Source organism: Betta splendens, chromosome 6 (assembly GCF_900634795.4).
Source record: "Betta splendens chromosome 6, fBetSpl5.4, whole genome shotgun sequence".
NCBI lineage: Eukaryota > Metazoa > Chordata > Actinopteri > Anabantiformes > Osphronemidae > Betta > Betta splendens.
The window spans coordinates 8340525-8411225 of record NC_040886.2 but is presented as its reverse complement, the minus strand read 5'-3'; the positions used below and the strand labels follow the sequence as shown (position 1 = coordinate 8411225).

The following is a 70701-nucleotide window of genomic DNA, read 5'->3' as shown; positions in this document are numbered from 1 at the left end:
ACCTCAAAGGAAAGACTATGACCCCTGGTATAGCTGCTGAATTATGGAGACCGCCAATAAAGTTGTTTGCCTTTGATCTCATTCTCAGCTTTCTCCCTCCCAGGTGAATGTGGACAGGTGAACACATGGACACGCGCCGACGCGCTGACGCACGCATGCCCCACACACACACACACACACACACACACACACACACACACACACACACACACACACAAACAAGTGTCATTGCGTCCTCCATATTCCATTTTGACTCTCTTTGGCCACTTCATCCCTCTCGCTCACGAACCCAAATTTGCACTCGTGTGTTCTCCGTATTCCATTTTCACCCTCTCCGTCCCCCCCTTCTCTCCCACTCGAGCCGTCTCTACGTCCCTCACAAGCGCATGAAGACGCGCACGGAGGCGCGTCGGAACAGAAAACACTGCAAACAAAGGCATATCTCTGAGAAGATGATGGAACAATTATGTGAGAACAGCCTCGTCCGTCCGTCCGTCCCTCCACTGCATACTAAGTGACTGTCTGCCTTTGAGTTTAACCCTTGCCATCCTTCTTCTTCTCCTGAGCTGATTTTCCTCACACATGCGCATTGTTTAGATTTAATCGATGCCGAGCGGAGTGTCCTGTGCACAACGGCTGTCATTTGTCAAGTATTAATAATTCAGCCATACAGGCGCAATCACATGGAGAAACGTGAGCGGGAGCCACACGGAACTGTGTGAACGCCGCTTCACCTTCAGGTGACCACTCACTCAGCGTGCGCGCTCCTCTTCAGGCGGCTCCTGCTGTGGAAGCCTTACGGCATTCAAGTGCTGAAGTGCTGTATGTACTGTATGCAGCAGCTGCAGAAGAGCCAAGATGGCTGCACAAGCAGTTGAGGAGCGGTCAGAGTTCATTTCATCGCGATATGGTTAATAGACAAATGTAACGGTGAGCATAATGGGACTGTAAGTTTCCTCTGATGGGTTCACACACACACACACACACACACACACACAGGTTGTGTGCAACCTTGAAGGGAGAGTGGATAGGTGAAGGTGGGGTTGTGTGTGATGTGGGCGTCCTATTATCTACGTGCTTAGGTCCTGCCCTGCACCCAGTTATAAATCTGGGCTGACCTGGACTCACAAGGAGAACACAAGGAAAGGACAGAAATGCGGAGGCTGTGGTTCAACCAGCGCCTCGTGTCTTCATTAGGCGCGGGCAGATTCGTGGAGAAGGCTACAAGGGATACAGATGTTTGGCAGCAAGAAAAAAAGAGGCTTCCTAGTTGATTAATAAGGTGTGACCAACCCTCACTGTCGGTGTTGTCAGATAGAGAGAATGCGTTTTCTCGGGGGATTTACAGGGACCGGATGGAAAGCAGCAACACACACACACACACACACACACACACACACACACACACACACACACACACACACACACACACACACACACACACTGGTCATGGATAAGTCCTTGTGGAGTTCTTTGTATGGCTTGTTAAAGTGCATGTGCCGAACGCAGCCCCTTAATGGCGCGTTGCTGCTAAACGGAGTTGCACCAGTGGTTTGCTGCATTCCTTACTGCCCCTCTACCTCCACGACCCCTCAAGGACAGGCGTCTGCTGTCTATGAGGACGCTGCGAGCATGCTCCAGTGAAGCTTGTTTTCACACACGTGTTGACTCTTTTCTCTCGAAGGCTGTGGAAGACGTGGTGCATGAAGAAGCACACAGTCGCAAAGTTGACTTGAGTAACGACTAATGAGTAACAGCATGGCCTCAAATAAAAGGTGATCTATTCGCCGCTTTCCTCCAGAGACGATCGCTTATCTCCACCCGACGCCCATCACCTCTAAACACTGACATGGATGCATCGTTTCGGAGCACGTAGATGAAAATGCAGGGGCTGGAATGACACACTGGTCTCTAAGTCTTGATAACATAATAGACAAATCATAATTCATGTGCAGCCAATTGTGCCCTGCACCTTTATCTACCGGCATTATAATATATTAACCATCCAAGAAGCTTTCGGGTCCTGGCTGCGATACTCAAGGTGCAGAGACCGGTGGTGTGTGAAATAAAGGACAACCTGTGAGGAACTGTCCGCTTTGGGAGACAGCGGGATTCTGGGTACAAGTAAGATGCAATGCATCGCCGTTCTTTCCTAATTTTGCACATCGATACCAGAATATGAACCTCAACAGATCTTGATTTTACCATGTAACGACCCAGTTATTACCTCAGACGTCTGTAGCGTGAATCAGAAGCCAGGGCTCACGCTGATGTGCGGGCAAACCTGGCCGAGACGCTTTCAGGGGTTCGCGCGCGGAAACGGACGCGCGCCGAGCGACGTCTCGAGACGCGATCGCACGCGCGAACGGAATGGAGCGACTTTACCTTTATGGCTCCAGCAGATGTGTTATTCGGGGGAAAGGGTGCGATGTGTCCACACGCGTGTTTGTGTGCACGCAAGTTGCCAAGGGCTGCAGGAAGCGATCCTCCAGGGGGCCGTTTTATCTCGCACCTGCTCTGTGTCCTTCGCAGCTCCCTCTTTACTCAGCCTCCTAATCTGCAGAGATGCTACTAGGCATACATATCTTATTTGATTACTCCCCCCCCCCCTCAATTGAAGCGCTTGTTGAAACCATCTTCATGGTGTCTCCATGTCCTGCAATGCTTAGGCAGTCAGTCATGTCCCATCAACCCCTGAAACCCAGAGCATTCACAAGATGTATCTTATATCTTTGCCCCTAAATTAAGAATGTTATCTTATTCCCCCACATGCTTTAACCTTTCGCTACAACCATGCCTTTTTCACAGCCAGACCACTGCTCACAGGCGTGGGCTCTAATAAGACTGATAGAGCGCCACGCATTAACTACAGCAGTCCATACACACGTTGCCTCACACCAAAAATCAATGCAATAACTGCATGAGGTCTGGCATTAGTGCGAGGAGAAATGAGGGGAAGAGCTCAGCAGCAGCAAAACAGAGGAAAAGAAAACAAGCTCCCCCCAAAAGATCCAGAATTTCAGGAAAGCACAGCTTAAATTAGATATTGTGCAAACAGTTTGAACTGAGCGTTAATGAAGCGTACTGACGCGATGGGAGTCAGAGAAGGAAGCGAGGCAGGGATTTATATGACAATTTCGTTCTGACTTTGTGGTAACGGGACCTTGAACCGATCTTAAACGAACACGCTGTGATCACAAAGCAGTGTAATATGTGCTTCAAGCGTGCCGGAGACGAAATGGCGACAGCGGAGATGCAAAGAGCCGCGCTCTGACTTTCAATGACACTCCCAATGTCATCGCCAGCCTCTCATGGCTGAAGAAGAGAGAAAAGTCACGCTCCTACTTTCTTTGGGATCAAAAGGGCTCATTTAAAACAAAATGTGCGCGGCTGCAGAGGGACAGGGCCGAGCGGCAGATTACCTGACTACAGAGGACGCCATTAACTACAGAAGCACTTGGACGGAGCGCCGACTCAGCATGAGGCGGGGAAACATGGAAGAAAAGTTCATTTCAAAATAAAGCCAAGATTATATCATGAGTAATAAACACATACTGTACCCAACCTTAATATTTTTTCATGAAGTGTTGATTCTTGTGGGTTAAAAGGCATCAGTTCATCCACCGCTCCACAGAAGCCCCCTGTCCAAATGTCATGAAGCATGTGGCATGTGCTCCATGTGTCGGGGGGCTTTTGCCCCCCCCCCCCCAACCCCCCACCCCTTGAGTGACCTGGATGTTATCTTGTACACAACTGGTGGGCTGCCCTTCAAGGAGCACATCAGTGAGTAAATACGTGGCCTCGCGGAGCGAGTTTGATGCTGAAGAGGCCTGATTACATTTGTTGCTCTGTGGATTCACTGCGTGGACTCAAGTGGGGGCTGTGAGTCTCCCCCCTGGAGACACGAGGGAAAAATGGGGGGCAACATAAAGCACCTGTCATCTCGCATCCGTCCTCTCCATCCCTTTCCCCTGTCATCGTCGATTGGATCAGGGATAATGACTCTCGCAGGGACCCGTGGCAGGAAGGTGGTCATTACGCAGACACGGCGGTGGAGCCGCAAACACAGTCGTCCATGCGATGGTTCACGCAGCCGCCGAGATCAGTGTTGTGACCCGGTGGATCATTACCTCACCATTCCCATCACTGTGATAGCGATCACGTTCCTTGCAAATACATATTTAAAAAGGGAAAATATCCTGCGTTTGTCCGTCGCACATGCACAGATCATGCCCTGTTCATTCATAAATCAAAGATGGCTTTGAATAGTCGCTATTCCCTTATTTATAAGCTTCCCGTCTACTCAAACGCTTCCACGTGAATCTGAGGGTCGAGACGTCAACAGCACAGTCTACAGGATGAAGTCAAGAGACGCTGGACGGTGCAGCTGCCTGGGACGCGCAGGCTTCAGCACACGGCCCTCGGCCGCTCCTCTGCTTGGATCTGTGCTCAATGCATTTATAGCCAGCGGAAAACAACAGCTCTTTTTTTATCTTAAAGCCAGAGCAATGCAGCGAAGACAGCAAATAGTGTGTTTGGTCGGCATGTGAGAACTGCTAAGTTCACAGGCCGTAGTAGAAAACAGCCTTAGACCAAGCAAAGCTCAAAGACGCGAAACGGCCCAGCGGCCGGAGGCGCTGCCCCGTCAGACGAAGGTCAAACTCAAAGGTCGAGCTGCGGTCACGTTTCTACGGGAGGTCCCGGTCGTCCCGGTGACAGAGCGCTGACAGACGTGATGATGTAAAGAAAACATGAGATTTCTATAACTCCCCGCGTCCTCTTTCCCAGCTCCGGTTCGAGGCTGTGCCACTGACGCTCAGCTTTTATTACACCCCCCCCCCCCAGACGCTGCCCCCGACACCTATTCACAGGGCTGAGCCTCCGACGGCGAGGGCCCGGGCTGTGGCAGGTTGTCATCTGCAGGCCCCCGTCTGCCTCCATGCGCCGCTAGAGCCTCTGCACCGCGGGGGGTCGGCCCCGCCGCGGCGGCGCCGGGGTCCTGCGTGGGCGGCCCGCCAAATGAACAGAAATAAATTCTGACGAAGCTTTTAAGCGCCCGCGTCCCCTCGCCCCGCGCCGAGACGTGATGCGAGGGGACAGCGGGAGAAGTGGCCTGCCGGCAGGGACAGCGAGCCTGACAGAGGGCCTGTCAGCGCTCGGCGGAACCCGGTGATCGACCTCTGGGGTGACAGATGACGGAGGAGCGCCGGCTCAGCGGCGTCGGCGCTCGGGCGTGTCTGCTCCTCCGCCTGACGCGCAGGGTTTGTTTAAACAAATCACCGCGGCTGATGTGTGATTAAAAGTCAATACCTGGTTTCATTTTTCATGCGTCCATGAAGCCCCGTCAACCTTCCTCCCACAGCGGCGGAGCAGCAGAGTCGACGCAGCCCCGGCTCAGGCCTCAAACGCGGCCTTTTATCCAGGTTCAACGTGCAGCGCGAGCCCCTCTCTGTGTTGATTATTCCCAGAGGGTCCTGAAGAACAAGGCAATGCGGGTCTCGTGGGACCGAGGAGGCATCTCACAGGAGTGTTTTTCCTCTGCAACAGCTGATGTGATGGATACGAGGAAGAGGAAATCTCATTTTTACCATCAAGCGTGCAGCAGTTTGTTCAATCCACCTGGAATTTAGAGAATCTGTCAAGTCACAGGCTCAATTATTTCCCAGCTGTCAGGAGCACGTGTCCAGACGCCCAACCCGGAGCAGACTGATGCCTTTTCCTGTAAACCTCACAAAAGACTGACCTAAGTCATGTTTTATTGTTATCTTTAACTAATCGCTGGTTTTTATGTGTAAACACAAGAACTACCTCCACTGGAACAAAAAAGAAAAGGCATTGATTCCATTACGTCCTAATCACTCTCTATTATAACCTTCATTACTTTTTATTCTCACCTCATTGTATTAGAGAATCATTCAATCACCGCGCTGTGACTCGTCGGCGCCGCGGCCGTGCCTTCGGCTCAGCTCGCCGCCGCCGCCGCCCTCCTCCTTCATCTCTCCACCTCCATCAGAGAACGCGTGGACAGAGGCTGAGAGGGGGCACCGGGAACAGGCAGGCTGAGGAGGGAGGTAATTTCTGCTGTCTCACCTCAGCGCTTCCCTCATTCGACTCTGATTAGCTCCAATAATGTATCTCAGACTTTTCAGCTGTTCAAAGAGGATGGAGGCTGAAAGGCAGCGTGCCAGAGAGGCAAGATGGTGAAGTATACGCCCCCCTCCCCCCCTCCCGGCTCCACACCATTAATCTTTCCCTTCTCTCGGCCGTCTTGAGAAAGTGATTATGGCGACTTAATTGTATTTGAGGAGTTTCTTTACGTTGTATATATTTTATCGTATAAGAGGACTTGTCAAACTTTGGAAATTTAGATTAGCATCTCTCATGGCTTATTTCAGACTTCAAAAGGCCCATTGAATGTAAGTGCACATAAATTGGGGTTCTTGACCTGTGCACTCATCCCAAAGGGTCCCAGATATTCCACCGAGTGGTTCCTTTGTGCACCTGCTCTGCCTGAACACCCCCCCCCCCCACCCCCCCCCCCCCCCCAAAGTCCGACACCTTGTTTCCCATTCGCCTCTCAGATTCTGTAAGTCGGGCTGGCGCTGACTCAGCCCTGCCGTCTTTTGTGAGCCTGCTTCTGCAGGAGGCAGCCAAAAATAGTTGCGCGAGCTCGTGCCATACTCCGTCGCAGCAGCGATGTGGGCTGCAACACTGTGCTTTTCATCGGCAGCCATGTCTTCCGAAGAACACGCTGCTGTGGCTTCCAGGTCTCGGAGCATTGACGTGCGAGCAGGGAACGCAGTGGGCTCCTGAAATGAGTCCCTTCTGCTGGGGACAGCGTGGGAGGTGACCGGTAGTGAGTGAGGAGGAAATGATTCCTGGGTTTCTCTAAGAATAACACTTCATTAAAAAAAAGCATATTGGTTATTTGCTCTTTGGTGACTGCATGAAATCCGAAAAAATATATTTACTTTCAAATGCTGGCTGATGTGTTCTGTTCTTTAGAGAAGAAATAGGACTTGAGTTCATTTAAATGAAACAGCAAGGCAGTGTTTAATCCAGTGAAATGATTGTGAACATTAGTGGCCACACAGGGCAAAATAGCTAAAAGCTAAAACGTTTAAAGGTAAAATGAAATACTTTCCACTATAAAAAAACATCTCATTGCACAACGACATAGTAATCTAAGCAAGTCTTCATCTTCATGCTGAGCTGTGTAATGCAGTGGACTCAGAGTCACAGTAAAACCTCAGAAGATGTACAGTAACTAACCTTGAATCTTACAATAAGTTAATGCTTTATCCAGCTTAATCTTCAACAACATACAGCAGCTATTGTCGCGCTTCTCCTAATGGTCCCGTAGGTAAATGTTTGAACCCAAACACAACATGCACATGTCCATAGCATATCCAGTGGTCATCAAACACTGTCTCCTTCCTTCAGCTCAGACAAAAGCTGGTGACATGTTCATTAACCAGCAGGGATCCCATTACTGCACTCAACAGCCTTCCTGTCACAATGCTCACACATAATTAGCTGCACACGCAGCCTCAGGAATGCTAATTGTTGCTCTCCTCCCCTCGCTCGCTCATTTATTTCTATACAGCCGCTCACATCCTCCTCCTGTCCCTTATTTGTTCGCCCCGCGGGTGGCACGGTGAGCCACTTTTAGACTGTCAAAGTTATTCAGAAAAGCTTTCAAATTACAGTTTAAACTCCCCCCGCTGCAAGTCCATTAACTTCATGAAGGAGACAAAGGAGGGGAGACGGAGACAAAGAGGAAGGTGAAGGTATAGGTGGGGGAACATGGGGCTCCAATAACAGGCACTCCAGAGTCCAAGTGGGTTATTTACATGTACGTGTCCTGTAACAGCTCACCCGTCTCACCCTTGTGACATCACCCACTGTACAAACTGTACTACTGGCTGCTCGTTTAGAGGAACTGGACCTTTGTGTGCGTATTGTGTCCTAACTACATCCTAATACAGTTTTCATTTAAAGACATACAGTAGCAGTGTGAAATTTTGAAATAAATACAACACTGGTCTCTGTGGGTATTCGATCTGTTTCTAGTGCAGCTCTGAGGTGACAGATGGCTAAATATACACTTGTACAAAAATTGAAATCAATCCCATCATTATTATCTTTGTAAGTTTACTGGCTGAACTGCAGTAAAGGGACAAGACAAGGAAGGAAGCATATAAATCATACTTAAAGGGCTACAACTTACACTAGAAGCCATGCATTGTATCACTGCATAGGAAAATGAGCAGGAAGGGATTGCTGCGCACTCAGTGTATGCCAAATGTAAATAATGTCTTTCCATTGTGAAGTAGATGCAAAATATTCACATGGTTTTTACTTCCTCTACTCTGCATTAAACAGTGGACTTCATTTTCATGGTGCCCACAAATCAGCTGTGAACCAATTTCTCACAAATCATAAGCACCGGTTCCACTCGCACAGAAACCAAAAAAAACCCCATGTCCCCCACTGTCTTCACCAGTGAAATTTAACAAAATACAAATATTATATCTCATTATCATGGGAACCTGCTGTTGTCTGATTTCTCTTTCTTCTCCCTGCTTCACATTCACCTGTAAAATGTGAGAAACTGTAAATTATTAGCCGTCAGACAGCTGCTTCGCCTCAGTAGGGGAGGGTCAAAATTGATTAATTTGCCCTGGAACGTGTGGCTTAACCGAATTATGTTCTACCTGAATCATGCGCGTGCACTAAGGCAAACCTAGTCACTTTTGGGAAAGGCTGACGGCTCTGAAGGCCCTACAGGTAATTCACTAAGTTCAGAAAATCCTCCCCCTCCTCACACGGGGGGTTAGCTGAGGTTCTTCCTCCACAGCCACAGGCTGTCCAGACGCAGACAATCATCATAAACATATTCCGACCTGTGCAAACGGGGGTGGTTACTTCAGAGCAAGTGGACAAAGGAAAGATGCATACTGTACGTTTCCATGGCAACTGCCATATCAATAAGCCCTGTCAAAACCCCATTACAGAAGCTCGTGTGAGTCCACCTCGCTGTGTGGCGTCTGTCGTGTCTTTGCCGTGACCAGAGGAAATCAATAAATAAATCCTCCCGGCGAATCAATGTCTAAATATTATTTTTATGCTGTTAAACCATTTCGCCAGAGCCAGACCCAACAATCAAATGCAAATGGTAAATAGTTCCCAGCCAATTCACGCTCTATCATAAAGCATCAGCAATTTGCGCTGAGATACTAAATCATTACAGCAAATTGTGTTTCTCTTTATGAATGTTCCAGTGAGGTTTGTCTGCTGTAGACCCCAGTGACAAAGAGCCGAGTTCTTATGTATTTATGAAGTGTAGCTGCCACAAACAGTGTTTATTATGAAACTATAAAGACGCTGGCAGGCAGATGTTCCTGACAAAGCCACTGTACCTCCAGAGCCCGTCTCTATGCTACGCTACGCTAACAGCCAGATATGAGATAGGTCTTACTTGCTGAAAAGCGCGATGTCTTCTCTGCACTGATTTTTTTTTTTTTTTTTTGGGGGGGGGGGGTTAAGTGGTGCAAGCTCTAAGAGCATCACTGATGCAGCATCGTGGCGTCGCCTCGCTTCTATCCAGCAGCATTAACCATTCAGCTGGAGTCAAGTTCCTGGCCACCTCACAAATAGCCCAGTTTTCTCTGGCACTCGCGAGGAACCGGTCCTGCGTCCCCCCCCCCGCCCCCCCTCACCCCCAGCTCTGCCTCTCTTTCATGCTTTTTTACGTCTCTGTGTGCGAAGGATAACTGTGATAATTTATGTAGGTTAGTGTGTCCCTTATGAGTAGCATCCATGGGCATCATAGTCAATAACTGTCACAAGGCTGTTTCATCGCCTACACATTCTCATATCACATCTGTTTTGGTTCATCGTATAGATGGCCGTCCCTGTGCATGAAGCAACAGTGCCCCCTATGGGCCGAGAAGAGCTCTGCGCTCACTTGACTCAAGTGCAGGTGATCAAATATTGCTACATTATCATGTCATATTCGAGCACCTTTACACCTGAGCACATGACAGGCGGGACAGGCAGGATCTGTGTTCTTCATGCAGGGCGATTAGTGCATCCAGCCAGATGCCAAGTCAACAGACAAAGACGGAGAGGGAAAGGAAGGCGACTGTGAATAATTCATTTTGTCTGTTGCTCTTCTCACTGCTGTAATTACACAGTCATTGTTCTTTGGCAGGAAGGAAATGTAAAATTACAATTTTGGCAGAGAAATTGTCATTTGTAGCCGTAATTGACACTAATAAAATGATTTTTCCTTCTCTCCCCGTGGATCATATGCTAATCAAAATGTGAAGTATTAGAAATGACACTAACGGGCGTGATAAGCAGCTAATGAAAGAGGGGAGGCAAGTGGGACATTAATAGACATACTCCCACTAATAAGTTCCTGTTCATTAGAGCATGCACACTGTACCCTCCTCCTGTCTGGTCTGTTTCTTCTGACTGACAGCTTTGACAGCGTTTCCTGTCAGGCAAAAACTTTTGACCTAATCCGCAAATAAAACATTAATATTTCACACTGCCACTAAGCAAGTTATAGCTCTTTTTTTATAAAGGGATCAGTGGCTTCCTATTATTGGAGTGTGACATAAACACTTGGGTCTCATTTAAAAATAGATGGCGCCGCCTATAACGCCAGCATTTTGATGACATCGCCTTGTATCTGAGTGGATGTCTTCACTGCCTCACACGAGGCTCGTGGACTGACTCACACACACTGGCGCTGATATGACACACTTTGATCTCCCCCACTCTGTCTCTGCCTTTTGCTATTCCCCCGGTGGACCTCTGCATATGTCGACCCACATCCACCCTGAAAAAGCAGAACGGAGATCCATGAAATGAGATGCCAAATACAAGCCTCTTCTTGTGCCGTGGTGAAAAAAAAAAAGATGGACTTGTTAAATACAAAAAAAAGTGAGAAGTGGACTAAACAGTTGGCTGTAATGAGAAGAGTGTGTCTAGTTGGCCGATCGGTGGATTAATCTTAGTGCAATAAAAGTTGCTCAGGCGTCTATAGTTGGTTGGGATCAAATGTGGCATAGGTCTGAAATTGCACCCTGGAGACACTTCAGCCTGTAACAAGAAGATGGGATAGTTCTGCAAAACCTCCAGAAAACACCACCTGTGTTACCAAACACACTGCAGACGGGCCGCAGGGAGGGCTGGAGGCAACTTATCCTCAGCCCCTGTACAGGTGGGACTGTGTCAGGGAGATCAGCAGTGCTAGGTTTTTACCATTAGGGCTGCAGCGATTTGACATGCACAGGGAGATGAGGGGAACTCTCAGAGATAATCATGCTAACACCGAATTCCCTCATTACCTCTGAGGCTGAGCTGTAGGTAAGAGTCCAAGTCAGAAACGAACACACACACACACGCACGCTCACACACACACTCACAAAGGAGGTGTGAGAACATCCAGTGTGAAGCAGGGAGATCACTATGCTGATCACGGTGAATGGTATGTTTGTGGATTGGTTTTATACAGTAACAGGCGTTGGCTTACTCTCAAAGGGAAACTAATTAATGAAGCTTACAGTATTTGTTTTTGGCTCTTGTTTTGCCTCCTCATGACACCGCTGCTCTGACTGAAACCCGGCATACTTTCCTCACAGACGTCTACCTGTGGCAGCCCATTATATAGTTCAACCCGGCTCAAAGTCACTTCAATTATCGACATGATATTGTTAGCGCCTCGGGTCCCAGGAGGTGCGTGTATTGTAGTGGTACGATGCTATAGATCAGATTAAGAGCTCGGATCAAAGACGCAACGTTTCTCCCAAACTCTAATTGGCGCCGGGCCAAAAATAGACCGTGTGATCTCCTCCTCGCCGTTGTCAGTGTAGGGCAAGAGCAGATATAAAGGGTGGCAAAGTTTAGCAAAAAATGCTATTATGAGGACACATTTGCTCAAGCTTTCTGTTCTGATTTAAAATACGTGCTTGGCATTAAACTCCTCTCAACTGTAAAAAAAAAAAAATAAACAGGACAAACACGTTTTCAGGAATTTAGGGAAAAACGCATTCATGTTCATTATTAGTGCAACCTTATGGCAGTGAACAACAAATACAAATACATTATTTTATCTGTTAGAAAACATGATTTCACTGATGGTGCAAAGTGAACACTGAGGTGCAGCTCCTCCCAATGTTAAGTTATGATCTCTGGGTTTTGTGTCGAGGCTAACTGAGTGTCACTCATTGCTCAGATGCCTGTGGATCACAGGTTGTTCCAAGAGCTTCATGCACCTGGGATGTGAGCAGGTCACACTGGCCATACTGTGGCTCTAGGTCAAACTAGGCCCATGCACAGTGATCAGGGCTCGTACAGATGCAGCGATATGACTTTCATTTACATATTCGGGGGCAAAGAGGCCACTGTGCTAGAAGATACAGCAGAAAATAGGTAAATGTGTAACTACAATAAAGGCTTCAGCCACATAGACACTATATATTTTCTGCACACACACATCTAAACTGTCAACACCTCATTTATTGTGACGTGTGAAAAATAATTGTGCTCCATAACAAGGAAATTTCCTCTAAAAGATAAAATGCTATTTTAAGCAACAATGACCGCATGTACTGTTCTAAGGTAAGTGTGGTGCGTTGGAGTTCACACATGTACAGTATCTCTGTACATATCTCCTCTGCTTACTGTAAATGAGTGTGTGCTTGAGCAAGTGTCAGCAGTAGCAGAGTAGGTTAGTGGGAACAGTGCCAGGGAATATAAAAGTAAGTCAGGTGTGTGTGTGTGTGTGTGTGTGTGTGGGTGTTAGTGAGTGGGTGTGCATTTATGCAAATGCCCAACCGGTATGAGCCTGGACAGGTAACCAATTGGAGCGGAATAAGGAAGTTAGGAGGATAAAACCCCATTGTGGTGGGGCAGCACCTAGTGTGTTCTGCATAGTTTCATCTGTTAATTCAGAGATTCGCCTCACTGTAAACACAAGCCCTCTGGAATCTGCAGAAACAGTATTGATCTCCGTTCAGCTGTATCTGGAGCGGACCTGTCAACAGAACAACCTCTGCTAGGCCACATCGGATCCACTTCTACTGCCCGGGTAGGTGCTGTGAGAGCAAGTACGCTTTGGGATGTGGCAAAATGAAATTTAATTCAATCAATATTTATATTATTGATATAAATATTTTATTTATTATTATAATTAATCCACTGCAGTCGTGGCACGGTGTGCACCTTATGCTATAGGAGGATGCTCCTTATAAAAGATGCCTGTAATTGTCTGAAAAGTTAGTGAAAATGGAAGGACGGCACAGAAAATGATCCATTTACCGCCAGTAAAATTTACACAGATTAATACATTCCTACTTTTTTACCCACAAAGTCATTTGGTTCCCAGAATAATGCTACAATAATGTACGAGTTTCAAAATCTGTATTTGTTACATGAAAAAAGAACCAATGCAGATCAATGCTGCCACACAGCTACTGCGCCAAAAATGAAACCAACAGTCTCTGTCACACTGTTCCAGCCTGAACGCTTCAGATAAGTGCTGCTTATCTTTTCAAGTCATAGCAAAGCCACATGGTGTCGACTGATTTTCCACTGTGACGCAGCTCAGAGGATTTTGATCAATAAGTGTTACTGCGCCTTTGTTTCCTTTCTTGTAACATTGCTACACGAGCACTTGTCCTTTAAAAGATATCCGTCTGGCAAAACAAGCCATTGTGAGTTGATCTGCATTAGCAGGATGGTACGCTATGTCTCACAGCAGGGGACATTCGGGGTTTGTGACGTCAAGTTCTTAAGAAACCGAATTTCCAGCTACTTGAGGAGACTGAACTTTATGCTTGTGTGTCACATACCTATCAGGCTGACAACACAGTGCTTACGGTCATTCTGAGAGGCTTGGCGTCATTAGCTTTATAACCTATCATAAAGGTGTGGTCAGCATTGAACAATGACGGTCATTGCTGACAAACCTAGTTTAATGAGTGAACATATGTCATATGTCATACTGACCTTTGACTGTTGCGACAATATATTTAGAACAACATTTAAACAAGTTTCTCCCTCAAAACCTTGGGTTTTATTGTCGTGCCTCCTATCGGCTCAAAGTCCCAGCATTCGAAGCAATGTAACTTTACAAATGTTCCAAAATGAGCTTCTGCATATAAGAAACACTTTCAGCTCCTAGTCTAACTGTGATGCTGCTGAAGGTTTCGCAGCTGTATTTACATAGGATGCAAATGCATCCGTGGTTGACTCTGAAACATGTCTTTATTTACCTCTACACACTCACTGGCACTTTATATGCTACGCCTGTCATTTATGTAAATAGGGTGGCAGAAAACTTTAGAAACATGTTCAGTCCAGTTTAACTGCACCGCCTGCTTTGACCTCAACAAACGTGTAGCAGAATTATTTTTGACAGCATCAACAATAAAACCGAGAATTTATGACCTTGACCACCGAACCGAACTGCTTTAGATTGTACATGTTAATTTAAAGTGACCAGCGAGTGAATATATACGGCAAATCACCAAGGTGTCAGCAGCTGTAATTATGTAAAATCACCAAGTGTGAAAAACATAATAAGATCAGTCACTGGAGCAGCAGCAACACTGTCTGCGACTTTATGCATTTAGCGTCTACTAAACTGACGACACTAGAAAAAGCCCACAACAAGTATGTCAAACTGAGGTAATGCACATTTCAAGTTAAGATGCTCTCATTTATGTATAAAATAAAGTTATACCCTAAACTGTTCGGACATACCTGCAGTGCTACTAACCTTTATTACCTCACAATACCTTAAAAATACATAATGCCTTATTTACTTATGCATCAAGATTAAAATTTAAAGAGCTATTTAGTTTAAATTGAGTTGACTGCAAGGGTCGCTATGGTAACAAGATTAAAGGTAAAACAGTAATCTGTAGATTTAGGAAACTGTCATTAATATTTTTGTTTTTTTTCATATAAAACTGTATGCTGGTGACTCCTAATGGATCATGAATCAACCATTATAATATGTGAATTGCAGTGGGTGTTACATTCTCAGTCTGTCCTCACAGCACATCTCACACACATCTCCTGCCTCAGCCTCTGGGCCATGGTACATCAGAGCGGAGCAGCTTCAAAATGAGTCTAACTTCAACCACCACCTTGGACAGTCAGCTGACCGCCACCTGGGGCCCCGCTAACACCTACCCTGATGGTGAGACTTATGACCCATACTAAAGACTCATAACAAACCCCACTGCGTGCCTTGCCGGCATTCTATATGAACTCCTCGCTGACATGAAACGGCTAATTAAATTGTCTGAGTAATGTCCTAAACGCCCCAAGAAAAAATATGCTAATTAGTTCTGCTGAAGGATTCTGATTGCTCTCTATTTAACAATCCAATTCCCTCAATGGTTAGAAAACTGCCGCACAAAATGAAAATCATTCAACAGTTAGCAAATGATGTATTGCTCACCTGGTGAGCCTGGAGCTCTGAAACACGAGGCCTGATTTAGGGATTTCCGACAGAGAAGCGGCTCAACAGCTCTTTCAGTAAACTGCTCTGCATATTAATGCTTGACAAATGGCTCCAGTAGATGAATTTATGTTTTCGTCACTGGGTGCATATTTACAATAAAACAAAGTGAAGCCACTGATGAAGACAAATGTGTTACTTAGTGCTAATCACCGATTTCTATTCTCAGTTTCAATGGTGATGTCTGGTTACCCAGGTCGCCTGTGGCCTCAAGAGTCCCAGCCTCAGTTCTGGAGCAAGTACCAGGTGTGGGAGTGGCTGCAGCAAGTCATGGACATGCACCAGATCGACGCCTCCAGCATCCCCTTCCAAAACTTCGACATAGACGGCCATCAGCTCTGCAGCCTGAGCTACCAAGACTTCATCCGTGCTGCTGGCAGCGTGGGACAGATTCTCTTCCACAGCATCTCAGAGCTCAAGTGGAGTGGTGCGTCCCGGGGGAGGGGGGGGGGCTGCAGAGGGGGAAACAAAGGAAGACGATTAGTCCCACTAAAAAAGAAGCTGGGTGATTTAAGTTGTGTCTGGAACGGAGTTATGATGGAGTGTTGCTGAAGAGGGATCACAGAGTCGGTCAGGGGTCACGCTGCATGGCGCTGCAGAGGAGCGAAAGACTGCTTAGAGCGAGCTAGATGATGGATTTGTTGTTTGCTCTTGCCAGAGCGGGTCTCCTAACAAAGCGCAGAGGGGGTGTGAAGCTGAGAAACACGCTGAGAACTGGCCCATCTGCCATTTTTTTAATTAGAGTTTGAGGGTTGCCGCGAAGTTCACGCGGGCTTAATGTAGAGAATCGGACCAAGTGAAGGAAAACAAATGCGAAAAGGCAAAAACTATTAAACACAACAGGTTTAACCTCCTCGTTAAGGGATATTCACGCTGAACCGCACAATGTGGCTATTGTTGTTTGTTGGCAGAAACAAACTATTTGGGACAAGGTTTTTCCACGTACAGAAAAAAATACCAGTGTCAAACCGAGAGACACCTGAGAAGTGTCCTCACAGACACGAGGCCATTGTGTCGTAAGACTGTGGAAAGTTTTTAAATGATCAATGAGGTTAGATTGACTAACTAGGGCTGTTTCATACAGTCATGTTTCTCACACCGTTTTTCACACTGATTTCCAACCTTTGGACGGGGTGTGTCACAATGATTATCAATCTTCAATAACAAATTTAATTTTATGTCTGAGCTAGTTTTTCACTTCATTTTCCCTTCTCATCTGCACAGGGCAGTGCCATGTGGAAATAGGTCAGCTGGAAATCAAACCAGAGAGTAAGAAACTAACCAGTGACAAGCAAATAAAATACAATCTAAACTAATTAAAGCGTTGGTTGCATCCTGATACATTTTGCCTCCACTGACCTTTACTCTTTTGTAGTAGATTTCTCCTGTCCATTTCCAGAAGTCAGCTATCCCCCTGGTAACGTAAAAGCCTTTTCTGTGTTACTGTGATACTACATTTGACACACATCATATAAATAGCACGTTTATTTATGTTACCTTAGAAATCTACGACCCCCTGATCCACTCGCTGGCACCTGCTGTCTCTCCCACCCCTTCTAGTCCTGGTAAGGAACTGCCTTCATGATACCACAGTGGGACTGGAGCACCTGTAGATGTTAACCAGTAGCACTCAAGGGTCCCGTCTCTGTTTTTCAGACATAAAACGATCTTACAGTCGTCCTCATCAGGTCAAAAAACACAGTGAGTATGAAAAGTATTAGCGTTTAATTTCCTTTTTATTTTGGCGTCGGCGCACATCTGTGTATTCCTGACACCTCGCCTTCTCCTCGTCACAGACCCGAGGGGGACCCACCTCTGGGAGTTCATCAGGGACATTTTACTGAACCCAGAGAGGAACCCAGGGCTGATCAAGTGGGAAGATCGAACGGAGGGAGTCTTCCGCTTCCTGAAGTCGGAGGCAGTGGCACAGCTGTGGGGCAAGAAAAAGAACAATAGCAGCATGACGTACGAGAAACTAAGTCGAGCTATGAGGTGAGTGAGCGCCACACATGTAGTTAACGTATATGTCAACACACGTGGCAGGTTCAGTTTCATTATGCGAAAAAAGGACGGTTTGTAAATACATCTGGAATGAGGAAGAACTTTTCCTTTTAATGCGCATACCATCAGAGAACAAGCTGCTACAACTGAAGTATTTACTCAGAGATGAGATCAGTTTTACATAGGTGACTTATTAAGACATATTAATTCTCCAACTGCTGACCTCAGAGCATTAAAACACATACTTCCCATTCCTCATCACTAGGCTCATTTCTGGGCGGCTGCGTGCTCCGACTTTTATCCCAAACGAACTAAAATGGTGTCTCTCCTGAGACAAACCTTCCTGGCTGCTGCAAAAAAGTCACAGTTTTAAATTCAAATGAGCTAATCTAATGAGCTTAACTTCATTGTAGTGCAAACCAGTGGGAACAACAAAATGTGCCCACAGGTATTGTTACTGTGACCACAAAGCTGATTTTCTATTTACCGTGCTGCAGCGGAAGGATTTGGAGCTTGATGGCATCACCCAGCAGATTGGTGCTTTCTGTTATGAATAACAAAAGCACAGGGATATCATCCAAAATGACTTTGCTCACAAACTATTCTTTCATGTGCATTAGGTTCAAACAAAGACTAAATGCACAGGCCATGGGAGTCTTTACAAATTTAGAACATCACTCATAGAAACAAAAGACTGACTTTTGCCCTGAAAATCTGATTGCTGTCTGGTTTTCATTTGTCTCGTGTTGCAGATATTACTACAAAAGGGGAATTCTAGAGCGAGTAGACGGACGCAGACTGGTTTACAAGTTCGGAAAGAATGCCAGAGGATGGAGAGAGTCAGAGAAGTGACAATTTCATGACAGTAATTTATGTTTTTCTTTAATCTCGGATGCAAATGTCGTGTTTTATTAGTTTTTACCTTCCTTTTTTTACGATATGTTAAAACTGTTTACACATGTGTAATTACTTGTTTTCTAGACGTGAATCCATCCTTTGGCACTGCACTGTGTAGATGCTTTACTGTGCCTATAGATTACCAGCGTGTCTTTCTTAAGGGAGAGAATATTAAAACGTGATAAAAGGCTAATATTGTGAATCCTCCTTGCATTCTTTAACATAAGTGTAAATAGACATGTGCTGTGTGTTTTGACATTTATACCCATGAATGTGAAGTGTCCATTGGAAAGGATGATATATGATATACAGTATAGCAGCAAGTTTTATTTAATTTGGTTCATTTCATAGATAAATAAAGCATGTAAATGTGTATTAATACAAACATGTTTCTTAATAGTTTGTTGTTTTGAAAGAAACACATAAAGCTTTTTCAAATTAAGGTCTAATCTGAATATGATTCTAGAGCAGATGGGTCTTGATCAATATTGAGGTTAGACCTTTTTTCATTGAATGTGGTGCTGGTTTGACATCTTGAGAGGCCATGCACTCATAGTGGAGATAGTGTTGTTTCTTTCGGTTTTATCGTGACAGTTTGAAATGCAACGCAGTTAATTGTTCGCCAGTGCATGCCATAGCTGCCACTCTGGTTCCTGCAGGCAGCAGACGAATAGCTGGCTCGTGATTGCCAGCGAGATAAAAGCAGTGTCAATAAAAGGCCCCTCTCTGTGGCCTGTGTTCGCAAGCAAATCCATGTCTAATCTTCACTTTGATTTATCTGCCTGTTGTAACCCTTCTTTACATAGTGTGGCATTGACTGACACCGCGTTCCGGCGTCAAAATGTTCACAGTACATCGGCTCATCTCTTTCAGTCTTGTCAATCTGCTCTCGCTCACGTCAATGTCACTGAACAGAAGTGTCATGATGGAAACTAAGCTAAATTAAATTGCATGTCATCACCAAGAACTAGACATCAATCAATCCAACGTGAGGCCTGATGGAATCTCTAGAAGAGCATTTCTTCCTGGTAGCGGGAAACCATCTGTGATTAGAGGAGCTGCTTTCCACTCATGATTGGATGGAATAAAGAAAATTGCATACAGAGACAATATAGCCAGTGACTGCTCCTGATTGGACTGAGATAATAGCCATTGATTGCTTTATTGTTAGATTATATGCAACAAACAAGCAATGCATTTCAAAATGAAGAGCAAATATTCCACATGGTGACATTATTCACACAGAGCAATCACATTTAGTAGATCATCCAATGCACCCGCCATTATCAAAATGCACTTTTAATTTGCTATATGTATGAAATGAAACACAGCCGTGTGATTAATGTATTGTAAATGCTACAATCCAAGGTGCATATGTTTAAATCCTGAGGGGAGAAATGAGACTGCGCTTAAAGGCTGCGAAGCAGAGACAATTTATTATTACTTAACCTTCACCTCGATGACTCATTGTGTTTAATTAACATCCCGGTAAAGTTTCAGAATTGTATGCGCTAATGGAGACGGATCAACTGGGAAGCTTCTTAATAGTGTGAAATCTGGTGTCGGCGGTGGATGTTTCTGTAGGCTGTGATACGGGGACGTTTGATGTGCGCGACGAGAGATAAGTGTACAGTTAGGCAAATTGTACCCACTGACCTGACCTTTTGATTTTCCTAACAGACCACCACACTCTAAATGCAAACCAGCAGCCTTCACATACTCTCAGGAGAAAGAGATATAAATGATTAGTCTGTAACATACAGTACATATAAAGAGTTTTGGGACGCCCAAATGTTTCTCAACAATCGAGCACTGTCAGGTAGGTGTAAGTGAGAGAAGATACTGTAGTTAAGAAATTATGAAAAACATCGTTGAACCTGTTTAACAGGTATTCGCAGCGCTTCGCAAAAGGATACTGGCAGCACTACGACGGCAAACATGCAGCCCAACCAGTTGTAATAGATCTGGGAAGGAAGAAAAACACAAGAGCTGCTGAAGAAGGATATTTAATCCACATGATTTATTTCCTTAGTGAGGCCACAAAAAATCCTTCATAATGATAGCAATCCAGACAACTGTCTGGGGTGATGCCAATAAAATGTATGCACAGGTAAAATGACCTCAGTGGCCTCCTCCACTGTGTGCAACACACTAGGCTACACAGATAAGACAATGACTGCCTTTGTCTAGCCAAAAACAATGAGCCATATCAGTCCACAAGTGCCTGTATCTCTTATTGTCAGAAATTATTTTCACATTTGAATAAGCCACATAAGAGCTATTTTATTATTTAAAAAGGGGGGAACATTAATTCAATCAGATAGATACTGCAGGAGGAACACAGAAGCGATGAAAGATAGCCTAAGCGTGGGCATAAAGACGGTGAGCTGGGATTTTGTGTCTGTGTCCCAGTGCTTCTCAGTGGGGCCATTGTGTTCTCTCAGCAGATACACAGCTGCAGCTTATCAGACCCCTTATCATTTTCTGTTCACACTCAAATGGACCTGTGAGCCATTGAGTCTGAACAGTGAGTTGGCCAGATTAGAAGTGCACCACTGATGCAGCTCTACTTTTTGGAGGCAGTTCACTGCTCAGATGGAAAGAACTATAGAAGAAGTGACATATACGCACGTATCTTAGAATTGGCACTATTGATCTTACAGTGATTGGAAAAGAGTTTGGTTTGGACAGGAAAAAGCCCAGAAATCTGCTATCAGCTGATCATGTGCTACAATAAACAGCATGTTGGCACATGTCCATAAGTTTTTATAATTAAAAAAGATTATTTTGCAATGTGATGTTTAAGCTCTAACCAAAGCTGTGTATAAGCTGTGAAGAACAATGAACAATTCTATTCAGAATCAACTATTCACTTTTAATAATTGCTTTATATTAATGTGGCTTTATATTATGCTTCTTTGAGCAGATTTGTAGAAAATTGTACTTTTTTGTTTGAATAGGTGCAACAGCGAAGTATGAAACACCTCCTTCTGCACTTGCATGTAACAAACACCAAACTCTGAGGTATCTTTTTATTATAGTGTAATTTACAACACGGTTGTGTTCTGCATATTTACAAAACCAAAACACGAGGAAACATTCATAATATTGCAAAGGTGTTTGTTTTGCAAACCTGTTACAGAGCCAGTTTCCTGCTCAAATTTTCAGTCGTTCCATTAAAGCATTCTCTGTCCACCTAACTTGTTTAGCAGCTTCATGCGTGGAAAAAAACTAAAGGAACGCACATTTGCGTTGATCTTGAAGACCAAATGATAATATTATTAAATTTAAGTTCATGTCAGACCTGAATAGAGGCACAACTTTGTCTCAAACAGGGTCTGTCTTAATTTGTTCAGTTTATTATTATTTGTTCAATTTATGTATAGGCTAAAGTGCTGTGTGGGCTTATAATGTGCTAACTGGAAAGGACTACTGTGCCTCATTTGACTTTTAAACTTTTAAACTTTTAAAATGACTTTTAAATACCTGCAGTATTTACAGTAGGCTGTGGCATCCTCCCTGTAAGATGGCGGTACGTGGCAGCGAAATACACATGTCGACCATTCCAAAGTAACAGAACAAGAATACGAAAGCCCTTGAGGGACCCAAACAACTGTCTTCTCTTTAGCCGACTCGTTTTGTGGTGAAATATATCGATAATGTTTTCAATCGCAAAATAATCGTCATAATTCATTCAATACTATAAATGTGCTCTGGAGATTTTAAAATGTAGTGAGACTGTTATATTGTGTAACTGTTGCTATCTTGACCGTGACACAGTTTTTGTTTTCTGTCAGGCACTTTTAAGGACACCTTTCACCGACGGGGACGACAACATGGCGGCCTCCCTGCGTCTGGGTCGTCAGGGAATTTTATTTGCCTTACGATTGTCTAACGTTAATAAGTGTTCATGGGCCTCACACTCCTGGCAGGACCATGTCAGACACTTCTTTCAGTCGCACTCGTCCCTCGGTGAGTGCTGACGTGTTACGTAAAAGTGGTTGTTGTCCTTGTCCGCCCCTTCAGCCGCTAACATTTGCTGAAGCTAGACATTTTCTGTTATTATTTGGTGACGATTTTCAATTAGGGACAATTAGACAATATATGTATGCTCTTTCACAACACGGCAGGTTATAAGACAGCGGCGGGTCCACTCGGCCTCTGGTGGTGGTAAACCTCGTTACATACATACATGAAAACTTGAAGAAATGAGCGCCGTCGTCGTAAGAGCAGACGCCTCTTTGTGATGTTCTGATTGTTTCAATAATCATTTAACATAGTGTCATGGACGCGCGTGTGTGTGTGTCGGTGTATTATGCTATTATTAGCATGATATTATTTATGGGAAATACGCTCAAAATCAAACAAACAAACAGTGTACAAATGAAAATACAAGACAATTTTGACTGCAAAATGGTGATCCGTCCATATTCCTCCACTCTTCACAGAGGGAATAGTGGAAAACCCATGAAGGGGTATGTAGTTAAATTCATATATTTTATGCTAAATAAAATAAATGATGCGATTTTTATCCATCTGTTTCACTTATAAGATATATGCTTGACGTTCTCTATCAGTTTGTTTGTTTAATTTTAAGGCACACTACTAAACAAATATTAGCACTTAAGTTTTCACCATAATAATAGGCATAGTAGTAACTAAGGAAGAATGTTGTAAAAGCTGGAAAAGTGTCAAAATATTAGTAAGTGAACATAAACCTGACTGCAGTGACCTCTGCATGAATGCAGTCATTATCAAAACTAGGCCACACAATTTACGTAGCAGAGAATGCCACCGATCTTCTCGGGAAGCGATAATGCCACTAATTAAATGACACTGGCTGCATTCCAGTCTCTTACTGTAAAAAAAGGTGGAGTAGCCGTGTCCTGGATTTGACACAATACAATGGAAAGCACTTGTGTTATTCATTAACTGGTGCTTTTATAGTTAAGAATGTCTGCTTGAAAATAAGACCTGAATGTTGCTGATTGTTGACATGTTTTTGAGAAAGGAAGCAGACGTGCACATGTGTGGAAGCCAAAGATGGGCTCAGATTGCACACATAGACAGACAGATGCAAATGTTGGTAGCATATTTCATTTTTACATGATTAAGCCAAACCGAGTTGTTGTTGCTGTAATGTTCATGCTCAGGTTTTCTGACGTTGATAGATTTCCAGCAGGTGGCAGCATCACACAACATGGCCAGAGATATATGGGTTATTCAGGGGTTGTTGGGTTAAATGAAAGAAAAATAGACTTTCCTTGATATCATAACTATTTAATAATTGATCCATCCCAGAGTGGCTTTTAATCTATTTTTTCTTCTGCTGATTTTATGTAGTTTCTATGGTGAATGTTATATGTGCCTGCACAAGTGACATCGCATACAATACTTTCTGTAAATTTAGTAAAGCATTCAGAATGCATTAAACAAGACTCCTGACTTGTTTCATGTCTGAGCAACATGTTTTCTTCTTATACACTCAGTCTTAGCAAGAATTGGTGCTTTGGTCTGGCAGCCTGCAGAGCCAGTGGCAAGCAGTGCTTGTGAGCCAGCTGACCTCTGGCCTTTCAAGCATCTACAGCGGGTGACATTGGGGGTCTTTGACGGTGGCTCAGAGGCTCTGTACTGGTATGAGTGGCTTTGCAGCCCCTGGTGCTGTGTCAGCAAGGATCACAATTACACCAGTGACCTGTGAGCTTGTCTGAGAACAACTCCAATTCCAGCCTGCTGCTGAGCTGAGGCTGTGGGGTGAAACTAGTAAAATTTGAGAATGCTTTTACTACAGTAAAGCTCTGAATGTGATATGTACTAAACTACTGTACCTTATATTCTGAGCTGTAAGTCTGACAGCCCCTGCATATGCCACCACCTCCTAAATTGTATGTTATTTACTTTCTGTCCTGTAGGTGTCAGCCCACTCAAAGTACCAATGCCTGCTCTTTCCCCGACCATGGAGGAGGGAAACATAGTCAAATGGCTGAAAAAGGAAGGTAAAATAAACACAGAGATCTTACTTACCACACTACACTCTTTTTGAATGAAGTGAAACTGCTCTGTCTTATAGTGTTTTTTCCCAACAAGATGCCTCATTTAACTTCTACGTGTAATTATTCTCTCCCTAATTACTCACAGAGATCCTGTCTCGGTCTGTTGTGTTTAATTTCAGAGGACCATCTTCTTCAGTTGCATTCTGCATTTTCCCATATTGTTGGACCAAATCTCGAAACAATAATGTAATTAATGACAGTTTCCCTGTACATGTCTGAGCAGAGGAGCACCTCAGGGCCATTGGTAGCTAACGGGCTCAAGGAAATGCAGCAGTCACTATTCATCACTGCTTAGCAACTGTGCCCTACCAGGAGCCTTAGCCACACTCTTTCGTTTATCAGGAGGCAACACGCTGAATTCTGATTGGCTACTCAGCTGTGTTGCCATGTGCTTGTGTGACTTAAGGTGATATATGAACATGCCTGTGAGAGAAACGAGAAAGTAAGAAAGATAAATTTGCAGTCACACACAAAACATCAGTGCAAATGTTTTGTCTCAAACATTACAATTACAGATGTATTGAGTAAAAGAAAAACTAATGTTTGATTTTAATAATTTATACTTTCATTCTTAGTGTTTTGCGAGAATATAGTATAATACAAGAACAACCTTTCTCATCAGCACACAAAAGCAATGTACTGTAAGGGTCTTAATTTGGTAAACATGTGCAGGTAATGCAAAGCTTACGGAACGATTCTGTGGCCCAAGTATCCTTTGTTGTTTTACTCAATGTCATTGTATTAGAGCAAAGGTGAAAAGGCTTAAGGGTGCTTGTTTAATCTTTAAAATTGCACATCGGACCTAACCCTTTAGGTCACATGGTATGAACCTCATACAAATCCAATTTTGACTCTACGAGCGTGCTCTCAGGGGCTTCCAACATCAATACTTTTCTCATCCAGCCTTCTTCACTTCCATCCCCATTTTCTCTCCCGTGCAGCCCCCTTTTTTTAATACAGCATCTTACTTTTCCAATTATCATTGTCCTTGATTGTCTTTTTCATCATTTCACTGTCTGTTTCACTATTTTACCTATTTCACTGCCTTACCTCCTGTTCGCGCCTTAATACATTAACATGTATCACATCAACATCTAATTTTAAACAGCATAACCTGTACAAATAAACTTTACAGTGGAACAATAGAAGACTAGTTTTTACTCAGATCTTTTTTTTAACTCCAAATAGACAATAAATCTGTATACCATGAAACAGTATATGGAATTTTGTTCCGGGGTGTATCTAAAAATGATACATCTATGCAGCTGAACCAGTGACTCCTAATAGCCAGAATCCTTCACTGCCAGGAACAGGTTAATATATTCCAGCACATGCATGGGGTGAATCAGTGAGAATCTGCTGGGAATCTAAAACTAGGCAAAGCTCCTGAATCAGACATGCTGACATTTAGTATTTCACACTTTGTTTTTCATGAAACACTGATCAAAGATCTTTTGCTAATATAACATTTTATTCTCTTCCCATGTGTGCAAAACACCAGTAAATGAAATGTCCCAACATCCTACTAGTGACACTTATTTTTGTCTAACATGAATTATTTGTTCTTTGAATCCCATAATAATTAGGGTACTAAATGTATCTTCTATTGTAATAAAATAAATATTTTATATTAAGGGGTTATCTGGTGTGCTACTTTGCTTCTGCAGGCGAGGCAGTTTCAGCAGGTGACGCCCTCTGTGAGATTGAGACCGACAAGGCTGTTGTTACCATGGAATCTAATGATGACGGCATCCTGGCAAAGATCTTAGTGAGTGAGAAAAAAAACACACACACACAGACACACACACACCCACCTTTTGTGAATGAGAAGATTAGATGAGGGATTGCTGTTGTACACACACTGAATATGGCCTTGATGCATTACCCATGAAAGTGTAGGGCTGAGGCTGCATTTACACTAAATGCTGTTTATTAAAGTGTGAGGCAATAACAGGATCTAAAACAATGCTTTTTACGGTGTTCTTCATATTTTAGTTCTGCTATTATACCTTTAAACTTAGAAAAGTCAGTATTATTCAGTAGTTAATGTCATAATGTCACAACCATATATTCCTATTAGGACGTGTGTATGTGAGCCTTACAGTTTTTTTTTTTGTTTTTAAAGCTTAATGGCTTTACTTGTTAAAGTGTGTTTCCCAGTCTGGTTTACAGCAAACCTTTGATGAGGTGTCTTCAATGACATTTTTTTCTTGCATGTCACTATTATGCAGTCTGTTGTTAAATTCTAAATTGGCTGCCAAGGACAAAGCGATCAGTTGTCTTTCGTCGGCACGCCACCATATGTTCGTGTTCCTAAGCAAAAGAGAAAGATGCGTTATCTTTTCCTTTTTTGATCTGATGCGAGAGAGATCTGAATAGAGTTTCTCACAGTTTTAACCAGGATTCCATCTTGTAGCTCTCTGAGTTGTTGCTTTGTTAGTCCTTTGATTCACGTCACAGAAAGCACACTCTCTAATATTTAAGGATAATATTTGTATTTTATATCTGGCTTTACAACCTTACTAACGATACAAATTAACAGCCAATCAGCACCAGCCCATGTACACAACAGTATGGCTGTGGTTTTGTGCACCGTTACATGGTGGCATGATTTACATTTATAAAATGAGTAGACTTCAGTCTCATGCCCTGCGTTTTCTGTTGACTTTTCACATTCTGTTACTCCATGCTTGTCTTAAGTGCTGTGGGGATGTAGTTTCCATAGCAACCACCCAGGAATTGGGGGTAGGGGCTTTGGAGCTGAAGCTGACAGAAAAAAGATGGTGTGCATTAGATAAGCCCCCTAGCTTTTTGTCTCCCTTTCTCTGTGACAGGGCATGCGTATAGCTTGTAGGAAAAGCAGCAGCAGCAGCAGCTAGTGAATGTATTTTGGAGGTTTCTACACTCACATTGCATGTAGCATCTGCTTTATCTGGACCGGAATACATCAGCCTTTAGAGCTGTGATTGTGGCTATCCAAGCACCCAATAGGTTTCTGATTTAGAGGCTGCGATGATTACCTGCCTGTGGCTGAATGCCTCAACAAGCTGCAGTAGATGTGGAACTTCTGTTGCTCCACTGGGCTTATTTATGGGGGTCAATTACTGCTTTGGCCTTCTACCAATTCCAAACCATGTCTACTGGGGGTGTGGAAATAGATTCTGGTTATATTGGGATTTAGGAGTCGGGGGTGGGACACAAACAGATTACTGTATCTCATCATGCTTTTACTAGCCTCACCTGAGCGTTGCAATCTGAAAATCTGGCGGGGATACAATCAATCTTGTGAGATGTGCATAGCTCCTCTATATTCAGATGTAAGAGACCACTAGTCTAGAAATGAACCAGAAGTTAGTTGAATGATCTGGTAGCCAGTATGATGATTTATGTGGCAGTATTAAAAGAGATGTATGTATAGATGGGCTGATGGAGAGATCCAAGTCATACTGTAAAACTAACGGTTTCTCATTTATCACTCCCTCTATCTCCACACGTGGTCATTCCAGGAATCAATTTAAAAAGGAGCAGCTGTGTCCTCTAAACCTGTTGTTGGTATAAATCTGTCTATAATCCTACAGCTTTTTATATGTCAAAACATGGGAATTGCCAGTGTCTTGCTTTTCCTTCGGAAGTCCTGACCAAATGAATTTCAGTAGTCACATAGGTTATTGGAAGTCTCCATTTATATTACCATGCAGTGTGTAAAAGTGAGATGATGCATAAAATATTCTACATCAGAATATGTCTGTGGTTATAAAGCTTATTAAACAGATGACACATGATTTAGGGCTTGAATTGTCCTTGTCTTCATATGGATGACATCACACTGGATTGGGAGCCTGTTGTTAAGAAGAAGGATGTGGCTACATTGCTCTTTATGCTCAATCTGTCACAATCTATTGATCCAACACAAACATTGTTTTACTTTCTTAACTCTTATTTTTTTTCCTTGTCAGTCTACTTTTACCTTCCATTTATCATTAAACCTACTACCTTGCATGTAATACACAACTATCCATTGTACAGCTTGACAGTAAGTAGATTTTCACTTTAACAACAAACTGTCAAAATAAGAAGCTGTCTTATTGAATGTAAATGAAAAGCTGTACGAACTAAATTATATGAAGTTAAATGAGCATTAAGGTTGAGTTAATTGTACTAAGCTGTTTAGATTCTCAGGGGACTTGAATGACTGTATGATAATGGTTAGGTAATAAGTAGGTTAAGCCTCAAAAATGGTCTAGTCTGGCTTTGTAATATTATTAGTTTTATTGATGGGTTCTGAAGAAGTCCCTTAAGACCTCCATTAGAGGTCTGTTGCACTATTTACAGGCTGTTGCCATGGAAAAGAGTCAAAGTGTGCTTCAGATCAACAGACGGTCTATTTCATGGTTGAGAGTTAAGGACATGACATGAACATCAAAGATCACAAATTATCCAATTACATTATGCAACAGTAGTTACTCATTCATGCAGAACATTTCCACATTATAAAAAAATTATGTAATTAATGTTTCATTAAAAATGACAATGCATGTGATTTAATGAAACACAGGGAATATTTAAACAGCTTCATCTGTGGAGCCTGAGCATCATTTACGCTTGCACTCCATAGGTTTCACTGTGTTCCAGAACCATATGATGGCAGTGTTGAGCCCAACAATTGCAATATAACTGTAGTCACAGTTGCTGCTTTGTGGATGCAGGGAACCAGCCGTATAATAAGTCTGATGGTGGAAGGCAATGCAATTTTTCTCTTGGTTTCTGAGTGGCCACAACACCATGGAACATGTTAAGTCTGATGAACCTACAAATACACTACAAATCTTAATTTCTTGGTAGCAATGGAGGTTCTTTGCCTTCAAAAAGCAGCGGACGTGGAGGAAGCAAGAATCTTTATCTGAATAGTTTATTCTTTAAGAGCTTGCTTTTGTGATGCTCAGTGCAACATAGAAAATTAGATCCTTGTGTACACAGGTGTTCATGTATTTAGCTGTTGCTTCCAGTTAGGTGGATATGATCACTGAATTATAATTGATTTTAGAAAACTGGTAAATTATGACACTTGTAAAAATCCAAGGGTGCTTTGTTTGTTTGTTATTTATTCAATTTGTGCAGAACCGTTAAATCTTCACCATTTATGAGTCTTTCTGCATCCTTGAATCGACATACACATTTTTAGAGACAGTTCATTAAGTGGATGTCTTTGAAAAAGATGATGTACACTTCCCCACACCTGCATATAGTGCCCGGCCTTTCATTTAGAGTGATCGATATTGATTGAGGAGCAACACCTTACACACTCTCCTGGGGAGAGTGCCGCAGGTCTTGCAGTGGATTTGGATTACCCCATAACAAGGTATTGAATTAGTGTTTGACAGCTTTGAAGGACATCACAACACATCCATTGCACTCCAGGAACCTATTCCAGCACAGTTGGGATGTTTTGTGTTCTCAAGGTAACTGAGATGGAAAATGCAAAGGTGAAAATTGATGGGAATGAGAAGGCACTGCCATTTTAAAAGCTGCTCCGTCCAGTAATGGCTGTCAAAAGTTTCTGCTGAGTGTCCATGGGTTTTTAAACTGGAGTGGCTGAGTATGACTTCATGGACAAATACCAGAGTAGCAGCATCATCTACTGTCTAGCTAGCTGTCCAACAACAATTTACTCAAGAGAATCAGTAAAAGATGCTACAATTATTACTAATATGCATCTAACCCACTGTTTGCAGATTGAAGAGGGTAGCCGCAGCGTGCGTCTTGGTACTCCCATCGCCCTGATGGTTGAGGAAGGTCAGGACTGGAAGCAGGTTGAGATTCCACCACCTGATGCTGAAGCTACACATGCGGCTTCTGGCCCAGCAGTGCCATCTGCTACTACTTCTTCACCACCACCTCCACCAAAACCAGCCACATCAGGACTGTAAGTGTGAACTTCCCTTTAACTAACAGAGAGTGGGAGCAAATGGATGAATTAACTGAAAAGTCCTTCCTTTTTGAAGCCCTACTTGATATGATCATATCCTATATGCAGTTTTGATCCCATCAGGATGATTTAGATGCCGATAATGTTTTAGGCTTAGTTTAGGTTTACAAACATCTGTCTCCATCTAACCTGATGAATAAGATGTGAGGAGACAAGAGTCCTGTTCACATTTCAAAATGGTTGATATACTATCTGCCTTTGTTTGCACATGAACTACTCCTGTGGAAAGCAAAGAAGCTGCCACAGAGTCAACAGACCTGTTTGTTATGCAAACATCCTACTCAGAGCCTATCCACAAATTAAGATTTCTGCATTTTGAAACTGCCTTTGTTCACTTTAGACAAGAAAAGAAGTTAATTAAGATCAAGAATAAGACTGGACAATTTGGAGCTCAAAGCATATGCAAATTGTTGCTTTGTATTTCAGTGTGGGGTTATTGCCTGGCACCTGTTTTCTAAGGCTTTAAAAGAAAGGGATGGAATTTAAGTGTCATGTCTGTTAAATTGAAATTGAACTTTTGGCCTTGTACTCAATTTTTGTCCAGGTTACGTTTGAGTCCAGCAGCAAGACACATCCTGGACACTCATGGTATAGACCCAAAATTGGCTAAACCAACGGGACCAAGGGGACTTATCACCAAGGAGTAAGTGCAGATAAATGGAATAACTACTATAAGTTGTGAAACTTATGACTTATACAGCACAAGTACATGAATATTCAAACTCCAGACAGAAATTATGAAAAAAAATTAATGCAAAAACATTTTGCTTAATCAAAGTAGAAATGTTTTAACAATACAATATATATACATGTGACATTAACAACAATATCATTACAACTGTAAATGGATTCTAATGTGGCCTGTCACGCACTCAACATGCCTGAATAGCTTACTACATTTACATACACACAAACAATGAGGTTTCTAAGGTAATAGGCTTGTTGTTTACTGTGTAGGAGCAGTGATGGAGGCAGTGCCGCCTGAAAGACAGGCGCACACTCAAACTGAATCTAAAAGTCGAGCCCACTTTATATTGCTTTCAGATTTAGTCACAGACTTTTTTTTTAAACCTACGAGCGACATGCAGTGCAATGTAATGGCCTCTCCTCCATGCAGCTGTTGGCAGTGACCTTTGCTGTGCCCACTTGTTTCCAGTTACCTAAGATATGTGGTTTCTCTGGGAAATCTGTTGACTAACAGTAAGTGCAGATAAGCTGACACCTTCTATTCAATTTTTATTATCTCCAAAGAAAACATGTCAGTCAGTGTAGAAACAATGTAGGTAAAACGTGTAACTACGGGGCTGTTATGGTTTACGGTGATTTAACCCTGTGATTTGGTAAATTCCCAGTACAGAAAGCTGTGAACATCCGGATGCAAACACAGTTCAATTGGTTATCTGCTGTCAGGAGGCACATGATTCAGTGCTCTTTTTACCCACCTAACACCCTGCTGGGGGATCTCATTAAGCAATGTCCGTTGCCATAGCAACCCAGTCTCTAGAACCCAGTGGTGACCATAGAAACAAAGACCATATGTTTTCATGGATGTGTGCCTTCCGCAGTGAAAGGATCATAAATGGGAAGCTCCATTAACCAAACACACTTCAATGAATGGTGGCTCCAACAAATATGCCTGTTAAAAGCTGAAGTTATGGCACAGACACTGATGATTCAGTTGTTTATTTATTATAAAATAATACTCCTAATATAAATTATTATATTAAGAGCATAGGGAGGCTTTTTCTGCCCTCCTTTGCCAATTTGGAATGTAGTGTCAGAAGGTTTGTATGTCTAAGTGCCAACAGAGAATTTGTGTGTGCGTGTGTGTATTTTATTTTTCTTTTTGTCTGTGTATTTGTTTTCTTTTATGTGACTCAAGGTGTATGAACGTGTTGCCAATTCACTTTCTGACAACTACACTGGCTTAACTTAAGAAAAGAAAAAAAAAGGATGATTAGGAAGGTACAGAGGTGAGGCCAGCTAATGAAGGAGGTTTAAGAAGGAACACCTTTCTGTTGTTACACTGAACTTCACTTTGAATACATGTGAGTACAGTAATTAGATATAGCAAATAAACTGTAGTTTGGTGTGTTTGAAAGTAAAAACATGACTCACTCATTGCTAAGTAGTCAGATCATTGGTTACTCAAGACTGGAACTTCTGTGGGCAGAAAATACCTCAATATTATCTTTGTTTAACTATCGACTTTGGCAACTTACTGTATGATGCTGTGTTTGACTAAGCTGCAGCATAGATATGCTGTGACTGAGCCGACCTGTGTCAGAAATCAAATCCCCTGGTGTGAATACTTTCACACAGGCCTTGCTCCTTCAAGAGAGAGCAGACTAGACTCCATTTCCCTTCTTTTGTCCTGGCACATCAGATAAGACCAAAACCAGGCTATGGAAGCCCTCTCATTCCACCCTATGCTTAGGGAGGCCCCACGGTAGCAGGCATGAATGAGAGAGGTCACACAACCCTAAGATGAGATCATGGCTTCTTCTGAGTCGAGCTTTAATGGCATGTTGGTAAAGAATCAGCTGGAGCTTATTCATTCAGTTCATTTTCATTTGTTTATTTATTATATTGCGTTGCAAATGAGTTCAGTTATGAATGTGAGATTATTCTCTTTATAGGATTACTAATATTTTTCTTCTTCCCTGAACTCTGTGGCAGTCAAACATTAACATTTTTTTATGTGAATGAAGTAATGCACACACAAACCCACTTCCCCACATTGGCTCGTCCTAGGTGGCAGTAGAAGACTAATGTATTGATGCACGTCTGTGTACCGCCGGTGCTCATTTCATGCTGGTGCTGATGTGCATGTGTGCACTGCCTTGATCCCTTTTTAATATTCCAGTCAGTGTCCCCCAGTCTTTCAGAGACTGCTTTAGCTTGGTTGTCAGTCGGGGTGTAAATTGTCAGTGTGAAAAGCACATAGCAGCCAGCCACACACAATGTGACAATGGTGTTATCATCAAGTGGCCAATGTCAGCTCTGTTGAATTGACTTCAATGAAAAATATGTCAGGTTTTGCTCGACTAAACACTTTGACTGATTTATAAGCTTTATTTTATTTACTCCCAATGTTTCTGCTGTGTTTAATTGCTTTGTGTTTTCAATGCGTGATGTGTAATTATTAAACTCTGTGTGGTCCTTCAGGTTACATAGGGGATTTCCAAGTTGCCCCAGTGCCTCCACAAACAAATCATCCTCTCAGTGAAAGGGAGGAGCCAGTGTGCTGGGGGATAGTATTTAAATGATGCTGCTTACAAAATAGCCGTGGGGTCCAGACTGTTGGAGACTACATGATGAGGTCAGAGGCAGCTGGTCCAGACAAAAGACACATGTGGGATGGATGGTCCCCGCGCACAGAACTGGAATCAGCGAGCCTTAAGCGGGCGCACCTGATACCTGCCCCTCCTGCCTCCTAAATGAATGGGTGAAAACATATCTGGGGCAGATCTCTCAGTACTTTCCATAATCAGCCCTCCATCTTTGCTTATTACTCAGTCTACCCTTAGCCAAGTCACGTCATCACTTTCACTGCAACCTTTATGAAACCGCAGAGGCAGCGTTACATAAGGTATCTGTGGTATTTAATGTCAGCGCCCCAGGAAAAAGAGTGAAGGTAGGGATGTCCGCGGATGCCACACCAGTAGGACAGACACCAAAACCGGCGCTGTGAAAAGCCACGTCTTTGCTGCAGCTGATACTTGATCCTGTCTAATCCTGTTGGGTGTTTGTTGCTGACGCGTAAGTGATTCTCATGATGTGTGACAACGATAAATAATATCTAAACAAACTAGAGCTCAGTGCTACTTAACAACTTGTCAGGTTGTGTTTTTGGTATCGCTGTGTTCATTATTAGTGGCCAGAGTGACACTTCTCAGTGAACAGAACTCATTTAATAGGAACAAGCAGATCATCGTTTGTTTCCTAGAAAATATAACTTGACGTAAATAATAATTATCTGCACCCTCAACAATGTTATAGTATTAAGTCATTGTGTGTATTTTGTCATGCAAAATATTACTACGGTATATAAAATGTTCCCTCATGGGTCCTGGGTTCCCGTTATATAATTTCTGTGATTACTTTTACTTTGACAGAGATGCACTGAACCTGCTGAAGACGTCCCCTGCACCTAAAGCAATTACACCAACTGCCGCACCCCCTGCCCCTGCTGCCCCCAGTCCTGTTGTGACGCCAGCAGCGTCCCCTCCACCCCCAGGCGCTAGACCCAATATACCTCCTCTCTCTGTACCCGGCAAACCTGGAGCACCAGTCAGTACTCTGTTTCTCTAATGAAAAGCACTGTAATGTTTGACAAGCTTCCTCATATGGAAGATCTGTTCACATTGTCTTTGTGCCATTTTCATCCTATAAGATGAATCTCATCAATGTCTTTGTGAAATCCATCTTATCTGGGTGCCAGTTCCTTTCTGGTTCTTCAACTGTACCTTTGTTTTCTCAGGGCACTTTCACAGAAATCCCAGCCACGAACGTTCGGCGAGTCATTGCTCAGAGACTAACACAGTCAAAGACCACCATCCCACATGCATACGCCTCCATTGACTGTGACATGGCTGCTGTCATGCAGCTCCGCAAGGACTTGGCAAAAGGTAAAAACGCAATAAATGTATGTATTATCACTGTTATTATCCACATGGGATATGGGTTATGTCCTCCTTTGTTTAATCTGGCAAGTTACCTTGTCTTTATAAATGGATCTTGGCAGAAGGCATGGACATACTCAAGTCCATTGCAGTTGATTATCAGCAGTGTACACAACATGCTGTGCTGTGTGTTCTATATGTATTAATGGCCCTGTAACATGTCGCCAACGTCACCAACTTCACAGGCAGCAGGTGGGTCCAGACGGCTGCAATTTAATCTAGAGATCTAGGGCCCGAGCATGCATTGAAGTATCACGAAAAGCATGTTTGAGCTACTACTTGTGCTCCCACCCACCATAAGACTAGGCTGACCCTACCTCAACAAGCTACCCAGTATTAGTCATGCGTATTGCTCTAATCTGTAATTTCTCACATTTTAACAGCACAACAGCAGATAACTTGCAGTCTCAAAGTCAAGCAAACTTTACTTAGGGTTTGAAACAGTGAAATAGTTTTCATCCACAACTGTGATATTTCATGCTTATAGGCTTATAGAGGTACAGCTAAAGCAGTAGTGTCAACCCTGAGATCCTGAATTTGAACAAAAATACCAGTATGAACTTGTGTCCTCATGGTTTGGTAAACTGCTCGTTTGCTTTGTCATGTCTACATCCTCCCCAAGCAACTGTTGTTGAGCAAACCACAGCCTCTTGTGCAACACCCATCATGGGAGGTTTCACCAACAGACATTTGATCAACAGCTGCTTTTCGTGCCTTTGTGAAAGGTAACCTGTTCTCTGGTCCGACCTTTTCTGTTGGCATAGCAAGAAGGCTTTGTCATTTCCCTATTCTTAAACATTTAATTTAGTACACTATGACATACTTGGCTTTATTTAGCTTAACGCTGCCCATCTGTCAAACAAACTGTGCGCGGCTGGGCTCTGGTGGAGGAAATGGAACAGTCATTCCAGACCTATTAGCGAGCTTGTGTGTAGTTGAGGGATTCTCTCCCCCGGTTGTTTTTCTGGACTCTCATTGTTCAGGGGCAGCGCGATTTCACGGTTAGCACGTTAATCGCGCTGCTCACAGCATTCATAACCGTCTGTCTGCGCTAGTACGCTGGTAAAAGTTGGCAGCAACGCCAAGACAAACCCATTTGACCTGCTGGTGTCACACACGGGGAGGGAGGGACAGGGTCAACAAGCGAGGGGCAGATTCTGACCAGGTGCAGTGGTTGAGCAGACCGGGGGGGCTTGTTCACCTGAGTTCTCTGCAGAGAGAAGATATTACCTAGAGAACTTTAATCACTATCTTTATGTGGTGTTATCGATACACCTGTTGCTCCCCGCTGTTCATGATTCAGGCTCACATACATTGTCTTTTGTGTTTTCAGAGCACATCAAAGTGTCGGTTAATGACTTCATCATTAAGGCAGCTGCTGCTACACTTAAAGTGAGTATCGAGGATTCAATGGTGTTATTTGTCTCTCATTTTAAACATCGGTTCCAATATTTTATGTTATAATCTGCTTTCAAGAATCAGATGTTTTATCTTTGTGACTATTTAACAAAGCCTTGATATCATTTATATATTGTGCATCTTTGCAGCTTTTGTCCCTGTTTCTAACGGCAAATATAAACCCGCAGTTAGTTTTGTGTTTTGTGAAAGTTCAGAGAAATGCTTAAATCATCAAACATATTATAACAACATAAACGTGTATATGATTTTAATACCGTGGTATCACAGTTTCAGGTTATATTTTAGCATTAACCCTTTAACACCACTGACAGTGAGGAATAGGACAAATGCTGCACGGTACTGTAAAGGTGAGGATTGTACCTTTTGTTCAACGTTGCCAGAACTTTACTATGGTCAACTTATTTAACACTGGCATTGGTAGCCAATACTTCATCACTAAAGTGGCGTGTGCCCACAGGTCTTCTGCTTTAGCTTATCTTGGCAGTTACAAGTTTTTCTGTGTACACCATTTTTCGCTCATGCCTGTAATCATGTCTAGCTTTTGTTCTCTGTTGTTATAACCAGTAGAGTCTGGGCTCACCTCCCATTCTTTATCCTAGGAAATGCCAGAAGTGAATGTGACCTGGTCTGGTGATGGACCCCGTGCACTCGATTCGGTCCACATTTCAATCGCCGTGGCGACAGATAGAGGCCTTATTACCCCCATCATAAAGGATGCTGGTAACAAAGGAGTGCAAGAGATCTCGGCTAATGCCAAGGTAGGAATCACAGGATCAGGACTAATTAAGAAAAAGAAAAGCTATATAACACCTCTGTTTTTATATTTTTCTGTGTAAAGTTGTAGTAAGTGTTTTTGAAAACCCCCTTGTGAGGTAGTTTTCTCACAGTTCGCCTGCTGTTGGCAGATTATAACTTGATGTATTGGGGGTGTTGACTGAATCTCTTTGAGTTGACGTGGAAATAGATACAGAGCTGTTGATTTTAGACGTGGGAATTGACAAGGGAGTTGAGACTTAATTGCTCCCCAGCTGTGTGGGAAAACAAGCTTTGTGGGCATCTGTAGAGTCTTGCTCATCTGGGTCCTTTGGCAAGAATTTCAACGAGAAGATACTTTTACTGATAGACTGCACTTTCCGAAAACTCCATGAACAATGTTTCAGAAGAGCCTGGATAGATCTGCAAAGACCTACAGTGTTTAAGGCTGTGTCTCATCTGTCACTGGGCACAGGTGGAGTGCCAAGCAACCATGGCCAGCTCGATCAGCAGCAGGGCACAGGCAATTCATTCAACACAGAAATGCTGACACCAAATGCGTGTATGGGCACATCCGCTTGAGTAGAGCATCACTTTCTGTCGCGTTAACGAGACTCGCGCAAGATCAAATCAATGAAACTGATGAAGCCTTATGTCATTAATTGTGACAGAGTCTAGTACTCACCAAAAGAGTATCTGCTTTAATACATGCAAAATCAAGTTTGAGCATCTGTAAAGTGAAATAATACAGTATATGTGGTAGTCTGAGAGAAAGCCCAGCATGTCTGTTAATGGCAGAGAATTCGAAGTGGTTACAGTTACTTTGCGCAATAAAGGAATCATTAAAAAAAGACCAGTAATATAATAACACAACACTCATTAAACATTGTTTTTCTCATAGTAAAAAGCCAAGAGCCTGTGTTTTTAATTTCCTGTATGTATCTCTAATATTAGATTGTGAGCTTAGTTTGTACAGAGTCCATTGTGTTTGCATGCTGTATCCTGTCCAGTAAACCTGCATTGATTCATCCATCCCACAAAGCGAACTTTGGAGTCTGAGTCACATGTCCTGGCAAATTTATTACACAGGTTTTGGCTCAGAAGGCTCGAGATGGGAAGCTTCTACCAGAGGAGTATCAGGGAGGCTCATTTAGGTAAGTTTAAACGTCATATGAAGCATATCAAGAATCATGACTGTAATAAACTGTGATTCAGTACGAGTACCAGACTGTATCACTGTGATTAAAACGTGGTGACAGAGGTGGTGGCTAAATTACTCCATCTGATTCTACAAAGTGTCAGTATGCTGTATTATCATTCCCTACAGTTCATGCGGCCTGGGGTTAATGTATCCCTGGGTAACAATGGTCATTTGCTCCTCTATCAAGTGCAGAAATGTGAACGGGAGGCTTTTTATCTCGCTAGAATTAATGATGCCATTTAGGCATAAATGAGGTTTCTGTGTCAAGGGGAGCAATGTGTTTCTATAGTGAAGCAGCCATCTCTGTCCTCCTGAGGATGTATGTGTATGCCCTTTGTGGAGTCGTGTTTTCATCCCCTGAGCTTGAATCCTCATTAAGGCAAAAGGCAAACTGCTCCTGGGTCAGTGTTACTCACTGTACACGGCATTCCCTTTTGTAGTGCTGATGTATGTGCTGAATGAGATTCACTGACGATTATATGTATACATCATTCACCCTCTCATTCATCACTCGCTCAGTTTAAACTGGTATGTGCTTTTTTTTAAATTTCCTGCTCACTTTGACAGTTAATCTGTATCTTCCTCTGGTTTGACTCCATTTCCTTTGTTGCAGTATATCTAACCTGGGGATGTTCGGCATCGGTGGCTTCAGCGCCGTCATCAACCCTCCCCAAGCGTGCATCCTGGCCGTCGGCGCCTCCAGGAGCGAGCTGCGCTTGTGCGAGGACAGCCAGGGCCTGCGCACCCAGCAGCTAATGACGGTGACGCTGTCCAGCGACGGACGCCTGGTGGACGACGAGTTGGCCTCACGCTTCCTCGATAGATTTCGCAGCAACATGGAGCAACCGCAGCGCATGGTCCTCGCGTGAGACAGACATCAGTTTAAATCTCTTCAAATGGCTGAGTCAAGTCAAGACAGGAAGCACCTGCATGACAAAGCCTGCCTGATGCTTTCACATGCACGCACAATGCTTGTGTTCAAAGCTGACGGACACTTGCCATGTGATTTAGTCCGTGAGACTCTAAAACTTGATGTACATTTGATATTTATTACTGAACATTCAGTGAGGATAAGCCTCGCTATGTTCACGTCCTCTATTTAAAACCAATTCTGTGACATCCCTCAATACAAGCCTTGTAGTCCATGTCTGTACAAATAACATGATTTAGTGTTTCAGATGCCAATAAAACACACTGTTTATCACTGAGATGCCTGTGAGAATTATTTGAGTAATTGGAATACAAAGGAAACAGGTGTCTATGTGTATGTGCACATTTCTGTTTAATTAGCGGTTTTAAAGCTTACATAATTTTTATGGAGACCAATTAGGATAATTTGCTGGACTGGGCGTCTGCTGGCAGATGTTTGTCTTAGCTGTGAGCATGTGTAGAGCTGCTGTTTACTCATGCACCTGCAAAAGTTGGATAGAGGTTACAGTGTATCTCTTATCTGCTGAATTAGCTGAATCTGGTATTGGGTCTTTTTTAATTATTGTGAAAGAGCTTTTTTTATTATTATTATTAAGCCTTTACTGGAGGCCTTTTATACGTAAAAGTATTTTCGGGAGGAACAAGCACATTTAGTTTAGTGGTCAGATGTGTGCGGGTTCTAGCTTCCACATCATGCCCAATTTTCTAAGAACAGTAGGTAGTTTAGGTATTTGCAGGCACACAGACCTCAGGGGTTTGTCCCCAGTGGCTGCAGGAGGATTTAAATGAAAAGTAATCAGTGTGTAGTGTTTTAGTGTTAATGGGACATGTCACTATTCTCACTCTGGCGTGAATTGAAACTACACCACAGAAGTGGAAACTCCTAAATACCCAGAGCGCGTGATGGTCACATGCGTGTGTTCTTAAAAATATTGCCCGGTCTCTGGTGTTGGTGCACTTTCATGCCTCCAGGCCTAATGACATACTGTATTTATGCTGGGACAAAGCCTCCTTGTCCTGTTGGTATGCGTATCCTTCAGACCTCATATTCATAATGAAGTACACTATTCTGGCTGTTGATACAATATCCTTATTGTTGTCGTGTGGGCTTGTTCGGTGGAGTCCTGTATTGTAGATGAGCTTCCTTGATCGTACCTTCCTGCCACTGCTTGAGCAAAGGCCGCTGAACAATGGCCCGTGTACATGGCGGCATGGAAAATGAGTGCAGCAAAAGCAGAATGTGACATTTCTTTGGCTTTTGTGTCACAGTCCTGACATTTGCTCCTCGGACGGCTGGCTGCCAGTCTCTGCCCGGCGATCGTGCTCCGGGTAACAGCTGGATAAGAACGTCACCAGACAGAAGGAATCAGATTTGTCCCCGCTGAGGCTTTGATGGAGTGCATGCGGGGTCTTGAAGATAGCGCGGGCTCTCAGGCAGCCATGTAGGTCAGACTCATGGACAAGCAGCGTGGTGCTGAGCGAAACGGGCAGTTGCTATGGGAACCAAAGTGGGCAAGCGTGCTTTTCTGTTGTGCCGATATTTGGATGTCCTTCAGACGTGTTGTGTGAATGATGTATCGGGCTCAAGCAGGAGAAGTGGTCTGAAGGAAGTGGTCTGAAGGGTAGAATCCCATGCGCGAGGAGCCTCGGTTACATCATCCAGTCCGCCGGGCCTCCTGAGCTGGTGCGAGCATGGAATTGGCATAAAAAGCCTTAAAACCTTCAATTTAAATTAAATACATGTTTTTCTTTGCTAGGAAGGTAGTGTTTGAAGGATATAAATGGGCAGTGATGAATCATTTGCCCACTTAATAAGTACCTGATAATAAACCACGTAAACCCTCGTCTGGTCTCACACGGTGACACATTTCCCTGTGGGAATGATTAACGGTGCTGGGGAGGAGAGTTTGTTCTGCCATTGTTGACAGGATTTCCTCTGGTCTGCCTCGTTCTCTCTTCCTAAAAGCACTTCTCTGTTCTGCTCATATTTTACAGTAAGTGGACTGATACTAGGCTTTCCGAGCGCATAGTGTGAAATAACCACCCGTACTTCCACTTCCCTCTTTCTAACTGACTCCTGGGTGCTTTCAAGATTTGTAACTGACTTGAGGACTTCCTGTGCCGAGGGGTCCGACAGCGGGACCGTTGAGGCCGGCCCGGATCCGCCGGAAGTTTCACCTGCGAGACTCGCCGCCAGCGACGCGCCGACGGGGCCACAAAGGACATTCCAGCTGACTGCGCAGCGATTTGTGACACTCGCTGTCCAAACACACCCACGCCGCCGTCCCAGCGCCCCAACACAAGCCGGGCCCTCGCTGTGTTGTTGCTGCACAAAGCCCGGCCTTTTGAAGCAGCCCAGTCACGCTCATTGAGAGACGGAGACACCACGGGTTCGGGCCGTGTTCCTCTGCAGGGCAGAGACGCACAATGAGGACACGCTCGTGACGACTGCTCCCGCCTCCCTGGGGCCCTCGACGCACACAGTGACACTGATAGATCCCTGTTCACCAGATTTAAAAAGCATAAACACATAGCCCACATCCATCACTAGCTGACAGTTTATTGAGTGAAACTATTTCCCCTCGTTGTTGCACCACATCTGTGCATATTTACAGAGTGCGTGTTTACAGAGTCCGTGGTGGATTTGTTCTCGTTCCTCGGTACGTATATGGACATCTTGTAATCTACTCCACTTACATTCCAGTGACTGTACTGGTTGGAGGGGAAAAAGGCACGTTACTTAGCAGGAATGCTAAAGTGCTGCCTTCACCGCAAGGATTCCCGACCACAGCGACGTCTGGTGAGAGTGTGTGTGTGTCCTCGCTGAGTAACCGTCATGGAAATTATTATTTTTTTCTAACTAGTGGATGAGTATTAGCTGACTCAGCAGTCTGATGTTTAATTTGGGGTTTAGTCACTGTGCGACGCTGCCAGTGTTTTTTTTTCTTTCCTCTGCCTCAACGTCACATGGCAAATGCAGCCACATAATATTCATGGAGACTCGTTTCGTACTTCATTTTTACATTCAGCGTTCGGGCAGGTGTCAAACGAGCCTCATCCCTCAGGTCCACTTCAGCCTGTACATCCTCACAGCAGTGAACCACCTCGTTTTGCTTGGATGGACTGACGGAGAGTGAGGGTTACATCCACTGGGTTGTGCTGAATGGGTGAAAGTCTCAGTGCTTGTAATCAGTCTGACTTGCAGGTGTATGAAACGGCGCTAATCAGTCACAGCTAATGTCACACATTGACCCAATTATTCGTCTAAAAAGTGGATCATGTCTTCACTTAATGCTTCTCCGGAGAGAGAATCTGGGGCAGATATTGTTCTGAGACGAAGGGACCTCAGATGAATAATCATTTGTTTCTGTTACTCTCTATTCGGTTTTGTCTTCATATAGAATACTAATTAAGTTATAATAATATTGAATGCAATCATGTACCACATTAGCACAAAGTGCAAAAGTTCATTGTGGTTTACAACAAAAAACGCAAACCGAGCTAAAAACAACCTCACACGGTTTCTTTGGTCTGTATCTTTCCTGTAGAGATGTTGTAAATGTGTGTTTCTTCACCGTTGCTGCAAATAAAGAAGCATAAACACACGTCACCATGGCAACAAGTAAAACAGGAAGTGTGGGGCAAAGCAGAGTGAATAATTGTGATGATCTGTGTTCCTTATATGTGGGTGATGCAGGTGCGTGTAGGAACTCAGTCATGACAATAAAGGAAAGTGTTTAAATGACTAGAACTAGAATTTGATCTCCAGGTTGGACGCAGAAGCCATAAAACACTGCCTGCACCCAAGATCATTGAAGTGTCTACTCTTCATAGTCACTTGACCCATTGTCTATAAGCTAAAGGTCAGCTGAGGAGGAAGTAGAGAGACTGGAACCCCCCCCGCTCCACAGGGATTGCATTGTTCTCAGTGTCTTCAGTGTAGTTTCAGTTCCGCTCGGGCCCTTTCCTCCTTTTTTGATTTACGGCCATCGTTTAGCTGATGCAACGCGTCTTCGTACGGTAGACGATGCTGCTCTTTCTTGTGCGTTGGCATGACGTCAGTGTTCGCTGTCTACTTTGGAAGTGTAACTGTCTTAATAGCTCCCTCCCAATTCATCCAGAAAAACACCTAGAGAATAAAAATCTACCTGTCTGCCTCAAATGAGCCGTGTTTAGGTCGACGGAGCCCATCCTGCACTTGAACTATGCGGATGGTGGTTTTAGCACGGAATGAAAAATGAGACTGTTCATTAATGTGGTATTTAAAGCGGAGCTGAAAATAACCCCCAGAATCTGAGCTCTGAATGTTTACGATAGATAAGCTGCACGGCGGGTCAGTGTTGGTGAGACCGGTCGGCGAGGTCTCATACCCAAACACAAAGAATCAGGCATCATATTATATTTTTAGGTTACAATGGTGATGAGGAACACAGTTCTTTAATCATCCAGTCTGCTGCAGCGCACCAGTGGTGTCAGCCCATTTGACTACAGTTCCCATGACTACAAAGGTACTGACCAATCTGAGTCATTATACTTTTGTTATTCTTTGGCAGTTGCTGAGGAAGTGACAAAGACGCCGTGGTGCTCTGTTGGACCAGCTGTTTATTTCACATATTGTGCAATCACATGGAAAAAAAATCACACACTGATAAACTGTTGCTGTGGCGACTCCGGTAACCTGAGATGACACCATCTGCTATTTGGTGAAGTAAAGGACCCTGAGCCTCTCAAACGGAGCTTCTGTTAAGTAACACTCTGACGCCCGTCATTCGTTCATTAGACGAAAACATGGCGTTCAATACGTGTGAAAAAGAGGCGAGTGAAGTGGCGGCTCAGGATCATGCAGCGGGAAAAGACAGAGGCCAAGGCAGCAGAGGCAGGGAAATGAGATGAATTGGAAATGGAGTGAGGGCAAACAAAAGACCAGATGGGCTCTCAGAGAGCGTTCCTGTCAGAAACATAAAAAGAGATAAAGGGCCAGGGGGGGGGGGGGTGTAAGACAAGGGGTGGGGGGTGGAGAAGGAGACAAAAAAGGAAAAAGAATCCAGACGCAGAGAGAGATCACCTTCTTCTTATTCATCACTCACTGTGGAGGCAGGAAGAGCGAGGTTGTGCGAGGTGGGGCGGGTGGGGAGGGGAGGGGAGGTGGGGCAACTGTGGGAGCGGCTGAAGGGTGTGTGCGCTGGCGTGAAGCACTCTTCCCCTCCTGCGAGTGCGCGCGCTCACTCGCTCGCTCGCTCGCTCGCTCGCCGCTGTGTCTCCCCGGGCAGGCGAGGAAAAGCAAGAGGAAAAAGTTCCAGGCAAAGTCACAGTCGACCGCTCGCTTCTACCGCCGCACGCGCACGCACGCACGCACGCACGCACGCACGCACACACCGGAGCCGCCACTCGTGGCAGAGCGACGCCAGGGACGCTGCCGCACACCTTCGCTCCAGACGCCCAGATGTGCCGCCCGTGGATGCTCCTCCTGGGGGTCACCTTTGGATTACTGGCCTCCTCCGCCTCGCAGCCGCTCAAAGGTGACTTTATTATTCCCAGCGTTTATTGTCGTGATTGTCGCCTCGCTGAGATTGTGAGTGAGCGTTGATGAGAGAGGAAGCCGCGCCGCCGCCGCCGCTCGTTGGACGAATGAGTGGATGCCGGCGTGTGAGCGCGTGCCACTACAGCACAGACACTCACTGTCTGGCAGAGCCCTCGCAGACACAAAGGAGGCAGACGCTCGCGCTCACTCTCTGTCTCGTACGCGTTCACGCGCGGAGGAGTCGCGCTTCCACATCATCAGCACGGCTTCCTGAGCGGCGCTGCTTTTCTCTTAGAATCACTGGTGAAACAGAGCTTCTTCATTCCCTTCTCTTTTCCTTTTCTTTTGTGCTGCCACGCTCAATGTTTCATTCTGTGACACAAAGGATGTTCAGCACTCGCCCCCCCCCCCTCATCATACATCTTCCTCTTTTTCTCTCTTTGTCCCTCACTCACATGTCCTACCCGTCGTTTGGCTTTTGGGCTTTTGACCGAACCCGTGGCTCCGAGCGGCGCGCCTCAGGGGCTGAAGTTGAATGTGAATCAAACAGGTCTGTGGCTGAAGACCCCCCACCCCCTCCCCTCCCCTCCCCGCAGCAGTCAGCACCAGGCTTCACGTCTGACCGGCACTTAAAGGCAAATAAGAGGCTACCTAGAGAGGTTGTGTGTGGGATGAAGGAGGGGGGGGGGGGGGGGGTGCTTCATCCTGAGTTTCCTCCTCGAGGACTCTTCTGTACCACATGAAGCAGCTCGTGGCCGGCGTCTGAGCGCGACCCAGACGGAACCACTCGCGCTGGGGCCGGACGCCGGCTTTGAACCGGCAGCTGCGTCTCCCATTACATCAGTGGGAGCAGTGACTTGTGGCCGGGACGGACCTCCACGTCCGCGGGGACGATTCGTTATCGAGGTGCCGTCCCCGTGTCCATGTAGGGCGCCTCTGAGCCCGATTGGATCAAAACACGGACGCCTCGCGTTGTTGCCAGACGTTCTCATTCACGCCGGCACCACTGCGATGAATTTAATATTCCTGCTGATCATTCAGACCTTAAAGAGTCATTCTCAGGAGGCAAGTCCGCCAATTTGATCTGCTTCTAATAGCAAATAGGATTTTCAGCAGTAGTAATCTGTTTATTCCCAGTGCTTCCTAAATAATTTCCTCCACAGTCATGAATGGGGACTGTTGGAGAAAATATATTTTCATCTATTATTAATCTCATTTATCTTTGTTGTTTATTCATTATCTTTTACATATAACACATATAATCATTTAATCATTTATATTTATATCATTTATGTATCATTTAACCCTATTTTACACTTATCATTTATGGTTTGCATTTGCTGTGCCTTATAACCACATTGACAGGTGCACAGACTTCTAACCACGTGCTCAAGGTCTTATACAAGTATTGTCATGTACGAAGAACAGCTTTCTCACATTTGCTTTGTGCTCCTATTCAGGCATAGGTGTTCAAAACCACAGGAGGGTTTGGGGGAGTATTGCTATGTCTAATTGTGTGTTTCCGCATGTTAACAAGTTCACCAATGATGTGATGAAGGCGTGTACAAGCATCAATAAACGTTGTGCTTTGGGGAAGTTCGTTGGAGTTGGTTGGTCTCTGATTGAATCTCAGGCGAGCTCCAAGTAAAAACTGGTTGGCTCTCGGTTGTGCTATATTGTTCTCGTCTCAGACCCAACAGGGACCAGTTTCAATGCTGGTCTTCCTGTAAGTGTAACCAAATTTCCCCTCGTTGGCTCCAGATGCGAGTGACTGTGTCATGTTTCAGTGGGGGGGGGGTCATGGGCCCCGTGGACGGACACTGGGTCCGGACAAAGAGGACCTGTGCCTGTTTGGGCCCCGGGCACCACATCCTGCCATCTGTTGTGGTCCCACACGTGTTTGCCCCCTCTGCCACTGCGCCAGCTTCTGTTTATCGCTCTGCGTGCTCTTACACCTATAGTGCAAGTTGCTTGTGGGTTTTCAAGACCCGGTGTTAGTCCCTCGGCCAGAGGTTCTAGTAGGATCTGAACCTACTTCCACTTGAATCTCATCCAAAAACAGCATAGACGTTACAAACATGTTGTTAATGATTAAGTAAGAGATTCTGCTTGCAACGAAGGCTTCCTGTGTAATTTCCTCTAATTTCACTCTATGTCAATCTAAATGTTCAAGTTTGCTTATCTCACATCAAATTGAGTATTTCGATTCAAACCACTCATTTCCCTGTTGTGCTTAAAAGAATAACGGGTCATTTTAGAAGTGTGTTTGCAGCGATGGGTGGAGGTGGAGGGAAACAAGAGGTGAGAAAGGAAATGGCACCCTAGAGATAAGATGAACGGTGCGAGTCCTTCTTGTGACCTTTAGGCAGGTGCGTGCTGTGTGTGTGTGCAAACATATCTGCAGCATCTCGCGTTTCACCGGTCCCACCGGCCCGCTGGGCCTGTTGTTGTGACCAGTGGAGTCCAAGACACGACTGCTGACAGAGCAACTCGTGCCCAGCGTGACGGCGCCGGACACTGGAGCACTGTGGGAGCGATGGGACGGCGGCCTTTTCCCCGAGGCTGGCGATGCGCCGTGGCCGAAGGCACGTGGGCGAGAACGTTGACGCGCCGATGGCGGTTGGGGACGTTTGTTTAGGTGTGTCTGAGGACGAGGAGAGGAAATAGAAACATGCAGATAAGGAGTCCTAAACAGGGCAGTGTGGTTAACATCATGGTAGGTGTGTGTGTGTGTGTGTGTGTGTGTGTGTGTGTGTGGTTCTCATTTGCATCGAAGTGAGAACCAAAAACCGAACCGTAGTTTCCTTTTAAAGCGAGGACATTTTGGCAGGTCCTCACTTCTTTAACGGCCTGTTTGAGGGTTAAGATGTGATTTTGAGGTTAGAATTAAGTTTTGGTTCAGATTAGAGCAAAGGTTAGACGTCTGCCTTTAGGTGTGATGGTTGGGGTCAGGGTGTGTGTGTGTGTGTGTGTGTGTGTGTGTGTGTGCGTGTGTGTGCGTGCGTGCGTGCGTGCGTGCGTGTGTGTGTGTGTGCACCTGCATGCAGAGGAGGGAATTTGAACTTTATTGCTGGCATAGAACGGACAAACAGAGAGTAATGAGAGAAAACAAGAGAGAATCGAAGCGAGAGCGGAGCTCTGGCCGCTCTATTACTTTTGGAGCGGCTGGAGCTTTTCTGCCAAGTCCATGCATTCACCGTCCGTTCCTCTCAGGTTCTTTGCAGATGCAGTCTCCTTGGTTTCAGCTTCATTAGGCGACAAAGGAGCCTGTGGGGCAGTCATAGAGTTGGCGTAGCGGGACTGGACAGTATAAAGCCAAGCACGGGCGCTGCCTGTGCATACTAATGAGCAGCCCTCAGATTCATCCCAGCGCCTCCTTTCAGCTCACTGATAGCGAGCTGTGCTGCCTTTGGTTGCTCTGCGCAGGTTTGCAGGGCCAGGCCTGCTGGCGTGTTTTTCAAGCCTCTACTTTATGGGACTCGGTGCCATGTGGCAGCATGTGTTGACACGGGGTGTGTGTGTGTGTGTGTGTGTGTGTGTGTGTGGGGGAGAGAGAGAAAAGGATGCAAAGAACTGAAACTTTCTTGCCTGACGACAGAAAGCTCAGCTTCCTGCTACCCTGTTTACTCATAACAACCCGGGGAGAGGTGGGGGGACTTTTTAATCAACCTCGCCTTCTCTGATCAACAAAACCACAATATTAATACTATTAATATTTGGGCTGTTCTGCTTATCTGAAGCCAGGATGTGAGTACTGGCACACTTCAGCATACAGCACACACACAACACTTTCCATGTAGCTAAATCTTGTTTTCTTTCTTCCCATCCCATAATTCCATGCTACTCCATTGTTAAACTTCCACATTTAATGAACAATATATGTGTTATTGCTGCAGCATGTGAGAGTAGACAGACTGTGATACAGTAAATACACGAACCACTGCTTCTGGCTTTAACTGCATCGTGTGCTGGTGCAGTAGCGCCTGTTTGCACCTGAAAGCTTCGGTTATTAAAGTTAGGGTGTAGTTCTTTTATTTGATGTGTGTTTGCAGCCTCTGTCTTCATCGAGCCGTTGTTCAGATTTCACAACAGGAAGCGCTGCAGCTTAGCGGCAGATATGGTGCATGTCACTTGATCTGACGCCTTCGTGTGCAAGTGCGATGTTGCTGCTCAGTGACTCACGCCTGTTGCATCTGTCACCATGGCAACTCATTCAAACAAACTTTCAGCAGGGGGTTTCCTCTAAATATGGAGAACGCCGGTGTCAGAAACGCGCCCAGCGTAACGCGTGCGGCATCTGTGGCTGCATGTGGATATGAAACCCACAAGCAGCGTGCGTCTCTGTTGCTGCCTCATGAAATATTGCATAATGCGATTCAGCACTGAAATATTTCGTGATCTATCGACTTCCTGATCGGAATATCTGATGTTAGTGAAACACTTTCAGACTTTTGCAGCAAAAGACGCAGCGTTGGTTTCCACTGAGACTTTTCCACTTATCTTCTGTGTGGGAGGGAAACGTACTAATGCAAAGATCACTGTGGAGAGAAATGAAAAAAATACTCTTCTTTCTTTTACGTCCTGTTGCGAAACTCAAAACTGCAGCGCATGAAATGACCAGATCAAACGATCAGTGATGCCTTTTTGACCATACACATTTTAATGCTTCGTATGCTCCTGTATGTTAATGATTCAGACATAAGAATTAAGACAGAGCAAAATGTGGAACTGTGTACAGAAGTCAACAGACGTGTTAAGTATCCCAGATTTATAAGGGATTTAAATATAATAATTATATTTATATCATGCCCAAAGTATCTACTGTACATTATGACCCTCTCATTAGATTCACAACAACACAATGTGACCTGGGATGGTTTTTAATTCACAGACTTCTACAAATATAAGTCCATTATTGCAAGAAATGCTCAGATTTGAAACTTTCTGCTTCCAAACCTACTGTATGTCTCATTGTTAGCACTGGTAAATGGATGAGGGGCTTCACTGGTGGCTGACCTACCAAGGGTCATGGATACTGGATCCTGTCCCAGGCAGGGTTCACGTTGAAGAGGTTGCCAGTGTATAACAGTGAATACACAACCATGCACTCTCACACCTACAGGCAACTTAGAATCTAGCTGACTTCATGTCTTTGAACTGTGAGAGGAAACCAGAGAAAACATTTTGTGGCACCTGGGCGACCCTGAAATGAAAGCCATCAAACCTCCTTGCTTTGAGGCAGCAGTGGTAATCACTACACCACCTCACCGTAAAATGTTTCCTTTTGCCTATGAATGAAAAAAGGTGAATGGCCAAAGTCCGCTTAAGCTGCCTGACTTGTGAAGCTGATGGAACTAACCACTCATTTCCTCCTGTGACTTATGCTTCATATGCCCTGAATTGAGGACTTTATTCTTGTGCTTCCTCACAGTGAATTCCCGCAGCTGCAGTTATGCCGGGGTCTTTCTGGTCGAGGGGGAGACGCGGCACAGCCTCAACTTCGAGAAGGCCAAGCAGCTGTGTGAGCAGCTAAACAGCACCATGGCAAGTCCAGAGAAAGTTGAGGAGGCCTTTAACCATAGCATGGAGACCTGCAGGTGAGACCACGAGCCTTTTTGTTTGCATTTGAAGGTCAAATTGGTTTTAAATGAATGACGTCTGTGTCCACTCAGGAACGGCTGGATCAGCAATATGAGCTATGCCATCCTCAGACACAAACCCCATCAAAACTGTGCCCAGAACATGACTGGGTTTTTAACTTATCTGCCACCAAACCTTAAGAATCAATATGATGCATACTGCTATGATAAAAATGGTGAGTATCGTCCCAGGAAATAGTCGGTGTGTCAAGCATGTACACTTGGTGCCATTTAATTTCATCTGCATAAACCTGCTGTTATTTACATCTATTTCTCTTTTAACCCATGTTCCAGCTGGTCCAGGGGAGGACTGTTCCAAGGCATTCAACCTAGAATTACAGGGAGCAGGTCAGTGCAGCAAACACATCGCTCATCTTAGATGATGTCAACGCTTTATTGATCTAAGTTTGATAGGAAACAAGCGTAAGTCACGCACAAGAAACACAGAACCTCCTGGACTAAATGATGTCATCGCTAAAGTCAACACCAACATCTCCACTTAGAGCTAAATTCCCTTGAGAAATAGTGTTTAGCTAATTTACTAGTACATTTAGTATTTGTTAACTGTCCTTCATGTGTGTAGTTCAGTAAATGTTATAAAGAGTGATCTGGAGATAAACATCGGATGCATCAAACAGGATATGACTCATTTTGTCCTGTTTATTAATAGACATAGGAAGACATATCACAGCACAATGTTTCATTCTGACTGCACTGTCTGACTTTATTACACATCATACTATACTGCATAAGGATGATAGAAGGTACTGTAGCAAGCTATGCGTAACAGGTCTCCATTCATATAGCAGCTCAAGGTCAGACCACTACAACAGAACAGCCTGGCGGTGGTTTGGGCACAGACTCCACGTTAGACGCTCATCAGAACACGACAGACACCCATCTCCTAGCCGTTCCCACCAATGCCAGTTCAGTGGACACAGAGGAGCCCACCGCAGGCCTAGCAGAGGAGGACACCACCGTAGGAGAGTCCACGACCCGCGAAGTCTACACACTCAGCCCCGATGCTGGTTCTGGGATGCAGACGGAGGACAAATCCCCTGACGAAGAGCAGCCCAAAGTACCAGCCACCAGTGACACCAAGCAGCAGCCTGACACAAGTGAGGCTTCTGGAGGAAGTGTCTCAACGCAGTGTAAGAAAAGCACACGCAAAGACGAGGAGCGACACCAGCGCTTGAACTCAGCAGCACAAGTCTGACTGCAGCTCAGTCTCACATCCAAGAGCAATAGCCTGAACTACATTACATTGAACGTTCTACATATTTCCTCGACTACTGTGTATAAGTAGCAGTGTAACCGTCAAAACTACAATAATACAAGAATAAAAATAAAACAGTAGTAAAATTCTCTCAGTCTTAAAGAGGTTCTTAAAAAGCAGCACTGACGTCATGTGCAACAGTTTTACACACATGACGCCCCCTTGTGTCGGGTCCAGGTTCTGGTCTGGATCTGAATGAACAAACAGCTAAAAATGAAATGAGTTCAGTTCATGAATTAAGCTGTTATTGTGAATTTAAACATATATTCTATATATATATATATATATATATATATATTCCCTCGTCATTCTCACATACAGTGTATTTGAATGTTACAGTTCTATAACTGTATATGAAGCATCTACTAATATAATATACTTTTTATTATTTAATACAGCTCCACATGAACGCAAAGGCAAGGGACTGATTGTCGGCACTGAGCAGGAGAAAGAAAACAACGAATCCTCAACAAGTGAGCGACCTTCCGATCATGTCTGCTTTTTTTTATGATTACACACTTTTCTGACTGACTCCAAATAAGCAAATGATGTGGAATCATGACCTGCTCCCTCTCCTTTCAGATTGGGTGGTGATACTTCTAACGATACTAGCGGTCGCTTGCATTATCCTCGTATGTGCATTAGTCGTCAAAAGGAAAAGGTAGGAGTGCCGTTGGATGGCAGCATCCTCTCTGTTATCGTTGTCCCGGCCCGTGTTTAAATAAGAGTGCACGCGTGTGCTTCCCCAGCTTGTTCGGCAAACGGCAGACGCTGATGATCACCTCCAAGGAGAGCGGCGAAGGCAACGGCGCGGCGGCGGCGTCCAGCTCGCACGCCCAGGAGAGGGAGCAGGAGATGGTGACCCTCATGAACAAGGAGAAGATCCAGGAGAACGGCAACACGGAGGAGTTCACCGTCATCACGCTGGGGGAGTCGCCGGACAAGGAGCAGCAGGCGTGAGGGAGGAGAGGCGGAGGGGGGGGGGGGTGAATAGGCAGGAGAGTGGGGGGTGTTTCCTCTCAGTGGGACTGGGTGGAGACATACTGTATGCACAATGCTGCATGTGTGTGTGTGTGTGTGTGTGTGTGTGTGTGTGTACTTTGTCTCAGTGAGGTTGTCTGTATGATGCTAGCGGGGTGGGGGGGGGGGTGGATGGTGTGAGCGTACTGGTTAAATATTGTTCTCTTTTTATAATAATTGGGCAATCACAACCTACAGGTCCCTTTCCGCCTACAATAAGTTATAACTCATTGATGAGAACAATCACGAGCTCTTTTGTTCTGGATGTTGCAGACAAAAAAAAAAAGGAAAGATACTGAAAGAAGCAACAACACAACTTGGTGTTTTCCGTGTATTATATGTTTGCTTTTGTAACCTGGTGTATATTTCGGACGTCGCCCGGGGACCAGACGCTGGTTTACCCATTTTCAGTAAAACGGGGGATGTCACTACTTTACCGTAATTTATGCAGCTTTGATTCCCTTTTTCTTGGCCTCTGTATATAAAGTCTTCATTTTTGGAAATGCCTTAGCAATAGCTGCCATGCTTTGTTTTCGTTAGTCGGTAGCAACGAGGGTTTGAACCCTTTAAGATCATGGAATGTGTCATTTTTAAGAGCTATTTGAATAGAAGCAGTACCTTTGAGGTAAGCTGTTGTGTGTGAATCAACCTGATGTACAGCATCTAAAATGGCATCACATGCACCACTGAAGCCTCTTATACCAGAGCGAGTTAGGAATGTGATGGAGCAAAGCTTTGTCTGTTATTATCTTGAGGATAAACAGAAGAACATTCATGCACAAAAGAATTGGATTGTATTTATAGCAGATTTTTTTTGGGGGGGGGGGTTGTTAGCTTTAGCTGTTGGACTAAATCCTTAATATGCTAATCGGGGCCCATGTGCTGTAAACACATAGCAATGTGAACTAGTGGTCTGTGTCATGAGTGGAACTCGCCCAGGCCTTCAGTGAACCAGTCACTCTGTGCATTCAAACGTGTAAAATGCTGCAGTTTTTCTACTTCTTCTATCGAGTGTCATGCGTCGTGCGTCGTGTCATATCCACACTCTTCACACCGTCTCTAGTGGCGACAGCTAATTTTCATTGATTTTCCAGTTTAAAGCAGAATTATATTTAACGACTGCGAACGAACCTTTCCTTGTTTTTGACTTGTTCCAGGAGCCGTAGCAGATATACAGTAGTCGCGTAGGCAGGTTTTATGACGATTTAACAAAAGATGTCGCTGAAAAAAGTCTTTGTAAAGTCTTGGAGAAAATAAATGTGTACAGAAAGAGAAACGTGTAGGATGTGGTGATTGCTGCGCACGAGGGGAGATGAGCTGGATGCCGGCGGAGGAAGTGGGGTTACCATGGCGCTGGGGCCGTGATGCAGGAGCATGTTACCGTCGGAAACAAAGGCTGATCTGCCACCCTTGTGTGTGTATTATACACTCAGCCAGGACTCAGCCTATTCATCTGGTTTATACTTTGCTGTATTTACTGCAGAGCAACAGTTTCACAATCGTTTGAATTAAAAATACTTTCATTTAAATAAGAGCAAGTCATTTTGTATTTGTCATTTGTAACTGGATGTGATGTATTGCGGGCTAGAGGCTTCACCCTGCAACATTTAATGGGTTTTGCAGACGCGGAGGATATGTTTGCGTCGCAGCAGGTTGTGTGGTGTTGCATTAAAACAAGCAGGCAAAAACTGTGGTAAAAACTCCTTCAATTACAACAAAAGACAAAGAAAAGAGCATATTTAGTTATGAATCAACATTTATTAGTTATATTTGTATATGTACACCAAAGGTACAACACTTATTGATATGTAGAAACAGATTTTCTTATGTATACCATAGATCAAGGAGGGAATTCATGTGTTTTATCCCCCCACCCCACCACACAAACACACTCTGCCTTTATATGAAGATGACAACAGCTTTGCACAGAGGGCGCCTAGAGTGATATCCAGAAAGCATGTTGTAACGTCGTAGGCAGAAGTGAGGCAGGTTCTCAGCTGTTTCGGGGTAGAAACGCCGCGTCAGCGCGCTTTGCATGTAGCGCTTCCTACTACAAAGCCCGTTCCAGGTGTTGGTGCATATAGATTCTGTGTGGTAGGCAAATAAAAGGCAGGACTGAGGGGGGTGTCGTGATCCTCCGCGGCGGCGACAGAGTTAGGTCGAACGGGTCAACATGTGTCATGTGGACGAGCGAGCACGGGATCTAAAGGTCTCGAGAGATCTGCAGCGTCAGACCCACCAGGTAAACAAAGAGGCCTGAGACTAAAGCCGGCGCGGAAACACAAAATGGTTCAGATGAGTCACCTGAGGAACGTCGCTTGATACTAAAACAGGCATTTGAGTGCATTCTATGTGTTTCCCTCTCACTGAAATCAACTGGGCTGTTGCATTCTTCACTCTGTCCTACACTCAGGGTGTTGACATATTTTCCAGCGTGTTCATCTTTACTGAACACCGTTATTCCAACAATGTGTAACAACTCACGTTGGCCCCTCTCGGTCAAACACGTAACTTCCCCTCGCTCTCTCGCTCTCTCTGTTTCCCTCCCTATATTCCTTTCTTCGTCATGCAAACAATGTTGGCTTCAGGATCACTCTAATTTCCGGACTTCTGCATCACCCACTGAACAGAACAATTATATATTTATTTATGTACACTGGAAATGAATGAACTGCTTATATCTCCATGGAACGAACATTCAAAACGCTTACATTAGATACAAAAAGAAAGATATTTATATATTGGTTTGTGACAGGTAAGTAAATGACTAGTTAACAAGCTATTAGAGAATAAAAAACAAGCAATTTATTACACAAGTTCTTCTCTATACATTTTGTCTAATCTAATTTTACTCAGGACATAGATGATATTTTTTTTCTCTAGTGTATTACATTGAAAATGTCACAGTAATGGAACTAAAGTCGCACCTATTCAATGCCCCCCAAAAGAACAACAAAACAAGCAACCAAAAAAAAAAACATCTGTTACCTACAATATATACACAAAGTGCAAGGAGGCACTTCAAAATATCATGCTTTTAAGATAGTGGTGCAAAAAATAATTGTCATTTTATTTTACTCATGCTTCAAAAACCGTGTGTTTGAACATAATAGTGGTCCAACACTCAATCCCCATCGGTGAGACTGTAATCTGCATGGTGTCCATACTGGAGATGTTGGTTTTTTTTGTTTGTTTGTTCTTTTTTTAATCCTGAAGATCACATGGTCAATAGATGAGGCTTAAAGGGCCTGATCCGGTATAAATGTCGTGACCTTCAAGGTGTAAGTGTAAGCAGAGAAAGTGTGTGTGTGTGTGTGTGTGTGTGTGTGTGTGTGTGTGTGTGTGTGTGTGTGTGTGTGTGTGTGTGTGTGTGTGTGTGTTGTACAGCAGGACACCAACTGTGTGGTCGTCTCAGAAAAGCAAAGCCAGAGAGCGGTTCTCGGCAACTAAAGGACAGAGCGCTGCACTACGTGTCTGGTTAGGTCCCCTAGCGTTACTCTGAAGCGGTGCGCGGCGTGGGCATTTGTTTGAAGAGAGCGTCTTCAAGGCAACGAACGATGTGAAGAGGAACACGACCGGAGAGAAGGACGTACATGTAACACTGACACAGAAATCCAACCCATCCCCACAACACGGGAATCTCTCCTCTCACCCACGCAGGCTAACAAAGATCAACAGCCAGTGTGTGTGTGTGTGTGTGCGTGTGTGTGTGTGCGTGCGTGTGCCTGTGTGTGTGTGTGTGTGTGTGTGTGCACGTGTGCGTCCGTGCGTGTGTGTTTGCAGATCGCTTTGAAGCCAGTATATTTTTACCTGATAGTTGGCGACATTCTGCATAATGCATTTCTGTGTGTGTCCATTGCTTTTATCTCTGAGGTTTCTTAAATTGCCGATATGGTTCATAACTGCAGCATCTAGGGTTTGTAGAACAGTCTTGAGCTCTGGTGGCTGTGTGTGTATAGTTCTATATGGATTCTAGCTTGTCAGCTACGCAGGCCTCTCCATAGAGACCCACAACCCACCTGACCTGACGCTGCCTCTCTGCTTACGGTGCTCGGTGAACTCTATCTGTGCTTTCACACAGTGGCCGGAATGTAGATAAACATGCGTGTGCTTGTCGCGTGTGCGTCCCTTTCCTGGCACTGGTCTCAGGGATCGTGGCAGTGAACTGTCGCTATAAGGTCGATTCTGTGCTGTCGAGGCAAAACGCTCTAATAATGAGCGAGTAAACATTTAGGTCTATAATAGTTTTCCAGTGTAAACATACGCGCCTGAGTGTCTCTGCCTGCGTGTTTCTGTAATTTCTTTTACTTAGACAGTGTCAATGTGCGCCCGTATTGTGTGTGCTTTCATTATTTGATTGGCCTTTTGACTTTATTTGTGCTCTATCACTTAATTTGTGCTCTTTATAGTTGTGTGCCATATTAACTATATGGAAATCTCATGATAAACATTTCTGTTTTGTCTCCTAATTAAGTTGTTTTTAGGCAAAACGGGAGAACGGGCCCAGAGTCCGCGACACTAAAAGCTACTTATAGATGGATTAATGCTAAAACTGCATGATGAAATTTGTTTAAAGGTCTTTTTAAACTGATTGATTTTCTGCCTGTTTGGTCCCTATAGTCGACTTCTCTAACTACAACTCTCTTCTCCTCACACAATCACACACAAAGTTTTATATTTCACTATAACAAATTTTAGAATGCCCCTTTACTTTCAATTAAAACTTTCATCAAAGGAAAAAGAATGCAGGGATAAACGTGGGCTTGGCGGCGCTGGGTTTGTTGTGCTTTCTAATTCCTCTGTGCCCCCGCCTCCTAAATTTCATCTGCTTGCTGGACCTTAGGGATAGTTTGTAATATCAGTCTACGCTGCCTTGGGGAAAACATATGTGATAGCACTGACGGGGGTCTAAAGCAAGGAGGTTCAATACCAGCGTCACACCTGTCGCGATTAGTCCCACTCACCCCCTGAATCACCTGCATGAAACGTGGAGGATTAGTCAGTGTGGGTTTCACATTTTACAGCCACGTCTCCTCTCGTCTTACAGCGTAGAACCAGACTGTATTGCTGAGAATAACTTATCTAATGTAGTTCTTTACTCTTCGTTCCCTCCCCGAGCCTTGAAGTATGTTGTGCAAGTATCTGCTACTGTATAAAGGACGTGTGCTCTAACAGGTACAGCATACCTCTGTTATCACTTCAAGGTTAGGTGAATTAGTATTAGATATCAGTCAGATACACAGTTACAAAAACTCTTAAAGGGACTAATAAAAACAGAGAACTAAACTACATAAAAAACAATTAGTTGTTCTGTTTGTGTGACTTGTTTTCATTCACTCTTTTTCACCAGGTAAGAAAGCTTGTGGAGCCCAGGAGCAGGGGATCTCTGCGCTGCCATTATTCATGTTTCCATGGTTCCTCCTCAACAAGCGTGCACTCCGCAGCGGAGCCGTTAGTGGCTGAGGTTACCTGCAAGCAGTTAGCAATGGAGATCTGAACAGTGGGTCCAAAGGCACAGGGAGCAAATCAACACCACCATGCTAAACATTTGACACACATGGTGCCACTTTGTACGCGTTACAATCGTTTCGAATGCCGCTACTTTGGCAATTACAACCCAACTTAGGGGTTTTACAAAAGTCATACAGAGAGACGGGAAATCCCAGATGATCGTGAGTGATCATGCTCATGAATGTCCTAAGATTACAAAGTGACCTGGGAACAAGTAATGATCTAAATAGAAAACAGGAATGTACATGCACAATAAACATTAAAAAAACAAACACTGCAGAAGGAACGCTTCAGTATATATTAGATAACTCAAGTGCCCTATGGGCCCATTTTTAAATGACTTTACAGCTTTTAAAAATGGTTTAGAAACGTCAGTAATTCTATTTACAGACAAACAGAAACTAATTAGTCACAGTAATGGAAAGAGCAAGCCTTTGTGTTACATTTGCATTGAAATTCAATTGATGGAGATTTGCAAACAGGATATAAGTTTCCTTTATGGACAGACTGCATGTGTGACAGGTTGCCAGCGTTGCTAGGCGACACTTTTCATCCTTTAATAAACAAGAGGGCTCATCGGTGGAGCCGGGGTATGTGTGAGTCAGTGTGCCCATCTATTATGCGAAAAGCCCTGGATCCATGTAAAGACCTGACTCTAAGTGCATTGTGTTTCACATTGTAGAGACGACTTTCTACAGCTTTCTATTCACAGCCCTTTTCTCACAGTGGGAAGAGATAAATGCTGTCAAAATGCGAAAGCCCCAAATGGGAGTGTCTCAGTGAGAGCGTGGTGAATACAGTAGTATATGTGTGTGTATCAGTGTCTCAGTGTGTGTGTGTGTGTGTGTGTGTGTGTGTGTGTGTGTGTGTGTGTGTGTGTGTGTGTGTGTGTGTGTGTGAGCGCAAGGTAAATTGTTGTACTGAAAAGTGACTCTGCTTTGGTTTACTACTAAGTCATTATAATCTGCTAATTCACTTGAAGCCAAATGATCCTCGATGGATATTAGGCTGAACAAAAGAGCTCACATTAAAACAGAAGATGGATGTAGTGTAATTTTTGGATAGATGAAGGGGCTGTTAAATAATTCCTCAAGGTCATAATGAGGATTATGTGGTGCTGCTGAGAGCCAGTCCCCAGACGGCTGCAGCCACTGGGTTAATTATAGAGCGAGCCTCCTCATTTGCACGATCTGGAGCGTTTTTACATTTCTGTTCAGCTTTTCTAGACCTTCTAACAAAGGCGCAGTGCACTTTTAAATGTTGATTCAACACAAAAGCTGCTATTCCAGAAAAATGAAATACACACGCACACAAACACACACATAAATACGTACACACGTGGCTGCTGTTTTCTGGCTTCACTTCTGTGCAAAATAACAGTGAACGTGTTTATGTTATCATGCACAAGGATGCAATGAAATCACTCAGAATCAGGCAAAGGTGCAGGGTGAGCATGCAGGAAGACGGTTATATACAGGTCTCTATGTCTGTAAGCATTAGTTGTACCTTGCATTCATCTACTACGATAGAACTGTTAGCGGTAGCGCTAGCGGAGGTGGTTTCGGTGGTTAAGACGCACTGGTTTGAATTGTTTTCGTGGTGGTTCTTCATGTCGTCGTAATACGACTGGGTCTTCGTCATCATCTCGATGTCGTCCGATTTGGCCGCGTGCGCGTCCAGCTCGTCGAGCTCGGCCTTGGACATGTGGTACACGATGCCTGCACCGTAGGAGTCACCCACCACGTTCACCGAGGTCCTGAATCGGTCCCTGAAGGGGAGACGGAGAGACAGGCTCAGTAGCGTTTTAGCAAATGAAGGGCAGAGGAGGCATCATTGTCTTCTAACTCACAGCAGCCAGTCGACAGCAACGAGCAGGCTGATGTCTTGGGTCGGCAGGCCCACAGCCGTCAGGATCAGCAGCATGGTCACCAGGCCGGCACTGGGAATACTGGCTGCTCCAATACTGGCCAGGGTGGCTGTCAGACTGGATACAGAATAAAGCACCACTCCATCAGATCCCCCTCAAACCACTAGACCTGAACTACACCTCCACAGCCTCAGCACAGCTCGACAGGCACCAGCGAAGGTTCAATTGCACCACAGATTAAAACATTTACTCTTCCAGCAGTAGCAGCTCGAGAGCACCAGAGTGTGTCCTTCATCAAACAAGAAGAACAGTTCAAATGTGAGAGAAGGGAGGTTTGTTTTGAGGTTTATGCACTGATGTGCCATAAAGACGTCAGGCTGAACGTCAGAAAAGCTCAAATTACTCCATTAACACCACAGCGTTTAGTGAAAAACTGGCTCATTGGCTCCACTTTAAATCTCGTTTAGAAATCTAAACCACACTTGACACTGACCTGCTAAAGAGGCTTATGTTTGAACTTACACTAATGCTACTTAATATAAGTTGCAATAAATGGCATCAAAGGTAAGTACGCGTGGCTCCTGACCTGACAGTAACAATCTGACCCGGGTCAAGGTGGACACCGTTCATCTGAGCGATGAAGATGGCAGCAACCGCCTCATACAAGGCAGTTCCATCCATGTTGATGGTGGCACCCACTGGGAGCACGAAACGAGTGACTCTCTTGTCAATGCCCAGGTTTTCCTCCAGGCAACGGAAGGTAACAGGCAGTGTACCAGCACTGGAGGAGAAAGCAGAGGAAGTTAGACTGGCCTTTGTATCTGAATGCATCTCAAGGCGCTTCCATCCATTCATCCATTAGTGTGGGCCTGACCTGGAAGCTGTCCCCAGAGCAGTAATCCAAGCCTGGAAGATGCCCAAGAAGAAGGTGAAAGGGTTTTTCCTGACAATAACAAAGTAGATGCTGGGCAGGAAGATGGCTCCATGGATGATGAGGCCAATGATCACAGTGATCATGTACATTCCCAGCTGCCTGGCCACAACCTCCAGATCCTTGATGGAGATGATCTTACCACAAATGAGGCAAGCGATACCGAATGGAGAGTACCTGAGGAGAGGAAGACGCGTTTGTCATCGCTTCGGTCTCGGTACTCGGAGCGCCACGATTTGCAGCTGACTTGACTTGGGAAAAACCCCGTCGTGAACAGTTATTTCTGACTCGAAATAACTAAATGAGATTCGTAATGAGTCAATGAGGCTCTGGAGTGATACCAACCACATGATCATGATGACAAGTTTCATCACAATCTCATTGAGGATGTTGAAGAATTCAATCATGAGTCGGGCCTTCTCTCCCATCTTGCCCATGCAGATGCCAAATGCAATGAAGAAACCAATCAGACCTGTGACAGAAAATCATAGATGTCTCAAACTCAGACTACCTGTGTGGTCAGGTGAGGCGACCATGGAGAGATGTTGTTTTAATTCAGAGATGAAAGGGTTTACATTTACAGTCAACAACGTCAGGTCGGCCCACGTGTCTGGTGTTGTCGAGTTATGTAAATGTAACACATAAACTTTGGTTTCGGCTTCTACTGCACCTTTGGTGAAGGCAATCGTAATTGGTCTATTTATATCTTTAGCCCCGCCTTAAAAATGTATTACGGTTAAATGAATTCTCATGATGCTTGACACAGGTATTCATGGTGAGAATGAATCTTCAACTTGCTTGTTCCCTTTAGGATGAACTAAATCTATCTAAATACTCGCTAGTCTAATTGCATTCAATTAGCATTAGCTAGGCAGCATCGCCATGTTGTGGGCCTTTTAGCATGTAGCTTAAAAAGCTGCGAGGATGCGGGCTGTTGTTTTTTCTTTTACTTTACAAATACATACCAAGAACATTCATGCCACTTTTAAACTGCAGAGACTTTTTGATGACGAACTGAGGCTCCTTGGTTATGTTAGCCACCAGCCCCTCTACAGTGGTGGCATTAAGTTCCTCCTCAACGACAACTTCCACCTTCTTTGTGACTGTCTGGATCTGAGGTCATTAAAAAAACACATGAGTTATTATTTATTCACACACTACAGATCAGACTCTGGGTGTCGTCCTTTGACTTCTCCTCATTACCTGTTGGAAACACGCCTGCACCAGATTCTCTGGGAACAGGTTTCGTATCAGATCAAAGAAAGCGTCCAGGCTTGACACGTCGTCATTCTTCTCGCCCTCGCCAAGATTCTCCTTTAGCTTGGGGTTGCCAGGGTGAATGATCAACACCAGGATGACTCCAAGGACAGCAGCAATAATAGTGGTTGTCATGTAATAGACCATGGCTCTGGTGCCCAGACGACCACTAGATTTGGCATCCAAACCAGACAGACCTGCATTCAAGGCAAGCAGGATTGTGTTTATTTGACAGAAAATGATCTGTTACTACTGTTAGGCATAGAGATTAATTAAAAAGATCAGTAGATGACTATGATGTTGTAAATGGAGGTTCACCTGTGATTAAACTGGAAATGATGAGTGGCAGAATCAGCATCTTCAGCATCCTCATCAGGATGTCTCCAGGAAAAGCAATCACCATGACGATATCTGGGTGGATCGGGGAAGCGACACGAAGCAACATCCCTGCTACAGCTCCCAAGATCACACCTGAGGTGCAAAGAAGAGTGTTAGTGATTCAAACAGCAAGCGTGTGTGAGGGGGCAAAGAAGCAGGGATTCATTCATTCATAGAGAAACAAATCAGTCTATGAACCAGAAATATTCCAAATGTCCTTTTTAGCTTTCATGACATCTTCATAACCAATCGCTTCCTATCACTTTATCACTGTTTTATCATGTGGATTTGTAGGAGAGCCAATAAGCCACATGCTTAGGGAGGACAGTGGAGGAGATAAAAGAGAAAACCTGCTAAAAGCTCATAAAGGATTAAGATCAGATCTCTTTGAAGCGGTGGGGAGGGGGCGGCGTGTCAGAGTCCCTGGTGAAGCATCCGTAATCTCTGCAAACACAAAAAGGTTTTCGAGGATTTGTTTTCGACAATGTAGCGAGAAAAACTAAAATGCGTGGTGTCCAATCACAGACATATCTGTAACCCTACTGAAATATTTGGTGACTATATGACCCATTTGTCTGCTACATGCCTGCTTTGTCATAAAGAGTTTAAGGATGACCTCCACCTGCCTCCATTACCAGCTGGGGGCTTGTGTCAGTCCCGGGTCAGAAAAAAACTTGGAGAATGCCCCCCCCCCCACCCATCGTAGCCACGGCCGCACTTCCTCTGCTGGCAGACGGCTGCCAAAGCTCACCCAGCCCGGGATGCTGTTTAACAACAGACTGGAATCAACAGCCCTCCGGCTTTACAAAACCCAAACTGTTCACTGTAATCTGCGCTTCAATCGATCTTCCAGTCGAGGCAGCATCCTGTGGGTTCTGCACACCCAACGTGTTTGGATAGCGCTTGATTTCCTGTGTGTCCTCCTTCTCCCTGGCTCATTTGCAAGTTCTCATTCTGACACTTGCCAAGTGACAGATGATCGAGGATCAAACGGGCTCCGTTGCCTCGCACGCATCCTCCAAGTGGGGTGAGATTGACACACGTTACACATGTTTTCGATTTTTACTTAGAGATGTAAAAAATTAAACACACACACCAAAGAAGGTGCTTTTTCAAAAAAACATTCATGGATGCAAGTAATGAATTATCAGAAAAGAAGGGAATCAGGAAGTTTATATTTATATATTCCTCTATAGAAAAATGTGTACCCCATCAGCTAGCCTGGCGGGAGCTGGTCAAAGATTTATGGAACATTTTACAATTAGCACAGCAGACATTTGGTGAATGTTTGGAAAAAGTGTGAGAAGACACCAAATGTCTGCAAAAACAGACGATTTGTCATGCAATTATAGCTGAAAAGCATAAAAAACATTTCTTTCCAACAACATGGCTAAATAAAACTCACAATGTGGAGCTGTTCCCAGGACTGTGAATGTGAACGTTCTGCATCAAACAGGCCAGTAATTGTAAAGTCGTGACACAGGGAGGCCACGTCGCTGCCAGACACAACAACTCATAAATAGCACCTTTATAATTACAATGATTTCTATGCACCACCAGTAGCTGGTGTCCAGTGATGAGACAGCCTCTGACAGCAACAGGTGGCACGGAGCTGAGGAAGGTCAGTGCGCCCAGTCATCTCGCTGTCTGCTACACTGAGTAAGCACAGATGGCATCTCCTCCTCATATTCTGAGCAAAGCCGCGTCGCCCGAGCTCTGGCTTAACACAGCGCTGACGTCAGCGTTGGTCGGTGCCCATCTTGTGTTTGCAGGCGAGCTACAAAGGGCTGACTTACCCAGAACAGTGAGCGTGAGCAGAAGGTTCTTGAACATCTTGGAGCAGATTTTGGCACATTTGGACTGAGGCCTGGCCTCAATGGGCTCCAGGTGACTCTCGTGCATCCTCACCTCCACTTGTTTAGGCATGCTGTTGGCACTGTGACAAAAAAAAAACAGCATCCCACAACATCAATCAGTGCACGCCGCTCAGTCGCATCACTGTCTACAACAAAGCCATAATACAGAAATCAGACACACAGTGTACTATGTAGCACTGCATAATGTAAAGTGTTAAGCATTCAAGTGCCTTCCCCAGCTGTCACTCAAACAGTGGTACCAGTTTCTATGGCATCCAACAGATGGAGGCTGACTGCAAGCTGCTGCCTGTCAGATCCTATAGGGTTTTACTTCAGATGCATGATGTACCATACCATATAAAGGTTTACTATGTAAAATCAATCCAGAATAATTACTATATACCCAGAATAGAACAGTATCGTACTAATTACTGAGCTAAATTGAGCTCATTACAATTCAGATCTCTATATTTTGCAATGGGCATGGTTTCAGTTTTATTGAAACAATATAAATAGACTATATTACTGGATCATTTCAGAGGAAAACATAATTTGTCTGCTAACACCTATACAAAAGCCAGCTGTGTAAAAGTGGGGTTCTTTATGTTTATTGTCTCTTCAACAAAAGGCGGCAATAGTTCAAAAAGTCTTTCCTTTAGTTGACATCTTTTTTGTCTGTGGCAAAATAGAAATGTCACCGGCTGCTATTTTCTTTCATCAAACCCATGACACGTCTGCCGTCACGGCCTCCGAAGGAAAGCCAGAAGAAATAATGTGCCGGCGACCTCTCACCTCACCCCTGGGGTTAATGGCCCAAAGCAGAAACCTCGGTGATGAAGTTATTTCCCTTTGTTCCCAGTCCCTTCCCACATCGTCCTATGAAGTCAGAGCGCTTCACAAATATATTGGCCGTCGAGATTTTATTCAAGGCTCGATCAAAGGCAAAACAGGGAGCTCACACCCCAATAGGCAGCACTTTGGCGCAGTTCCCCACAACCAAAGGCTCCTTATCGGTTTATTGTTGTTGTGTAAGCGGTTTCGAATGATTCCACATGAGAACACACATACACAACCGCACACGCAGACACGCACAGACATTCTCACACACACCTCCTCCTCCGGGTTTGTATACTGCTGCGTTCTAAGCTTGGAATATAGGAACACCACCTGGTCAGCTTCCAGGCACACAGATGGACCGGCTCTATCTCGGGTAGCCACCGTTACACTCTACCTTCGTTTTTCACATAAAAGCGTGATTAATTAGTAAAATCCCCAGAAATAAAATAGCCACGCTGTGTAGTCTCGTTCCGTACGACTGATGAGTGCTGTTAATTGAATTCTGCCCCTTCTCTCCCCCTCTCATTATTTTTAGCACTAGGAGGGAGGAAGCAGACACTGGACGTCACAAGGATGGATAATATTCTGTCGTGATTCTCACATTAGCGCTCCTCTTTCTAAGTCAGAGACAGATGAGAGAGTGGGTTGTGCGAACGTAAAAAAAACATGAACATACAATGTGTAAATTATAGCACAGAAAGAAGGCATTTGTACACATATTAATTAAAGGGTTCATGTTTTATTTGTATTATTAAAGCGTTTTATTTGACGCTTCCTTGACTTTTTTACGCTCATTGACTTGACATGAGCTTTAAATATAGTCTTATAAATCATAAAAAATATAAAGTTCAAATTTTCCGCCTCCAGTGACTTATAAATGGATCTGAAACCACACTACTCAAGCATCCAAAGTACACAAGACAAAAAGATAGAAATACTAAAAAGAATAAACTAATTTATCCACATTAGAGACACTCATACTGTAGATGCACACGCACATACAGGTTCTTCTTCTCATTCACTAATGAGGTGATTTTATGTACTTAATCTTGGCAGGAAGCTCAGCCAGATTAAAAGGGTTTCAGGGCTGTAAAGACACGAACAGTAATAATTTATTATACAATTATAGCTGATGATGATTCTGACTCTCTATGAGCCAATAGTCTAGTTGAGGTTGATATAGATTTTTTGCTAATTAACATCACAAGTCGCTCAGTGGGCCAAACAAATGCATAGAAATATAATTATATGATTACATCTAAATTTATAAATATGATACAGTACTTACTTCATTTCTGGTGGAGTTGAAGTAAGTGCTATGTACATTGACCAGGGTCAACTCTCCAGCCTTTGGTATGTAGGAGTGAATTAGCAGAATCACAAGCGCTCCATCCAAAACGAAAAAGAATGAAGCCCGAAGTCAGAAGACAAGGTCCCAATTATGAGCGGAGCTCTGCTGAAAGCTAGCAGCTCCCAGTCGTCAGCTTGTCCCAAGCATCCAGCGAGGAGCGTGTCGCCGCAGTTCAGACGCCAGACTCAGCCACAGCCACAGCCATCTACAGTGCCCCGTACTGATGTCTGCACCCCCCCCCCCCCCCCCCCCCACCCCCCCCCCCCCCACCCCCCTGACTCCACCACCGCCATCTTATCTCGCACAACTAATCACTTACCCACACACACACACACACACACACACACACACACACACACACACACACACACAACCAGCAAACCCAGGAAAGAAATTAAACAACTCAAATAGGGAGGAGTCAATATCACAGATTAAGAGTAAAATCCCTCAGGGAGCCTCAGTTCCCTGGACGCTGTAATCCCCCAGGCAGCGTGCTCCCAGACTTATCTAGTCACATAGGATGGTGAGGAAAAGGTCAGGCTGCCGGAGATGAGCGTGATGATGCCTGCTAATGGCACATCGTGGACAGGGGAGCTCGGTAAGCAGCCTTTTGCTGAGAGGGGAATAAACAGCGGAGGATGGAAGATTTAATGTGTAGAACGTTGCCATTTTGCGGCTTTGAGGTCGACGGATGGATGCTTTATGTCACTGTGGAGCTACAGAGTTCAAGAGCATATGCTATTTCCTGAAGTGTGCAGGTACTTACAGTCGCTCCGTCACTAAAACCACTCTTCAAAGTCATTAGGATGTATTTAAATATTAAATCTGATCTATAACAGGCTCCAATAGACCCACACTATGTTATGAACATACATAAACCCACGATGAATGAAATCGCCAAGGCACAAATGACCAACGTGATTCATGTGGGGACGGTGTCACGCTGATTTCCCTCTAGTCTCCCAGCAGCATGGGACTTCACATCGTATTGAGCGGTATCACATTATTCTAATTAGGGAAATGTGTTGGAAAGCTATTTCCTCTTCAGACAAATGGCTAACTGCACAACAAAGCCAGAGGAATGCCGTCCCAGTCTGCGAAGGTTGTGTCATGAGAAACCACTCATCCTAAATCCCCCGACGTGTCATACGCATTCAAAGCGGTGTCTTCGGGGGAAAGGAGAGGATTTTCGGGGACGAGGGCGAGGTCCGAGACGAGAGAGAAAGGGGTTACGGGCATGGGGGGGGGGGGGTGAGAGGGACACTAGAGGAGATGGGGGTAGCGGGGTCACACCAGAACCTCTCAGCCAAAAGAGGGGCCTGTGAAGGGTAGGCCGAGGCAGCCATCCCTGCTCTTGGCTGGTACCATGTGAAGCTCTCGGCTTCCTCTCTCTTCCTTCTGAGGGGCTTTGTTTCGCATGCAAACAGTGGCAGTGGCCCCAACTCGCTTGGCAAAATGTCGCATCCCAACTGGCAGGGGCCAGAAAAGAAGGGGGGTTAAACGGGAGGGGATGTGGGGTTCGGGGGGTGGGGGGTTATAGCGACCGGGGGAGGGCAGTGGGCATGTCCAGAATGCCAGTCCTTTCAGGCCACTGATGTCATGCCTGTGCCCACCGTGGGAGAGCAGCGAAGGGACCAAGGCTCCCCTTTCTCTATCCCCCCCTCCACAGTCTCTTTTTCCAGGCTGAATGAATCTTTCAGAGGCTGCAGCCCATTGTGTCCCATAATCGACGGCGATTATCCTGATTTTATGCTGCTTCCCAGTGCGAGGAGGTTCCCTGAGTTCCCTGGCATTGAGAGCCTCTGCGATGCAGCAAGGACCACGAGGGGTTGTCGTAGCAACACTCTGTGGCTGAGAGAGAAGGGGGCCGAAGAGGACAGAGGAAGCACACAGTCACACACACACGCGCGCACACACGCACACACGCACACACGCACACACACACACACACACACGCACACACACACACACACACACACACACACACACACACACACACACCATTTAAGACGGGGTACAGCTCAAGACTTACAAATACATGTGCCTGTACCTCACCAAAAATGATTACATTTTCACACATACAGTATCAGGCACATAGGTTTGCTGTAAGTTATACTGTTTGTAATAGCATCTTTATTGGTGCAGGGAGAGCTACTGTACAGTTCTTGAACTTTGTATTTTTGTCAAAAGCAAATCTGTAAAGAATGCAAACGCCTTTGAGTTAAACAAGTCATTTGGCTCCACTGAGAACAAAACCAGTGATGAGGACTGTTGATATCAGGCTCCAGTGTGCCTGATTCAAGGTTAGAGAAACAAGTGGCCTAGCTGGCGTAGGATGGGGGGTTAAAGCCCTCTCCCGAGCCTCGAGTTGGGGGGAGTCCTGAGACCTGGGAGAGACACGACTTGTGTCCTGGACAGAATCCTGGGTTTCCGAGAGCAGCTGACACTCTCCTGCAGGAGACGTGACTCTGTCACCAATTAAACCAATTAGAATAAATTCAGAAATATTTATGTGAACTATATGACTGCCTCTGTGTGAATTCATCTCGGGTTTAATAATTAATAAATCAAAGCCAGGCTCGACTTGGTCGCACTTGATCAGGAGCAGCGGTGGGACTCGTCCATGTCACTGCGGTGGGACGCATGTGAGATGGAAATGAGAATACCAGTTTCCCACTGGTCTTTGAAGGGGCCCGAACCCCGTTCTCATGACTGGAACATCACAATATACTGTGAGGTAAAGACAACTGGAGCCGGGCCAAGCTCCGGATATATCTGGCCCCTCCGGGCCTCGCAGCCACTTGCCATGCAGTGGGAAGAAACGGGCTCACACATACTGGCTACCTAGGAGCTGTGAAAAAGACCCCCCCACACACACACCCCCACCCCCCCAGATGAAGCTGTCAGCAAACACTTCAGGTTGTGCAGTGCATAGGAAGTGGAGATAAATTCCTTCATCTAAAGAAAGGGAAGCCTTGTCTCTCCCTCTCTCTGTGCCACTTAATTATGTATCCTTCGATGGCTGCTGGCGTCAATGGATTCTGGGATGGATATTGATGGAGTCACGTGTTGACTATGATGCAAATCTGGGTTCACCATCACCGGCGGTACGAACTGTTCCTCGGGAGTGGAACAGAACAGCAAAGTCTACGTTCATGTGCAGCCTCTCTGCTGGGTCTCCCTCCACCCGTCGCACACTTGGCCGCTCGAAGGCCGGCGAGCAGGTCAGACCCTCCGTCCCCTCCTCTGCGCGCGCCTCATTTAAAAGCGACCCCGATCGAGCGCAGGTGTTCGGCGTCGCACGGCGCCTCGCCTGAAAGCTCTCCTGAACGGCTTCCAAGCGACCCCTGCTACCTCATCAGGCGGGGGCCGTGGACGTGGCAGAGTCACAGACCGGATCAAACAGCTGATCAACAAACAGCGTCGGCCCCTCTGTGGTTTTCCCCTCCTGCCCTTTTTACCTATCCTAGTTTTAAAACCAGGGATGCATCAGCATTTTGGCATTTTTGGCAACGCATGACTGAATCATTCGTGCCTGTCCCTCAGCATCCTCTAAGATTTCCCTTTGTTTGCCACAACGCTTTGTGCCAATAATGAGGCAGTCATTAGAGAGAGCTTCTGGGAATCCCGAGGCCAGTGCTGTAGTGTGCATAGGTCTCTCAGATGTGACCAGTCCCACTGTAATTATGCGCTAACAGCCCATTATGCGGCAGAGCGGTTGTCATAGGACTGAATCGGGTGACTCCCATTCATCTGGATAATATCTGCGGAGTGACTTAGTTTGA

The 70701-nt window shown here is 44.7% G+C and overlaps 4 protein-coding genes across 7 annotated transcripts; 3 read left to right on the top strand and 1 right to left on the bottom strand.

Moving 5' to 3' along the window:
* The first annotated feature begins 12925 nt into the window (after positions 1–12925).
* Positions 12926–18887, top strand: ehf (ets homologous factor). 3 transcript variants are annotated; one of them, XM_029154463.3, is made up of 9 exons: positions 12926–13105; positions 15081–15223; positions 15744–15974; positions 16772–16816; positions 16923–16964; positions 17050–17112; positions 17204–17248; positions 17344–17539; positions 18301–18887. In XM_029154463.3, exons 2-9 carry the CDS (start codon positions 15148–15150, stop codon positions 18398–18400), a joined length of 798 nt encoding a protein of 265 aa, XP_029010296.1. In that variant the 5' UTR covers positions 12926–13105; positions 15081–15147; the 3' UTR covers positions 18401–18887. The 3 variants fall into 3 exon arrangements, with proteins under 3 accessions (XP_029010296.1, XP_029010293.1, XP_029010295.1); XM_029154460.3 differs by having other exon boundaries at positions 12928–13105; positions 15717–15974; XM_029154462.3 differs by having other exon boundaries at positions 12929–13105; positions 15717–15974; positions 16926–16964.
* Positions 18888–22243: 3356 nt separating this feature from the next.
* On the top strand, positions 22244–39750 carry pdhx (pyruvate dehydrogenase complex component X). The gene is made up of 11 exons (XM_029154457.3): positions 22244–22417; positions 24358–24441; positions 26166–26266; positions 30231–30421; positions 31029–31127; positions 34603–34777; positions 34968–35115; positions 36503–36561; positions 37188–37346; positions 38431–38495; positions 39156–39750. Exons 1-11 carry the CDS (start codon positions 22282–22284, stop codon positions 39409–39411), a joined length of 1473 nt encoding a protein of 490 aa, XP_029010290.1. The 5' UTR covers positions 22244–22281; the 3' UTR covers positions 39412–39750.
* A 4876-nt stretch (positions 39751–44626) lies between these two features.
* cd44b (CD44 molecule (Indian blood group) b) lies at positions 44627–54462 on the top strand. Of its 2 annotated transcripts, none has more exons than XM_029154459.3 (8): positions 44627–44991; positions 50425–50590; positions 50666–50808; positions 50927–50980; positions 51442–51783; positions 52307–52381; positions 52491–52569; positions 52658–54462. In XM_029154459.3, exons 1-8 carry the CDS (start codon positions 44916–44918, stop codon positions 52866–52868), a joined length of 1146 nt encoding a protein of 381 aa, XP_029010292.1. In that variant the 5' UTR covers positions 44627–44915; the 3' UTR covers positions 52869–54462. The 2 variants fall into 2 exon arrangements, with proteins under 2 accessions (XP_029010292.1, XP_029010291.1); XM_029154458.3 differs by having other exon boundaries at positions 44629–44991; positions 51439–51783.
* Positions 54463–54666: 204 nt separating this feature from the next.
* slc1a2b (solute carrier family 1 member 2b) lies at positions 54667–67114 on the bottom strand. The gene is made up of 11 exons (XM_029154455.3): positions 66854–67114; positions 64669–64808; positions 62813–62965; positions 62441–62691; positions 62203–62350; positions 61583–61709; positions 61181–61414; positions 60893–61087; positions 60289–60423; positions 59946–60207; positions 54667–58397 (listed from the first exon to the last, which is right to left on the bottom strand). Exons 1-11 carry the CDS (start codon positions 66889–66891, stop codon positions 58326–58328), a joined length of 1755 nt encoding a protein of 584 aa, XP_029010288.2. The 5' UTR covers positions 66892–67114; the 3' UTR covers positions 54667–58325.
* Between the last annotated feature and the right edge of the window lie 3587 nt (positions 67115–70701).

Excerpts from the sequence above, each read along its gene's own strand:
- ehf (XM_029154460.3), top strand. The coding sequence starts at position 15,148 with ATGAGTCTAACTTCAACCACCACCTTGGACAGTCAGCTGACCGCCACC. Across the intron at positions 15,975-16,771 it reads CTCAGAGCTCAAGTGGAGTG|GGCAGTGCCATGTGGAAATA; the intron begins GTGCGTCCCGGG and ends TCATCTGCACAG. Across the intron at positions 16,817-16,922 it reads GCTGGAAATCAAACCAGAGA|TAGATTTCTCCTGTCCATTT; the intron begins GTAAGAAACTAA and ends ACTCTTTTGTAG.
- pdhx (XM_029154457.3), top strand. The coding sequence starts at position 22,282 with ATGGCGGCCTCCCTGCGTCTGGGTCGTCAGGGAATTTTATTTGCCTTA. Across the intron at positions 34,778-34,967 it reads CCGGCAAACCTGGAGCACCA|GGCACTTTCACAGAAATCCC; the intron begins GTCAGTACTCTG and ends TTGTTTTCTCAG. Across the intron at positions 38,496-39,155 it reads TATCAGGGAGGCTCATTTAG|TATATCTAACCTGGGGATGT; the intron begins GTAAGTTTAAAC and ends CCTTTGTTGCAG.
- cd44b (XM_029154458.3), top strand. The coding sequence starts at position 44,916 with ATGTGCCGCCCGTGGATGCTCCTCCTGGGGGTCACCTTTGGATTACTG. Across the intron at positions 51,784-52,306 it reads AGGAAGTGTCTCAACGCAGT|CTCCACATGAACGCAAAGGC; the intron begins GTAAGAAAAGCA and ends TATTTAATACAG. Across the intron at positions 52,570-52,657 it reads TTAGTCGTCAAAAGGAAAAG|CTTGTTCGGCAAACGGCAGA; the intron begins GTAGGAGTGCCG and ends GTGCTTCCCCAG.
- slc1a2b (XM_029154455.3), bottom strand. The coding sequence starts at position 66,891 with ATGTACATAGCACTTACTTCAACTCCACCAGAAATGAA. Across the intron at positions 62,351-62,440 it reads TGCAGGCGTGTTTCCAACAG|ATCCAGACAGTCACAAAGAA; the intron begins GTAATGAGGAGA and ends TAATGACCTCAG. Across the intron at positions 58,398-59,945 it reads TCGTAGTAGATGAATGCAAG|GTAACCTCAGCCACTAACGG; the intron begins GTACAACTAATG and ends AACTGCTTGCAG.